Consider the following 72,089-nt stretch of genomic DNA (forward strand, 5'->3'; position numbering starts at 1 on the left):
CTTTAACGTTTAAAATACTTTTTCATTCATATCATCTTTGCCCAACTAATTTCTACTTTGGACCCCACCAGAATTACACATTACTCATTTCAGCCTAGAACAATGAGAATAAGATGTATTCTTCAGTGTAAAAAAAGGCATCCCACCCTCCCCACCCTCCCCCAAAAAACTAATCATCTGTTAGGTTTACAATGATGTGGAAACTACCAATGAAACAAGTGGGTGATAAAAAAAAAGCATTTTAATTCCCATATAACTGTAGTTCAAACTTATCTCAGCTTCAATCAGCAAAAACAATGTCTTAACATTATGTTACTGTTCTACTGATGTAAAGGACAACAGTAAAGCTTGTCTCTTTAAATACATACCAACTTTGATCAGATGGAGCACCATTAAGATTCTGTCCGTCAAAGCATAGTTCAAAGTTATCCACACAACTAGCATAATTTAGTTACCTGATATAAAATAGGAAAAAAATATACTCATTTTAAAATTAAAGAAAGCTGAAAAATATGGTGACCCTCAATTGGTTTTTATACAGTACTGTCACACTGGCCTAGCTACGTGTCATGATAAATGCTCTGCATATTTACTCATTGTGACGTAATAGTACATCAGGTGAATTGTTCCAATGATTGCCTGAATTCATTTGCCTTAGGCTGGACAATACAGAGGAGTTTAAGATGAAGGTGTAATACCCTCCCCTCCCTATGAAAGAGGCCTGAAATCATTGGTACAATGTTACAAGCTTAGGGAAAAAAAAAATCCACATGGCTACGAAAATTCAAGTTTCAATGCCTCCTAGAAAATTTGCAATAAAGAGCGTAGGGAGCATATCATCCTGAAAAGTAGACAACTCAAAGAGCATTATTTTGCTTTGGACTGTTTCTCTTTAAAAAAAAAAATTCCAGCAAATTAAGTCAACAAGTTAAATGTAGTTTGTTTATATTAAAAACTAGCAACAACCCATTAAGTACAAAAGAATAAAAAATAGTTTGTGTTCATTTTAATGACAAACAATGGGCACAATAGCCTAGTGTCCAACTCACATCACATAAACTAGCCAAAAACTGGACAAGTAAGAAATTTATCAACCAAAAATTCATTTAATATGACACTTTCTCCATTCCTTGTGGTTTTATTCTGTGGGACTGAGGTATACACCAGGGAAGTCAAAAAGTTTGAGAGGAGGGGGGCCTTAGAGGAGGAAGGAAACATTATTACATCAGACACCTTTTAGCATGACTATCTCTTTTGACTAAGCGGCAGAAGAGTTACCCATGCTTTGATCAGTCTATTATTTTCATGATTGGTCATTTCTTCTGCAAGATCATTATGGAACTGACGAATCAGTAACAACCTTCTTGAAAATTCAAAACTGTTGAGGAAACAGACACTAAATTAATGCCATTATTAACTTCTCCAGTGCTTATCACCTATACCACCTGCCAGCATAGAGCCAAAAGTTTTAAAACCAAATTTCAATATGGTGTTGGCATTATCTGTGATGCATATTTAAATGATTGGCTTTCACCTATCAGAGTACGGGAGAGGTAAGGTTTGTATGGCAAAGACATGCTTGTAGAAACAAGAGCCACTAGCCCAAGTTAGCTTAATTGACAAAGTACGAGTGGATTTGGGAAAGCTGTCTTTGTATTTCCATACCAAGTTGCAATTTTCTTCATTCATGTTAACAGATACATGAATGTGTAACATAAGTACAGTTACTACTATGTCTGAATAGGACCCAAGTAGCTATATCCTATAAATAATAAAAAATACATTTTTCTTTGATAACTGACTGTAGATGTGAGGACTCTGTATAATTCAACCAAATGGTTGTATGCTGTACAGTCCTGTGCAAATATCATAAAAAAATTAATAATCCTTTTTTGCTATAAGGCTTTGACCCTACATTTTTCACAGCAACATAACTACCATCCAGCCTGTACCATATTTCGCAAGCCTTCAGTCCAAAAATTCAAATAGTCAATCCATATAGTGTCCATTCACGGCACCCTGAAGTCATATGCTCTGTCAGTCATCTAAAGGCATACAAACTTCCCCAGATTCATCCCATCGAGACTGGTCGTTCTGTTCTTCTACATCGTCACCAAGCTCCTCATCACCTTCTCCCACTTCATTTTCCTCGTATTCTTCATCCCTAGGGAAATCTGTGTCCTGCACCTGGTCTCCTCCCTCTTGCCCTCCAGGTTGAGATTTATCTGCACAGTCTACACAAACTCCGTAACGTCGTGATCCGTGTCTTATTCCAACGCTGGCTGCTAGCATGAAAATCTTCTTACACACCATACATTTATACTTTTTATCCTTTTTATGCACCTATGGAAGACAAATATTAACAGCTGAAAATATGCACATCAGGTTGTGTTTGCATATAGTACTAGAAAACTAATAGTAACAACAGCAAATAAAAAAAATAATCATTTTTTGAACTCTTCTGAAAAATACCTCAATACTGGAGAGAGAGAAGTACTACCAGAGATCCGTTTTGAATACATGAGCTATTGCCCACAACCAAAGTACCTGCTTACTGTTCAGCAGGTAGCTGAATAGCTGCCTTTTCCGTAAGCAGGTGAGTGTTCATGTTCTGTACAGTGAGTAGACATAAAAAGACTACAAAAGGCAATGAGAACAGTATAAGCACTGATGCTGCATACAGGATCATATCTCATTTAGAAAACTGCCTTTAGAATTTGAAGTCCTAGACACATTGAGAACAAGCAGGAGTTATAAAATTCTGCGTGAATTCAAAGAGCACCTCCCTCCTGACACAACCAAACCCAACGATATCTTTCCAGGTCCCGTTGGTGAACTTTTTGTCCTGTAAGTAAAGTGAGCTTGTGTATAAAATTAGAAGGCTGCTGTTGACTAACTTGACTAAACACAATTTTAATTTTGTTTTTGGGAGTATGGTAGTTGTACAAGTAACTGAATTCAGCAACCTTGGAAAAAGTTACATCGAAGACTTCTTTCTTCTATCTGGTGTTCCCACACAAGATTACAACTACATGCTTAAATATCTCATTTGAGGTCACATTGAAAAATTTGCTATTTTAGATAAAACAGAAATTGCCACCCAGACAAGGAAGAAAAACACAAGGTCAAGATACAAATAGTTACTGCAGTCCCACTGTATAATCTGTACAGCTGATACTACATGTTTTTTCCTCAGCTTCTAGACTTGTTATGACAATGTTTCACACAAAGCAGAATGTGAGGTGTTTGTAGAACTGAGGTTGGGGGCGGGGGGGGGGGGGGGGAGAGAGAAAAGAAAAAAAAAAAAAAGAAAAAGGTATATAGCTATTTTCACTCTGTCTGACATCATCTCCTGTCCTGGAGGGGGTGGGGAAAAGTCTTCAGCTACAAGACCTGGTCAGATACTGCAGGACAGAAACCTGAATTCCCACTCTGCTCTTCCTGGTAGACCAACTGCCACCCACTGTTGCTATCTTCTCTGGTGAGCCACAAAGGAAGAAGCAGAGTAGCTGCCGGGATGTGTTATACTTTATCACCACCAATAAAGTGACAGGCTGAGAGAGTTGGGGCTGTTCAGCCTGGAGAAGAGAAGACTCTGGGGAGACCTTATAGCAGCCTTCCAGTAGTACCTAAAGGGGGCCTATGGCAAAGATGGGGAGGGACTCTTTATCAGGGAGTGTAATGATAGGACAAGGGGTAACAGTTTCAAACTGAAAGAGGGTAGATTTAGATTGGGTATTAGGAAGAAATTCTTTACTGTGAGGGTGGTGAGGCACTGGAACAGGTTGCCCAGGGAGGTTACGGATGCCCCATCCCTGGAAGTGTTCAAGGCCAAGCTGGATGGGGCTTTGAGCAGCCTGGTCTAGTGGGAGGTGTCCCTGCCCAAGGCAGGGGGGTTGGAACTAGGTGATCTTTAAGGTCCCTTCCAACCCGAACCATTCTATGATTCTCTAATGACCTAAACCTCCTCCGACCAGCCACAGAGCTGCCTCGTGCCATCACCTCCTCCCATCACTGCAGCCACCTATGCACATCACAGAACAAAATGTCCTTCAGACTTGGTAACGTCATAGGTACTCCTGTCCCTTCTGGCATCTAACCCTCCACCAGGTGGTACGGGAGGAGGTGTAAGGCAGGGTGGAAAGATGTGTATCTATGATGAGAGAAGACCAGTGGAACATAAGAAACATGCTGGTTCCAAAATTTACGTAGGAGCTATTAACACATGCCTTTCCTACCTGTAAGGCATTTTAAAGGATACTTAAAATTACTACAGTGGTCTTATAAATATCTTTTATAATTATATCCTGATATGACTCGGGTTATTATTTACTTTTAATAATATTGCTGGCTAACAGAAAGTACACTTCATGATAGCACAAGCTAATAAGGAAAGTTCCGAAGACTTACACCAAAAGCTCTTTTCTGCATCTGCATTAAAACCTGGATGCTAACAACCACTTTTTCTACTCACGGAGGAACAAAAAGCCAACTGTGAGGAGGCTATGGAAACTTATGGAACACCTTCATGAGGGAGCAAGGTGGTCCATTGATTCTCAAAGGACTGAGGAAAGCTACCAAGATGAGTGCAATTTACCCCATTCCAGGTACTAACCTATTCTGATATCTGCAAAACATGTTGCAAAACGGTGTTTTTTTTAAAATCACAGCTTGAAGAAATGTTATTACCTTCTCACCACCAATGTGATCTTGCTTTTATTACTCCCCTAAAACACACCTTAGATTGTATACAGTAAATATTACAGTGTAGTCTTAATTTCCTTACAGACTAGATATAAAGTGCCTACAAAACACTCAACACAGATAATACTTTCTCTGGATCCTGAGATAAACAGTACTCAGGTCAAATCCCGAGTTATGCAACACGCACAGGACTGGGTAAGCTCAACTGCTTATTATGGCATTGGCAGAATGGAAGTCAGAAGGACGTTTACTTTCTGCATATGAGATATTTTTCATTCTTTCCTAGATCTCAAAGCAGACACTATACTATAGTTTTGTCCTGTTGTGAAATAAGTGTTTCAGAACTAGTCCAAGATATTGTGCAATTGCTGATTAACAGGGTGTCTTCACAGAAAATGGTGATGCAGCATTATAGACAAGAAGACATGCTATTCTATTGCAGGAACACTACGCCAAAATTCCCTTTCATTATCTACAGAATACTGGCATATACTGCATCTCTTTATTATGTCACTTTCAAAATCACCTTGAAATTATCTCTATTAAGAATTCCAGCAACTGTCTTAATTGACACTACATTTTCCATTAAGAATATAAGAGATATAGTTATAATAAAGAGATATTTATCTTCATCCATTTTAGACTAAGATAAAACAACTTACATTACAGCAAATTAGAGAACAGTGTTTCTCCCAACTACCAAAACATCTGAAAAAACCATAAAACCCACTCGGATGTGCGTAGGTACACACACACACGTGCGCGCGCACACACACACACGCTTGAGGTTACCTACCAAGGAATGTCTCTTTACATGCTCTCTTCGAGTAAACAGCTTCCCACAGATGTCACAACTGAAAGATCTCACGCCTGTGTGAATGAGCAAGTGTCTCTTTAGTGTTCTTCTGTATTTGGCTACATAATTACAGTGTGGACACTTCAACTTGTTCATGATTAATGCAGAGGAATCGCCTACAAGAAAATAAGCCATCAGGAGAAAAGATGATGAAACACAAAAAACTATTTCAATATGTTCTGCCTGGTGCACAAAAATAAATAAGGTGCCAACACAATAAAGCACCCACATGATTTTTCATCAGCCAAATCAGGACAATGCCTGCCTGCAGAAACCACAAATACTGGTAGGTTCTGCATGTATAATCTTGCTAGAAAAATACCTACTTGTAACCAAGGAACTTTTACCACAAAAGTACAGATCGATTCTTTGAAAAGGAGTCTTATTTCATGAATAAGTTAGCTACAAGTTAGCAGCATTCTATTTTCTAGAGGTTACCTATACCAGAAAACACTTCCCTCAGCATTAGAAACCCTCTAGCTCTGCGGCATTTAGACAGTTACAATCTTCTCTCCCAGTACTCTATTTAGAATTATGTGCAGGAACTGCCTGCCAAGATCTGACTCTACAAATAAATAGAAAAAGAAAGTATAACTAAGCAAGAACGAATATTGACAAAAGGAGTAAGACGGTAAGAGTTAGGATAATTCTGAAACAGCTAAAAAGGGAAGTTATTGGTTCATATCTTAGCTATTCTCTACCCAAAGTCTATTTTGGTCTAACAGTATAAAAAAAAATAAAGAGAACAGAAAAAACTTCTGGAAGTAGCAATATCCCACTTCTTCCTTATGGTGGAAGAGAGCTATTTACATACCCTTGGACCAAGGATAACATAGTGCGCAAAACAGGTTTACTACAGCTGCCTATTACTGTGTGAAATAGAAAAGCACAGGATGCTGCGACAGCTCTGATGAAGGCCGCACAGGAATACAAGGGTTATTTTGAGAATAGGGTACTGGCTCAACTTACTACAGGTGAGATGGTTACAATCATGTTCATAAACTATCTAGAAGCATCCAAAAAGTGCCAACTAAGGCTACATGATTATATGCGCTCATACGGGCAGGATGAAAGCAAAAATAATTGTGTGTTATGTGCATGGGCCTGCATGCCGGTATCTAAGATGCCTCCTCCTAACCTCAAAATCCATCGTAACATGGAAGTTAAATTTTGCTAATATTCAAAAGTTTGCCGCAGTATATCAGAGCACTCATGCAAGCTGCATGGCAACATGTCATGTAGTGGCTTACATGAAGAAAAATAAGTTCAAAAAAGGTTTTAAATTGCAGTCTTATACACATCAACAGGGGTATGACAGACAGGCAGTCATTTGGGCTGTAAGATATATGGGAATTCAATGGTTTAAGAACAGGCAGACCTCCTGAGATCAGAGGTTCTAATCCCTTGCCTGCTAGTGAATTTCACCTTCTGATGACCCAATTTCTTCCACTGTAAAAACCAAAATATTTAAAGCAAACCATAAACCACATCCCAGTAATAGCTCAAAGTTACAGAGAAGAGGTAAGCATTACTGTTACCCAGTCCTTTAGATCCTCTTTTTACTGAAGACTTTATGTATTTTAAGGATCTAGCAATAATTATTTTAGATGTGGTGGTTTGTTTGGTATGTTTTCAGACAGAAAAATAATTACAGATAATTGCTTGCTTGAAATATTAAGAAAGGCATGTAAGCTGTGGAAGGGTAGGTTATAAAACACAGTTTTGATTGAAGAGTGCTTTTAGTTATGGCTGCATTAAATTCGAAACCTTTTTTGCAATGAAGCTTTTATTTTTAATAGCAAGAAATATGCTTTCAGATCTACTTTTAGTGTTATATTTAACTTTGTGTCCTCATCATCCAAGTGTTCAATTTCAAAGCCAATTTATCTGTAGTTAGCTTACTAAGCTCCCCCCGACCCATTAGATCATTAAAGACCTCAGGTATCTTCATATTCAGGCACAACACAAGAGCTGATATAAATCACTTTGTTTTTACTTTTCCATACGTTTCAATTATTTTTTCTCCCTCCAAGGAAGTATTCCTATTTACATTAACCAGAAAGGCAAATGATATAGAGAAGAAGATTATGTAAACACTAAATCCATCAGCAGTGACACAGAAGATAAGGAACCTCTATCACAGGTAAAAAAACAACCTCCTCTCCATTAAATATACTTGCCATTTTCCCAAGCTTCTTTTGGCCATGATTCCGGCAGCAGTCCGTACTTGAAGTCACTCGAAGTACCCGGCAGCAGTCCATACTTGAAGTCACTGGAAGTACCCGGCAGCAGTCCGTACTTGAAGTCACTGGAAGTACCCGGCAGCAGTCCGTACTTGAAGTCACTCGAAGTACCTATTACAGACACAGTCTTACTTTAGCTTCCCAGCTTCTAATCAGCCATGTGGTTTAGCAAAATATATATTCTTTTTGAACTGCGACAAAAAAGTTTCAAACCTTAAAATAGTAATTACAATCTTTTTTCATATAATCTTCAATACTGAAATGAAGAAACTGCATTCCCAATTTCAATGAAGTTAGATCTTTGAGCTACACCCCACAGCACCATTTCTTCTCCCCATCCTGAGAAAATTCAAAGCCTTTTTCATACTATGGGAACTTTTATGGTAAGGACATTTATTCCCTCACTATCATCATGACAGGGCTAAGAAGTTTTCCACTGAATTCTCTTTACAACTGCTTTGTGCAGTTACTTCATCTGGTCTACCACAGACAGTCTAGTTGGTACAAAAGTAAACATTTTCTACTGGAGGCGAGGTTTTCTTTATTGCCTTAAAATATCTCAGTGGTATATAAAGTGCTTTAAATACCTTTATTTATATAAAGTACCCTACAGCTATGTCTAAATTCTTTTTTGAATAATCATCTCCATTACTCTATAACCACATCAATTCAAGAGACCATAATTACTTGGAATATACCTGCTTAAAAGACTAGTTTGCATATTTACATTTGGTCTTTAGACAAGCTTTCTACACAGTTTGCGTTGTCTTTTAGCTTTTTTTCCCCCCCCTCTTTAAAAGAGCAAAATCATTCCCAAGTGAACAGTGCCTTAAAAAGAAGATCCTTGTTTGCTTAATTCTGTACTTTTGTAACAAGTAAGAGCTGCGTGAGTGAATATGGAATCACTAGTACACAGCACAGAGAAGAGAACTATAAATAGTACACAAAAAAGCTGCACTAGGCATTTGACAAAACCGTATTTATGGGGCAAAGACTTTTCTGGCAAAAGTGCAAATCAATCTTCCACCCCAATCCCCAAGACAGGAGTTTGCTGGAAAACATGAACTCATAAATCCATTACTTTCCTCACAGGCACACAGTTGTTAAGTAAACAAACCACAGTGGAAACTGGCAGATTTCCTTTTATTTGTCTGGATGGTGCTCAGGTCCTCACACTGGATTCCCAATGTCACTGTGGAGAAAAGTCTTGAGAAGGGCTTCATAGCAAATAGATAGATTTTTACTTTCAATCCTGAGACTGTATATTTTAACAGTCCAAAGACTTTTTCCTGTGTCCCTATACTGCTCGTTCTAAGGATTTTTCCAGGAAGGGAAATACTTTAGTGTAAACTAGAATTTCATGCAGCGAGTGGTAAGCTGCATGCTGAAACACTCTTAACTTTCAGCTTTACTGTAGAAAAAGTAAAGACAAATCCTCACAGCGTTAGACATATACAGCAATTTCATTCACTGCTCAGGCAGTGTTACAGTTGGCAGCAGTGGTTTCATCTGCAACATAAAACAACAGTTCAAAAGGAAATCAATTAACAAATGAATAGGAAGCTTATAATTCTATCCTATCTGTTAGACAGTGGCAAGTGATAAGCAAAGCTGGGTCGCAACTGCCAAACTAGGTATCCCATCAGAGCTTTTAAAAAGCAGAGCTTGGGTGGATGAAGGAAGAGAAATCCCAGTATTTTAGCTCATCCACCTAGCTATTTTGGTATAGAAAGAAAGAAGGGGAAGGGAATAACTCTCTCTCTCCTTTAAGGAACAAAGTAGTGAGGAGAATATTTTTTATTTTTTTCTTTAATTACTGACTCTAATAGCTGTTATGTCCAAAAGAGGCAAGAACTCCTTACACTAATTTGGAATTATGGACTCCAGCAACGGCATCTCACAACTGCTCAAGGAATAGAACACAGATACCCTATGGGCATGCCAACTACACATTCCTTTGAGGTGAGCAGTAAAACTTCCTTCTGTAATACACAAGAAAGGATTACCAAGGAAGCAGTGTTGTACAGTTCTGGGCAAGAGCAAAAGAGATTTGACCTCAAGGCTAAAAGACTCCAAACTAAAGCAGGCTTTAGGCTCTAACAGAGAAAAAAAAAAAATAATCAACTTTTAGAATCCACTTAAAATATCAGACATTTACTTTACAGGTTTTCTCCCTCTAATGGAACTGTCCTGTCTCTAGTCAACTAGTGGAAGATCAGTGATCGAAGTATTTTAAACACATTTCCCCCCCGCTTATGTGACGAGTATCTGTAAAATCAACAGACCCAGCCTTTACTGTGCACAGATGTGACGTATACGCTGCGTATAGACAATATTGCGTAGCTTCCTTCAAAATAAGCATACATCAAAGACAGACCGTAAGTAAGAATTATACCAAGCTGAGCAGATTTATAACACTGTCACTTTGAGAATTCTTCTGGATCTAAGAGAACACAAACTGGATTTCATTAGGAACATTTCTGCTCACAGCTGGTCTTGAAGTTTGAGGGAAGTTAGCACCTCAAAGCCCTGCACAGGTCTAGATCTTAGAAATTCTAAGCCTCGGCATAGAGCCAAATAGACATGAATGTTACAGTCTAGTGTAGATAATAGCTACTAAATCTTTCTACTTCCAATTTAAAGAGGGGACCTGCTATAACATGAAAGAACACCAGCACAGATACCACAAGAGATAAGAGGTTGCTACAGACACTTCAGTCTCTGCACAGTACAAGACTAAGTAGATCATAATTAAACCTAATGCTTATTCTTAGAATAATTCGTTGACCTAGAAAACCTGCTTTCTAGATTAAGCACACATATAATGTGTTCAAAACAAAACAACAAAAAAGTCATTTTTAACATCTATACTGGAAAGACATGAATTATACATGTACTGGGAACTGGAAGTGCAATACCTAGCCTCCACTAGTTTCCCCAGGTGGGCATATAGCCTAGTCAGATAAGCTTCTGACTGTAGCCGAGCCAAGCATAAGATGTTATGGACCCCTGTGGCTTGTAACATCTTCTCCCACTCTTCCCTCCACCCAGGCTACTGCCCCCTGAAACCTGCTTGCAAAACTGCAGATACAGTCATAATCTAACCTGTTCCTGACACCTTAAACCCAGATGATTTTGACAGGAGACTTAAAGCAGCTACAGGTGCAGTCGTACTGGTAGGCTGGCAGTGGGGTGCAAAGGGGAAAATACAGCAGTGAGAAAGGTCTTTAAAAAAAAAAAAAAAAAAAGAGAGAAAAAAATAGGGTAACTAGAAGCAATAATGTTCTGTATCTCCAGACCAGGTCATCTGACCACAACTTTCTTCTGATCTAAGGATACCTTTTTACAGTTTAGTTGATTCCTAAGAGAGGTGTAAGTTAATAATTCAAATGTCAATCAGACTCCAACATCTGCTCATTCTTCTACCCTGCATAGGAAAGAGGTTTCTATCAGTAACCTGATCTTAAAAAAAAAAAAAACTAAACACAAATGAACGCAAAATAATAAAAATAGAACAGAAGACAAATAAGCTGATTAACTATCATCACTAAAATTATCAAGATGTCAAAACAAGAAGACAGTCCGAAGTACAATGAAGTGGTTGTGGAGGCTTTGCATAATTAACGAAGACTTTATGGAAGGATTTTATGTTCTACTGTGTGTGTTCTCAGGAAAAAGGATAACCAGAAGTCAGACACACTGATTTTCAGTTTTGAAGGCAAGAGGTAGGGGAGTATCACCAGAAAAAGAGAACACATCTGAGTGGAAACATCCTCATTTGACAAGTTTTGCTCTTTTTCTGTAACTAGAAATATACTGATTATTTGTTGAGAAAAGGAGATGTTACTGAGTAGGGGATGATCAAGGAGATTAATGAGAAGATCAACAACAGAAGCCATTGCACAGATCATTATAGAAAAGGATACAGACGTAGGGTGCACTGAAGGAGAAGACACAAAACTTCGCATTAGATACAGCTGTCTGTAATGAACTGAACTTCTGTTTTCTTTATACATATTACCACTAAAAACAGTGCCAGAAGAAGAGAAAAAGGAATACTGCTATTTTTTCCCACCAGGTTCTCTGACACTGACTGCTCATTTAGATCAATTAAAAAAGACAGAAAGTAGACAGGATAAGCGATTAGGCCATAGCTTTCAAGGATTGTAAAGAAAGCAGTGGTAATCTACTGATACAATCTGGATTGCTAATAGAGAGCTGGATTTGTTGCTTATGTTAGGTAACATGACAGAAAAAACAGCACTGCCAAGACTGACATACTGGGCAAGAAAATATATTGTACTCCATTTGTTCCCAGAGTATTACTCACATCTTTAACCTTGCTTCTGAAAAGAGGTCAACTGCCTCTTGCAACAGAAGGCTCAGACAAACTTAAGACGTCTTGCCAATGCAATTTTACTCATACTCTATGTACTGCTCCAAATTGCTTTTCATTTTTACTATTTCTCATTCATGAAAAACAAAAAAGGTTTATTGCCTTTACTATGGAGGCAGATCTATCACCAACTAAGCCTGCCAGAGGACCATCAATCGATGCCAAATGTATCAGCCACTTGCTTTTTCAACTTGCTTACCATAGATTCCCTGAAAAACTCCTCCCCGAGAAAGGGGTGCCATTCACATTAGAAAGCTATTTTGCTCATTCCCCCACAAAAGTTACATCAGTGAAACACAAGCTAGTACGAGCTTTCCTCATCCGGATCATTTACTTGCAGGGGACTTACTGTTCTCAGGGACTATCACAAAAACTTAGGTCTGAAGGGACCTCTGAAGGTCACCTAGTTCAACCTCCTACTCACAGCAGAGCTAACTTCAAAGTTGGGCCGTATGTTGCTTTGGACCTTGTCAAGTTTTAAACATCTATAAAGATGGGAGATTCCATAAACCCTCTAAGCAATCTGTTCCAGCACAACCGCTCTCATGGTCAACAATTTTCTTCATATACAACTGGAATTTCCTTAGCTGCAACTTGTGACAACTGACTTTTGCCCTTTCACTGCACATCTCTGAAAAGCATCTGGATTCATTTTCTCTATAATACCCTTAAGGTGGTAGAAGACGGCAGGTAGATCCCTCAGCCTTCTCCATACTAAATAAATTCAGTTTCTCAGCCTCTCCTTGAACAACATGTTCTCCATCCCCCTAACCACCTTACTGTCCCCTCTACTGAAGTCCCTCCAGCTTGCCGGTATCCTTCTTGTACTGGGCTGCCCTAACCTGGGTACAGATTTCAAATGTGATCTTGCCAGTACTGAGCACAGGGGTATTTTTATCACTTCCCTCAGCCTGCTGGCTATGTTCTTGCTAATACCACTACTATGAAGCTATTCTTCATTGCTCCTAGGATGCACTGCCGACTTACGTTCAGCTTGCTGTCCACAAGGACCCCCTGGTTCTTTTCTGCAGAGTTACTACCCAGCCACTCGGTGCTCCACTTCTACTGATGCACAGGGTTGTTACTTCCAAATGCAGGACTTGACCTTTGTCTTTGCACGGCATCTTGGGAGTTCCTGTTGGACAATTCCTATGGATTGTTGAGGTCCATCTGAACAACAGCCCAGCCTTGCCCTCTAGCATATCAACCACTCCCATCAGTTTGATGTCACCTGCAAACCTGCTGAGAGCATCTTCTGCCTTTACTATCCTGATCACTGATGAAGATGTTAAACCATATGAGACTAGGTAAGCCGTTTTCAGGAAAACAGCCTCTCTTCACTTCACTGCCAAGAAAATACCTTCATCCATAAACTTCTGGACTATGTTGGGAGCTCAAGGGCCAGACCATGAACACTGCAAACAAGTCAATTTAAGGATGTACCTCAAGAGCTTTCTCAAGTAAAGCATTCAAGAAATAACTCAAAGACTTTCTAATATAAACATTTCACATCCCCTTTTCATCAAGTCTTATATTTAAAGCATTACTGTAAGTAGGACTTTCAAGGAGATATACATGCAAAAGGCTGCATGAAACTCCTAGAGACTGACTGGCATTTAGGATTAAGATCCTTCAATATAGTAAAAAACACCAACAATTCTAGGTACTCTGATAACTGAATTAAATGTCTCGGCATTATGTTCTGCTCCTATTTTCTTGCTAACTCTTTGAAAAAGCGACTGTAGAACAAATCCAAGGAAGTAAGTTTGATTTGTCCTCAAAGCTGCCACTTTCCCCCTAATGAAGGGATAAAAAAAAATCATCCAAGGGAAAAGAAAAAAAAAAGTAAAATTAAGTTTATTCCCATCTTAGCCCTAATACAAGGGTTCTCTATGCAGTAAAGCCATTAGTTTTTTCTGCATCAGCATTAGACAACTGCTATTGCTACCATTTTATCAGCTACACATTGTAGCTTGTAAACATATTTTCTTAAAGGAAGAATTAAATGCCAGCTTGAGGGACAGGAAACAGAAGTATCACTGTGCATCACAATCAAAGACCATTGATGTGGTTGTAGTCGAGACAAACACTGATATGGGTCAAGACATAGTAGTCTATGTGGTTGTAGTCGAGACAAGAACTGATATGGGTCTTCATTTACATTTATTCTTATGTAAAGACATAAGCACAGATAGCATTGCTGTGTAGAGACTGTTTTGGTCCAAGCAACTTCTTATGCTGACACAGCTGAAAGAAGATGCTAAGGAGATCTTCACTTCACGTTAGCTTCTCTAATTGCAGGCAGTCTTAGAAGCAGTAGCATAATTGACCAAAATCCTTGTGCTGAACTGGCATCTCAGTATCATTCATTCCAGACTCACTTTGCCAAAGCCTAGCTTTGTCCAGGAATACTGAGGGATTTTGTCTTTACACTGGGCTTTGAAGAGAAGCACGGTACAAGACAGAGGCACAAATCTGTAAAAATACCAAAACAAAAAAGAAAACCCCCAACCTTCCAACAAAAAAAACCCAATAAACACAAAAAAACCCTTCAAAACCAAACCCCTAGATACTTCCTTGGAAACTCTACATAGTAAGATCTGTGAGTACCTGACAAACTAAACTTGCCAGACTGGTGTCATGCTCTCCTTACAAAGTAACATGCAATATTACACCCTAAAGAAAGGGGATCAACTCAAGTCACAAGCAAGCAAATGTGTAAGAGACTGGAACTTTTACACAGCTCATACTATTCATACACATGACCTGACCATGAAAGACAACTGCTGCTTAACAAAGGGGTTTTTTTCCAGCTTTAAAGATCATGTTTTCAAAAATGTCCCCTCAACACCCTGTGAATACCAGAAGTGACTAAAGTTCTGCAATTGTGGCCGCATCTTTACAGTAAAAATGGCAATTCTGATCTTGCTCTCCATTGTTCCTAGTATGACAGGATGAAGCTTATAATAAAGCTGCACCAATGAAGGCTACTGGTTAAAGTCAAATTGTCTCCTAAAGCTGTACTCCTACAAACGCATGTCTACTGCAAGTACTAGAGGAGCTGGGATTGTTTAGCCTGAACAAAAGGAAGCTGGGGGGAGACCTTATCGGTCTCTACAAGTACTTGAAAGGAAGCTGTAGAGAGGTGGGGGTCAGTCTCTTCTCCCAAGTACAGGCGAGAGGACAAGAGGAAATGGCCTCAAGTTGCGCCAGGGGAGGTTTAGACTGGATATTGGGAAAAAATTTTACACTGAATGGGTTATTAAGCATTGGAACAGGCTGCCCAGGGAAGTGGTGGAATCATCATCCCTGGAGGTATTTAAAAGATGGTAGGCATAGTGCTTAGAGGTACGGTTTAGTAATGGTTTTTGTCAGTTAGGTTGATGGTTGGACTAGATGATCTGAAAGGTCCTTTCCAACCTAGGTGATTCTATGATTCTACTACAATGAGATTTAGTGTAACTGCATAGTATAAGCTTGCTATGCTATTGTATTCCATATTTAGTATAGACTTTCTACACTGTGAACACATTTCTTGTTGAATGTATTTACTGATACCTGCCAGAAACTGCCACAAGAAATGCTGCCTGCCTCTCTCCTCCATCCCAAAAAACAACTCCAAGTCCTGTACACAAGAATTCCAGAAGGTACACAGAGAATAAATAGTTGGGCAATGAGCAAAACAGCTCAGCAAGGACAGAGAACCTGAAGAAGAGAAGCTGAAGGAACTGTCTTTTAGTCAAACTACATGCCACTTAAAACCTATTCTACTCAGCTACCAACACCGAAAATGACCTATTCCTTCCCTCAAATTTAAAATAAAACCAAAACAAACAAAAACCTCCCAAACTACAAAACACACTAAGACTTGTAAGCCCACAGTAACTGAACAACAACTGATCAATTTATACTTCCATAAACTCTTATGTGACAAAGTCACTCTAGCATAAAAGTGATCTCACAGGGAGTTATGGTGGTGCAACTGAACTGAACAGGCCTACCAACACAGAAAACCTACAGGTTAATAAGAAACCTAACATTGTTTTTCTTGCACTGTATTTCCGTGAAGCCATAAAGGATATTTTTAAAAGTCCTTTAGCAGTCTTTTGCTTCATAAATACCATATGGGAATGGACAGGCATGTGAAGACAAGTATATAGGAGATAAGGAAGATGTGGATAAAACCAAAACTTTACTTTCTAGGGTATTACTATCCGGAAAAAAAGCTTTTTAAAGGAAGTTGTATTCTAATCTGCATGATAGTTTAGAAAAGCTCCACACTAGTCTAAAAATCACCTACAATCCAAATGGATCTGAAACATCTGGAGTAAAAACACTTTCACTATTCAGCATGTGATAAAATTAGTTAGATTTGACTTACTGAGCTACATCTTCCCCAACCCAACCACTTGCTTGCTTTTTTTTTTTTTTGGCAAAAAACCCAAAAAACTACCAAAGACAACACCACCACCAGAAAAATAAAAAAAAAAAACACAACCAAAAAAAAAAAAATCACCAAAACGAACACACAACACTAATAGACAGGACATCGCTTAAAGTTGCAAGGTCAGTGGTTGACCATACCATGACAATGTGAGGATCTGCTTGTCTTGGGGATCATCCCTGGGAGATGTAAACTTAATGAATGGGGAGGAGGTTGACCCTCAGATGCTATACTCTCTTCAGAGGACTTCTAAAAACCTATGGGACCTTCAATACCAAGTTACAAAGGGAACGGGGCAAATAAAGAGGTTAAAAGTCCATTAAGATATTTGTATTTATCAGTCAGGGCACCTGCTGGAGATCTGAGGAAGATATGACCAAGAGTCATAGTACCATGGAAAAGCAGGAAAAAAAAAAGCTTAGTTTTCTTTTGCTACTTTTTTTTTTTTAATTTGTAATTCAGACAGTCAAGTGGGGTTTATCCCTATGAGAAACATATACATGTCCAGATAAGTCCCTCAATTTTGATTTCTTCAAATACAAAGTTACCTTTCTTTGTTGTAAAGTACTGATCAAGTTATGATATGCTGCTCCCTCACGTTATGAGGAAAACTGTGACCCGCACTACGTTTTTTGTAAGCAGCTTTAGCTGCTGCTTGTATCCTTCTGAAAAGTAGGTGCTTCTACAGCAAGCTGAATTAAATTCCTTAAGAACACCCTACAAAATCATCCAGGAACCCTCCCCTGTTCTACAAAAGGGCTGTTTTCATCCTGCCCTTGTTATCCTTTCCCTCACCCACACCCCCAACACAATATATGACACAGCATTATCTAGCCTGAAAATTACGGTAACAAATAATCCAGTGGTAACTTCATAAGAAGTTATTGGAATATTACATACAAGTCTCCCTAAGAATGAACATGGTCAGCTCTGGAAAGCATAAGCAATACTTCACAGTTGTGTTCTGAAACCTGAAGATAGGACACTTGTACTCAAAAAACCAGTCCCAAATGAAAAACAATTTCAAGTGACAAAAATTTATAAAAAAAGTACAAACAGACATTAAGAATATGATGAATTGGAATCACTGAGCTTTTATGAACTCAAAACTGTCTAAGAGATGCTGACCAACTGCACTGTTATTTTCGCCATGGTAAATGGTTAATTGTAGGATGCACCCCAGTTGTAAACAGTAAAGACGTTTTTTAGCAGATTATCAACTAGAAGGGAAAACAGTAAGATAGGCGGTAACATTCAGTATGAAGAAACACAGCTATTTTAATTAATATAGCTAAAACTGGAGAAGGCTTGAAAGCTTCAGTAAGAGTAGGTGAATAAAGTAGGTAAAGGGTACACGCAATTTAAAATCCATCTCAACTTCATGGGGCTTTTTGAAGCTCAAAGTGCCTTTTTTTTTTTTTTTCTTCTCAGGGAAGGTGTTAAACATAAACTCACTGGAAAAGCAAGGTGAGAGGAAGGAGGATCTGACATATCCCTATGGATACCTGTAGGAAAACTCATATTTGGCAAGGAACAGTTTAACATGTTTGCTCTACTGGGACAAGGGGTAGCAGATAGATTATCAACAATAAAAGCTTTCTGAACTAATACTTACTTAGCAGTACCCAACTGGAAAGTCCATTTACTATAGAACTCAAGATAGTGGCTTTTGGGGTAAATTTTTGTAGTAAGAGGAGTGTTCTTAAATAGGCATCCCTTCCACCGTATCTATGGTATTTCGTTCCCCCCAGAAAAACACCAGATAATCCAAAACCACAATCAAGGACACAGCAACACACTTCGCATGTTAACTGGACATGTCATTACCAGAGCTGGTGTTGGTTATCCTCACCAACACATGACAAAGCCTAACAGCAGAAGCTCATTCTTTCCCTTTTAGCAACTAAAGGGACAGTGCACTCCTTAGCTTTCATCATAAGATTCTACTATTCTTTCTTTTTCTTCTTACAGCATTGTGTTATATCAATTCCATAAGACATTTTCTCATGCCTTTTTAATTCCCAGTGCCTACTATTTTTTGGTAGATTTTCATCTCCACAAGAAATTTAATCCACAACTAAAAAGTTACCATATAACCTGCGGGTTACTCTACAACTCATTCTTGTCATTCTTCCAATTCTCTACTCCTCCCCCTTCCTCCTCCCTCTTGCACCTTTTCTTGGGCGTAGAGGGAATAATTGAAAGAAGAGTGTTTAAGAGTGGAATCTACCTGCAGAGCAAAGAAAAAGCTAGCCAGCAGTAAAGGAGAAAGAACACCAAATGCTGAAGCACAGACTATGAGTGAAAGTAAGCTATACCAAGCCCTATTTCCAATATCTCTTCTTGTTTCAAACCGTGGGCATGCACATAAGAACTTCATAAAAGTAAAGGTCTTAATGCAAAAATATGGCTTCCAAAATAGTTGTAACACTGACAGAAAATGTAAGTCTTCACCTGGACCACTTACGTTGTGCTCTGAAAGTACCAAGAAGATAATTAGTTGACACTATTTTATAGTTCAATAAAACACTCCCCTCTGCAAACACAGAGCTTTCAACAGTTTTGGACAGACACCACAGCACAAATTCAGCGTGTCCCTAGCCTCTAATACAGCTCTTTTCGTCAAGATGTTGCATGGATATGTTTTGTAATTTAATTCTTCAGCACAATGAGTTACTGGAAACCTTGGTGCTTCTGTCCAAAAAAACTGAACAAGGACTAAACTTGTTTAATCATTACTGCACTGCCCATATTCTCCATTATTTCTTTAAGAAAACTCCACAGCACATAGTCAAATTCTGCAGAATGCAAACAAGCATTTATTTCAGTCGCTAGGGTCATCATTGAGTAGACATATTCTCTGTGGTGTTTCCTATGGTAAAAAAGGTTAAATATCTACCCCATATAAATCAGAAATAGAAATTGCATGTTAAATTCTGTCAGAAATTTATGTTTGTGCAATTAATATATATACACATGTCCTCAGTTCCTGCTCCAGATTCTCTGCTGCTCTTTTTCATGCAGCTGCAACTAAATACTTATTAACAAGTAGCGTAGCCCAGCACAGGCAGATTTGTTGTGTGGGTGGCTGAGGACTCAACATTCCCACTACACGCATCTAAAGGTGCTTTGCTAGATCTAACCTGGTGCTGTAGACCCACAGCCTGTTAGCAGCTGGCACAATAGGCCCGTTTCTGAAACACAGCTTCTATTTTCATTTCAGCCAGAAGAAACCCTGTGCAGTCTAAGAAAGCTTAGACAGTAAGAGAAGACGTGGAAATTCACTTTACAAGCACACACTCCCAAGACGAACTGCAAATCTGAAGTAGATCTACCCACTGAGTTCAGAGATGAAGGCTAGAGATAAGCAAACCCCCTGAAGCATTGACAGAATGACTGTTAGCTCTTCAGCAAAGCTGCTTCCCCAGAGCTGCTCCTGTTGTGCCACAGCACTTGCTATCGATATGGATGCATCTCGTACTGGCTGCCCCTGCTCACGGGCCAACGTACACATTCCATAGCTCCAGCCTGCATCACCCTATACTGTCACGTGTCATTGCGGTACTCATGCATGCACACTGGCGGGGTTCAGCCCAGCGCAGCGTCACCACGTGCCCTCTGCCAGGCTGCTCTCCACCTGTGGCCTCCATGCACCTCAGTGGCTGCCAGCCACATGGACCAGCATCCACAGCACTGCGGGTGGAGGCCTTTCAGGGCCCCAGGAGAAACGGCCTGTCCCTGCCGCTACTGAAAGGATTCCTTTCAGCCTTGTTTTCAAACAGGTCCAGGGGTACAGGAAGAAACTAAGGACATCCTTCTTTCCACCAAAATAAATATAGGTTCCTAGGCCCTCCCAGAAATCAGGTTGTTTTCAAATCTCTGTTTTGTCACTGGAATACAAAAATATTCGGAAGTAGTCTACACTCACGGGTGTGAGTGCTGATTTTTTTTTTTTTTTAAATTAATATTATTATTTTATTTCCCTCTTAATTCTACCCCTTGAACCCGGGAAGCAGAGGATGTCTACGGTGCCTTGATATTTGAAGGGGGCATACATTTTAAAATGCTTTAGAAACAGATGCATTAAAAAACTTTGTTTCAGCTATGTCTCAAATTCACCTTTAATTTTACTTCTAAACCAGGGTAAGTTTTCAAAACTGCTAATTCATGTAGAAGTGATACAGGTAAGTAGCAGTACTTCAACTATTCATACAGTATAATGACAATAACTTAAAAAAATAAAAACCTGAACTTAATTACATTGCTCCAAATCACAGTTACACTGTGAACAGTCTGCTTGTAATTCTTTGTGTGACAGTATTTGTTTAACAAACAGATATTTAATCTTATTCTATCATTTACATTAACCACAGATCCTCAAGGAAAAAAATCCTATGAATTCAGTCACTCTCAGGATTTGTTTAAAGAATAGTTCAACAAAAAGGTGTTCCCTCTACTATGTGTTATTATGGCATCTCTTTCCTATGTGCTTCACAAATCTGCTTTTAGAGTTCCTATTATGCTAGCCAGGATTACTCCATTTTGTAGCTTCCCAGACACCCCTACAATAAACATCAGCAGAAAGTTGACTTCTGTTTCTGGGTGACACTCAGGTGAAGGAGATTACCAGAAAAATCTTCTGCTTGTGTAGGGAAGGAAATGATAAAGGCCCTTTCTCTCTTTGGAACCCGCTAACATTATTAGCCACCAGTTACCAATCCTTGATTTTGTGCCTAATATAGTGGCTACAGATTAAATGTAAATGTCAGATTTTTTTTTCTACCAGCTGGTAAGGATCACCAATGTAATCATCAAATGCAAACAGTATGTTACCTGCTGCCTGTCAGAGCACTGTCATTCCTTTCTCTAGCCAAAGATACACTGCTGCGCCCCAAAGTGGAGAACCAGATTACTGATTTAGTAACCTGACTGGTGTGCTGACTTTACTAAAAGATCCTACCCAGCATACCTGTACAGAAGCTACATTGTCACATACATAATTCAATAATTTATTTTTCAAACAACATGATCGACATTAAGCAATATTTACCTGCTTCTTCTTTAATAAATGACAAATCTTCTTCTGGATATGGGACTGACGGTTGCAACACTGAGCAATCTTCTGAGTTCTCTTCAGTATTAGGTGGTATATTATAAATAAATCTCTTTGCAGTTTGGTTTTTCCTTCTTGCTTTTCCAGGTTCTTGAACTGATTGTCCCTGTGTGCCCATGTCATTCCATACGAAAACTTTTCCCTCACCTTGAGATTCATTTTCAGCCATTTCAGGTGAGCTGTCCTGGACCCAACTGCAGTCATTCATTTGGTAGCTTTCCATTTGGCCCTCATCAATAGAGTAACCATCGTTCTCAGTTTTTATGCTACTTGCCAAGTTGGTAAGGTTTCGCGTTGCCCAGAAGCTGGCAACTTTCTGATCCCTTGGAGACAAACCATCCCTACTAACAGATCTTCTGTTGTAATCCACAACAACGGTCTCTGGAGCTTCTGATTTTATACTTATGTTTAAGGCATCTTTAATGAAGTTGCGGCAGGACTGGACAACCTCCGTCATCTGAAGGTAGCTGGCCACTGACATCACTTCAATGGCATTTTGGCTCGTAAGTACGAGGTTACCAGAATATAAGAAGTCCAAGATGACAGAAAAACCTTGAACAGCAACAACGTCTAAATAGGTAACAGTGGTTTGGTTACGGCTTTCTTTGTTTGTAAAACAATACAGAGTCTTAAAGAAGCGGCTGCCTGCAACCAAGATGTTCTTGTGAGCTCTGAAGACCCTCCCGCTCACCACAATGTTAACATCACAAAGAATGCCTTTCTTCCTCTGCTCATTGAGCTCTTGCAGGAGCTGGTAGCAGTAAGAGTTCTCATTTGGCCTGCTGTTAAAATCACAGTATCCTTCATTATTCAGTTCTGATGGTAACTCTGACTCCTGCAATTAAAAAAAACCCACAACCATAATTAGCTCTTAATGAATGCTCTCCTTAGTCCTCCAACACTACAATAAGGATATAAAAATAAACTTAAGAAGATAATGTCATTCAATTTTTTCTTATTTATGTTCTTCGTCATAGAGGCAGGCAAGAATATATAATTAAAAAAATATTTCTGAAAAATTAAGAATCATGATCTCATCCTGCACCCTCTGCTCCCAAAATTTGAAACAAAACCAGAACTAGCAGAATTGCCTTGAGAGCAAAGGAAGTGAAATTTCAGCCAAAAGTAAGTAAAGATTTAGTTGAGTGTTAAGTACTTATTTTTCTTAACCCACACACATTAAAGATTCAGGAGTCTTTCCAAAGATTTAACTAGATGGTTCTCACATATCCAATCCCACCTTCTTCCCTAGAAATCTCCACTTTAACAGGTAAGTAGAACCCTGATAACCAATTCAACGTTTTCACATGCCAAGAGATGAATATATAAAGATTAGGTCTGTACCTCCCAGTCTGTCTTGTATGTTATAAAGACAATATATTACTGAAGTAGTTATAATAGTAGATGCATTTCTTACACAGTTCTACAAATTAGGCACTTATTCTTTATTTTCTAATTGTGGCAAGTTTAGGATTAAATAGCTGTATTACATGACAAATGGATAGAATATTGCAGACAACCAAACAAAACTTAAGCTTCTGTTACATTATTTAACTAAAACTTTCTTGAATCAAGCTTCAATGAAATTTTCCAGTAGCAACACCTTTAACTGGTACATGCTTATTTATACAGACATACGTGCTTATTTGTCTCTCTACAACATTTTTAAGACGTGATCTCAAACACGGCTTTAAAATCTTGCTAAAAGTAGCATCAGACAATCCAACACCAAGAAATTAGTTGCCAATAAATTGTTATTAAAGATTAAGACAGACAGTTAAGAGGCTGGTCAGTCACAAGAGACCTGAACTGGATTTTAGAGCATTTAGAAAGACGTTTAGACAGTGATGATTCAGAGCTGCTACAAAGCAGCAGATAGGAGAAAGCAGAAAACAACACAGACTGACATATGTGAGACCATACTTAAATTGACTGACATGTGCTGCCATCAAGAGCCACGATGATGACAGTCTGTTTTACACTGGATCTCTGAGACTCTGTTCTTCCCTAGCAAGTGAGGACAGGTCAAAACTGGCTGGCTCCAATATGGTTTACGAGGACAGATCAAATTTTGCAAATTATATTGTTATTTTCTCCTCTCATTTTCTAAAACAACTCACAGATTTGGGGTCTAGAGGTATTGTTAAAGCTTGACTACCCCAACATTACAGGCCAAAAATCAGCATTAACAAAGTAATGTTAATGTTGTTATGAGCCCATAACCTATACTGGGGCTCAAATATATGTTGCAGGAAAGTACTACCCTGGATTTGGGACTATGGCAGAAGCCAGCTATTTTATATATTAAAAAGTTACTTTCCACCACACAGGAATTAGTGCATTAAATCAGTACTCACCTCAAGTTATAATCCCAGTGTGGATCACTGGGGTGACAACGGAGGCTGTAACTACATCCGCTAAAATGATATTTACATCTATAAGCAGCAGATAATGTTCAGAATAACCAAAATAGAACCGTACTATTTCAGCATCACTTGCAGAGAAATTTCAGTTTGCTGTACATTCAAGTTGCTTCTAAATCTCTGCTCTTCTCAGAAACACACTTCAGTGAAAAGAAGCAGTAGAAATAAAAGCAATTAGGCTTTTATGTGAAAACAGATCTTTGTTCAACCTTGGCTTAATTCTTTCTGCATACTCTCTGACATACCCAAGTACTCCCTCAGATCAGAGCTCTGAAATAGAAAGTATGGCCCAAACGTGAGGCAGCTAAGTCTCTCATTCCTTAAGCTCTCAGCAGATTTCACATCTGGACTAGCTTCCTGTCACTCCCGCAGTGGAGCACTGCATAGTTTCAAGACACCAAGTATACTGACTTTGGATCAGATTAAGACGAAAATTATCGTACCCGAAAGTGTTGTCACTCTAGTCAAAGTCAATCATCAGTGACTTGCATCTCACACAGTAAATGTTAGGTAGATGCTATGATAGCTGACAATTTCATTCTCTGAGAACATGTTAAACACCATTTAAAAATGATCTGCAGCAGTTCTTATCTTTTCACAAATGTCTGATTAAAGAATGGAGATAGAGTACACTTTAACTGAGCACGTGTATGTATCTAATTAAACTGATAAAAAAAGGAAACTGAGATTTACAACATAGTTTTTTGTTTTCTTAAGAAAATTACAAGCCAGCATGGCAAAAAGAAGCTGCAGATCAATCACACGTGCTACAAAAACACAAGACTGAAGTCTTCATTATGAGAACACCAGAAGGCTGAGCAAAAAATAAGAGACATTATTCAACTGATGTCCAAACTAAAGGAGGGCTGTGTTGGGGGAAGGAGATCAGTATTACAGATATGGGTGCATAAAGATTTTTAAACTAACTGTAATATTGGAAACAACTGTTTAACTGCTGGTATGGAAGCAGCTAACCCTATTGCCACACCTCAAATGAAATGAAAGCCCTGACATCTGAACAGTTATCAAGCCTACGTACACCAAGTGTGACAGCAGATTTAACATTTACTATGAGAAAAATGAAAATGTAATATCCCTTGGAGTTTTAAACACGTCCCCTTTGTAGACAAAAATACAGCATGGATCAACAGGATGTATTCTATACAGCTCAACTGTAAGCTTCTGTTACTTATGTTGTGCTCATGGCACATCATCATAAGGGTACTGTTTTTCTCATGAGAACCACAAACTAATGATACTTGCTTAGATGTCAATTATATTTTCAGAATACAGAACAAATATTCCCATCACCTAAGTTATTTCAACACCAAACCACCTTATCCTTTGAAAAAAATTGGTATAAAATCTAGAATTAAAATTCAGTTTTGTTTGTGGAATCTACAGCCTTGTAAATCTGAACAGCTTGTCTCTGTAGGTGAGATTAAGAAGCAGTCTAACAGAATAGAGACTGGTCAAGGAAACTAACATTGTGCTCAGTTTCAATTAGTTAGACTCATCTGAATATACCCAAAGATAAATGACTATCCATATGTATAATTCGCTAATTAAACTTGCCTAAAAGCTAACAGGACCAGAAACAGATGATCAAAAACTGCTACTAGAAACTCGCTTTTCTTTCTCCTCCTGTGCCATCAGCGTTCTCCGTCTCCTGGGAGCAAGAATGGGGGGGAGGGGGCAGGGTAGGAAGAAGGAAAAAGGGCGGGGGGGGGGGGGGGGGGGGGGGGGAGAGAAACCAAAAAAGAACCAAGCCCAAGCTAACCATAGATTCCATCTCAGCTGTATGTATATGAAAAGCAGTTATTTCTGTAATCCTTTCCCTGCTACCACACCTTTCTCTACAGCAGTTCCCTATGCACTCAAATTAATTCTAATCCTGAAAAATGGATCCTCTAACAAAAGCTATCAGGAACTTAAGCACGTGCAGCTACAGAGGAAAAAACTATCTCAAAATATGCTCCTATCAGCTGCACACATGATGCTCTGCTGCTGTTCTACATGCCATAGCATCGCTCACAGAAAACTCAGCAATTTAAAACTGTTCCATTAAGTGCCTAACATCCAATTGAGTAGTTCAAGGTCTGATAAAAACACTACATAAAAATACATTAAATGATAGTCCTTACTCTGAAGGTCTGACTTCCTCCTCAACTTTTTTGCTCTGCAAAGAGTAATTCAAGAAGTTAACTTAGAACACTATAATGTAACTCTTACATCTGAAGCATGACTTCTATTCATCACCGCTCACATAATGCAAACAATTACAGTTCACATGGAAAAAAATAACACATCAAAGGCCTTCCTCCTTTTAGAGAGCTTCTGCTTTAAACCAACATGCCTGTTAGGCTGGAGAAAGCTTTTCTGGCAGTATTGCCAAAGCTCAGCTTCAAATTATGTCCAGAGAGAAAATGTTTTAAGAAGCTGCTTCGAGGGGAGGAACCCCCAGCAGCCAATAAATCTGCATCTAATGGAACTAAATTCACCACAGAATTAAAATCTTTTTGCAGTGATTTCCTAGCAAGTGCCTATTTAAGATTTTTTTCTTAAAAATAGACCATTTATTTAAAAAACAAAGGTACTTTCAAGATTACTATACCTTTCCTTAAGCTGTAATATGAAGACATACTATTTTAAAAACTAGAACAGGAAAAAAAAAAGAGTAAAGATTTTTGCCTTCGAAAGAAGCACCGACTGACAGCTCAAAACCCTTGAATTACAGCAGCTGCAACCACTTGTGTTGTATTTTGGTATCCCAAATTAAATGTATCCCAAAAATAAACTGAAATCATCACTCATTTCTTCATGAGTGTAATATCCAACAGACCTATAGAAATTTCCACTGCTTTACTGTCTTAACACCTACAGTTTCCTTTTCGCACTTGAACAGTGGCACTATGCCATATGTTTATTAGCAGCTGTTAAACATGCCCTGCAGTTGAAGCTTGTCAAGTCAAGAATACATGTGTGTTGTCTCCAAGACAAAGGCTGAAAGATCTCTCCCAAGTTTCATTAAATCTAAATGGCTTCGCTGCCTCATTATGTATGTTGGAAATATGGTCGGGATACAAATTACCTACTTTTGTTCCAAGTATCTGGTATCATGGCATTAAGGGAAAAAATGGGGCTATTGTTTTGGTATTAATTTAAACATACGTATCAAGAGAAAATCAAGTGCTATTAAAAGAGTGAAAGGATATGGAAATTAAACATAAAAGCGGAAAGAAAACAGAGATTCTAAATCAAACTTTCGATAAAGCAAATGTAACCTGAAAGTGCACCACAAGGAAAATTACATTGACTCTTGAAAAACTGCAATTCCTTCCCTTGGGAGAAGTTTTTAACTGGAATGTAATCACACAGGGATGCATCCAGCACAGTTTTCCACTTGAAAACACCGACCTCTGTACAGCTACCTTATAGAAGCTTACTTTGTCAAAACCTTATCTTTAATACAGTACAAAAGAACCACTGATGCTGTGTGTAGGATACTATGTGACAGTATCCTACTGTTTCCTTTATTATTACAGTTACTGCAATTATTTTTTCTTAAACTGTCAGTGGTATAAATGCAGAGGCTCATTTTTATAAAGATTCCCATGACAATGAAAGGCTAAATACTTACAAAATAAATATTTACAATAAATACTTACATTAACTTTTAGGCTACTGTGACACACAAGCCAATGTTCTGTCCCCCCCTCCCCCCTTCCCGGTATTTAATAGTCTTAGAACAGGCTGGGGATAAGAAGACAGAAAGAAAAAAATAGTAACTTTAGTAAGAAAACCTGCTTGGAATATGTTTTATTTACATATAGCTCAATGGAAGTAAGAGAAACTTCCAAGTGTGGCATGAATTAGCAACAGTTAGTGACACAAAAGGCTACACTTTACAAGGTAATCTTTCACAACTCGAAGTATTAGAAACTAGGCAACAAGATGGTAAGGAATATACCGCAATAACAATAAACAAAAAGAACGTTTTCAAAGATATAAAGAGGTAAAAGAAATTAAGAATGAAAGTTTGAAAATTAGAAACAAGTTATTTAAAGCAAGTTTGGCTGTAACACTGGAGAGTGAATAGCAAACCCCAGATCGGAAGAAACTGCTAAGATGACCTACTGCCATGAAATGTCTGTAACAGCTGCCTCAGACATACACTTACTGAAAAGGCAGTATTAACTCACCTTGAAGGTGAGTGTTGCATTTGTAAATCCAAAAATATTTTAGGTAACTGATATTTAGGCACCATTAGGGTTTTCCTTGCAGTCCTGCAGTAGTTTCACATAAGCTTGCATACTTTTTCCAAGTAGCTCTAAAAAAACCCTACATTCACCCAGTATTTTATCTGTCACCCTGATGTCCTACCCCAACATTAGAATAGCAGCTCTTGTCCAAGGTACCCTGAGCTCCTTAAAGCACTCAAGTAATAAACTCAATTTAACTACTGCACTACGATTTGGACTCCAGGTACATCCATAGAACGAAGGTGGGTGTTTTAATTAAAACTGAGCTCTAAATAAGGAAAAACAGAGTGATCGGGGATTAATTCTGGCTAACAACTCACGTTCAGCCTAACGGTTCAAGTACCAGCCTAACCTGAAGCACATTGGCTTGTGCCCACTGGCAAGTTTAATGCCAGCTAGGTGACTGGAGTGAACTTCTGCAGCGCAGACATCCTTAAGAGGAAAGGCTGGTGATTCAACACGAGCACTCTTTAGGAGCTTTCCATCCACATATGTTCTAAAGTCAGCCCTGCCTTATTCGCAAGAGCAGCCAAGAAACACAATAATTTTAAGTTCAGCGGGGAACATGAAGAGTTTCAGCAGTCCTAGAGCATCAGAGGAGAGCTGGCATATTAACATGGCTTTCAGGAAACCACATGTTTATCTCAAGCATACACCAAGCGATTGCAGGCTTCTTGCTCAGTAACTCAATCTAAAGCAACACAATTGGGAAAAAGATTTAAGCGTGAAGATCTTGACTACACAGCTGGGCGATTAACGCACAGGGGCCATACCGTTAAGAACGGCAGAGTAATTCTTAATTTCACGCTGGCAAGCACCAGTTTCACACGCCGCCGTCAGCCGGACACTGCCCTCCCCTCTCCCGTGCCGCAGGAGGAAGTTGTAACGAGTGTTTTTAAATCAGTGCAGCAACACTGGTATTCGTACGCAACTTTTTCCCACATCGCCGGCTTATCTCCGCAAGATAAACAGATAAACTAATGAAAACGGCACTCGCCGCCTCCGAACAGGTAACGTTAACCCGCTACAGCCATAGGTAGTGGAAACGCACCCCGGATCCTGCGCCTGCCCGGATCCAGCGGGAGAGTCACCCCAAATGGGACAGCGATCTTTTCTCCCGCTCCGGAGACGGCGAGCGAGAGCGGCACGGCGTGTGCCCAGCCCGCCGGGCGACAACAAACACAGGAAGCCATTTAAAGAAGTCCACACACACGTGGGCACAACTCTCCCCTCCACCATCGATGCGACAGGGGCTGCCGGCCTCCTCCGTGTGTGTCCCCCCCGCCCCACTCCCCGCCACCCGTCCCGGTCGCCAGCCCTACCTGCTCGGCGCTGACGGGCTCGTTGAGGCGATGCTCGGCGGAGAGGTGGTGCCGCAGCAGCAGGGCCCGCTTGTAGTTGCGGGTGCCCTTGCAGAGCTCGTCGTGCCCCCCGGGCAGGGCCCCGCCGGCCATGATGAGCTCGGGGGGGGCGGCGGCAGCCGCGGCGGCGGTGCACCAGGCGCAGGACATGAGGCCGGTCTCCTGGCAGTAGTAGAGCCATGGGAACTCCTTGAGCCAGGAGCCCTGGAAGGAGATGTGCAGCTTCTGCAGCAGCGACTTGGGCCTGGCTAGCGGGAAATGCTTGATGCTCTCCCCCTCCCCCGCGCCCACGCTGCTGCCCTCCGCCTCGTCCCCTCCGTCGCCCCCCGACCGCCTGCTGCTGCTGCAGCTGCCGCCCTCGGCGCCGCTGCCGTCGCCCAGGCTGCCCCCTTCGCCGTCCTCCTCGTCGTCGCTGCTGTCACTCAGGGAGCCCCCGTCCTGGACCAGCTCCTTCCCCTCCAGCAGGCCCTCCGGCTCCAGGCCCTCCGCGCCCTCCAGCTCCATCTCCTCGTCCGCCCCCCGCCCATTGAAGTGCTTCCGCGGCCAGGCCGAGGCCTCGCAGCCATTGTTAGCGGCGGAGGGGGCGGCCAGGAGCCCCCCGCCGCCCCGAAAGGCCAGTGTCCGGCGGTTTCTCTCGGGGAACATGGGGCCGGCGGCGGGGGGCGAGACCGCGTCCTGCGGCAGCAGCAGCTCCTTCTCCTCGGCGGCGGCAGCGGCCTCCAGCTCCTCGGCCTCCAGCCCCTCCAGCTCCACTTCCTCGTCCGCCCCGCGCCCGTTCAGCGCCTCGGGGTCCTGCCGCTCCCAGGCCTCGGCCGCGCCGCCGGTCCCACCGCCGGCCGCCGCCGCAGCCGCCGCGATCAGGCCGCCGCCCCGAAACGCCAGCGTCCGCCGGTTCATCTCCGCGAACATGGCGGGCGCGCCCCCCGCCTCACGCCCCTGGGTCCCCGCCGCTCTGCCCGCGGGAAGGAAGGAGGCGCCCGGTTGCTTGTGCGGGAAGGGCGGGGGACGGCGGCCGAGAGAAACGAAGTCCGGCCGCTTTTCTTTCCCCCGCCCCCCCCCCCCCGCTCCCCCGGGGCTCCGGCCTAGATCACCGCCGCAGGGGCTCTCCCCCCACAATGGATCCGGCTCGGCGGCGCTTCCGTCCCGACAGGCCCCGGATCAGGTCGAATGGCAAATGAACAACGGACGGCTCCCACAATGCACCGGGAGAGCCACCGCAGGGGAGGGGGAGCGCGAACGGGGGGCGGGCAGGCGGCGGGGGGGGGTGGGGGGGGCGGCGGGGCGGGCGGGCGGTGCCTCCGCGCCGCCCGCCCGCCCCGCCGGCCCCCCCCAACCCCACCCCCCCCGCCGCCTGCCCGCCCCCTGGCAAGCGAAAGGGGGGGCCCGCGGGTCCCGAGGGGCGAGCGGGGCCAGCGGCGCGGCCGAGCCGGCCCGTGAGGGGCCCGGTGGCGGCGGTACCGTTAAGTCGCGTGGCCTGCGCGGCGCCTGCGCGGCTTCGCACGTGCCCGGCGCGGGGCGGGTCCCTCCGCGGGGCCAAAGGCTCGAGGTGTGAGGGGATCGGGGGGGGATGGGGCGGAACACAGACACCCCCACCCCGCCACATCGGCGTTCGGTGGTTTGTGGCGTCCCCCGTGGCACAGAAGAAGGAAAGGAAGAAAAGCTCGTCGGGTCAAGGTACAGAATGGTTAGAATAACTGGAAAATTGGGGCGAAAAAAGAAGGGAAATGGAACATGTGGCACACAGGCATCTCCACCTCCCGCGGGTACAGCGATGCCCAGCTAATTCCTGAGGGAAAAGATGGTTACTTGCCCCACCTCCAGGGGCCTACAGGAAAGCTGGAGAGGGACTTTTTACAAGGGCATGTGGTGATAGGGTGAGGGGTAATGGCTTCAAACTGGAAGAGGGGAGACTTAGATTAGTTATGAGGAAGACGTTTTTCATTATGAGGGTGGTGAGGCACTGGAACAGGTTGTCTAGAGAAGTTGTGGATGCCCCATCCCTGGAAGTGTCCAAGGCCAGGCTGGATCGGGGTTTGAGCAGCCTGGTCTAGTGGGAGGTGTCCCTGCCCATGGCAGGGGTGTTGGAACTAGATTATCTTTAAGGTCCTTTCTGACCCAGACCATTCTATGGCTCTGTGAATATCCCTTCCATTGGTTCACATCATGTGCCCAGTTGTGTCAACCCCAGCCTCTTTGGCACCCCCGATTCTAGTCTCTGGGGGAGCAGAGTAAGAAACAGAAAAGGCCTTGGTGCTGTGCAAACACCCTTCAGGGGTCACAAATCAACCCCAGTCCCATACGAACTGCTATGAAGAAAATTAATTCCATCCCAGCCAGATGCAGCACAGTAGATAACAAAAGATGTCAGAGAGGGAGAGCTGTGGAGTCTTCCAGATGAAGAAGTACAGTGGTGTAGCTGTCGTGTAATGTCGTATATTCTGTAATGAAAAAAAAGTTACTCCCCTGTGAATTGGCCTGGAAATTTGAAGGGGTCTGGGAGAGTTGACTTTGTCTTAAACTTCTGAGAAGAGTTTGCAAGGATACTACAAATGCTGTTAATAATCCTATAAGAAAGAATGCATTCCTCCTTCCAAAGAGTTACTTGGGAAAATGAGACCTTTGGCAGAAAAATTAACTTCCGCTTCTGGAAAGATTAAGAAAATCTTTCTAAAATTCTAGGGGGGAGAGGAGAGGAGAGCTGGTCATGGAGAAACAGAGAAACTGTAAAAGGCAGTATCAGATTTGCAGGAGAGGAGCAAAGATGGTCTAAATTTAGGCAAGGGGCAGAGGAGTGAGAGGAGATAAAGAATTCTTAAATTTGCTGTGCCTCTCTGGGGCACAGGGTGGAGATAGCGATTCAGATCTGGGTCCATCGAAGCGAAGGGTTCCTGTGATACAGCCTCCGTAAAATGCAAAACCAACCTGTATTTCATCAAGTTTTAGGCTTTGTGCTGTATCAGTGTTTTTGGATTCCTGCGGCACTTGATCCCTGCCTGCCAGCATTCGTCAGCTGACTGGCACCTCAGCACCTACCTACATTAGCATTTCTTACCCGTTTGAAAGTTGTATTGTTTTTAAAAGAAATGTGTGGTGTTGTAGATTACTTCTTACTGAATCTTTAAAATACTGCAGATTGCTATAAGTGTATGCAGAAAGTTTACCTTAAGAATCATGGCTGGGATTCACATTTACCAAGTAGACTCTTTGTGATCTCGGGGAACGCAACCTGCGCCCAGGACTGCTATGTTCATGTGCTACCCAGTGGACATCCAGGAATGAGCTGGGATAAGATATGTAGGAGAGGGACGGTAAGGTAACGAGCTACTGGGTCCCTGTTTTGGAGAACAAAGGAGTGTCATTTGATTGCAGCAGGTAATCTAGAGTGCCAACAAATCTATATAGAATCATAAAATAATTTAGATTGCAGGAAACTCCGGAGTTCACTCAGTTCAAAGCCGGGCCAACCTCAAAGTTACAGCTGGTTGCTCAGGGACGTCTCAGCCTCTCCTGGGGTGTTTGCTGAGAAGACCTTTATAGTAGCTCCTCCCAAATTGTCTCATCACACTTTTGCTCTGCCAGCTTGCTACAAGGGATTCCACCACTGTGCAGTGCACTTGGCAAGGGGAATTTAACGGAATCACTGTGGCTGATTTAATTGGTCTGTAGTGGCTCTGTTACAGCAGAATTGAGGTTGTACTGGTCTGTTTGATAATTCCGTTTTACTGAGTGTCTTCACGGACGCAGGTCTCCCCAGGTAATCTTAACTTTTGCAGAACTCTTTTTTTGTCACAGAGTAATTCACAAAAGTTCTCAAACCACTTAATCTTCATTGCAGAAATTCTTGTTTTCAGACTGCTTTGTTGTAAATGAGGTTTTATATTATATTCATGATGGGACTAAATATTTCAAAAAGCATCCTGAGGTGCTGTAAACACCTTGCTATAAGCAAGAATATGTTTATTTTGTAGAAACATTAATTTGCTGTTTCTTCATCAACTGGTTTTCCTGACAAACCCACATGCTAGTAAGGTTCATAGTCAAATCATTGATGTGCACCTCATGGTAATTCTGTAACGTACGTTTCTCACCCGTAGTCTCTCAAGAGTCAGTAGTGTGTTTACTGCCAAAGTTCATATATTTGGACAATCAGCTAAAATCTCTTTCCTTTTCCACTCTTTGACAGGACAGTGGAAGAGAGAAATCGTCAGTGGTTAACCATCCTAGTCCTGTAGATAGCAAATGCTGTTTTGCTCAGTCTGAAATCTAATTCTCCAGATACAACATGCAGTTTCCTTACTTCTCTGATAGTCCTTTGGTTCTTTCTGCTTCTTTCTCCTATGTTTCAGAAAGATATAAAAATCTCCCACAGTTCATTGGGAAAGGAACATAAACTGCCTTCCTTCCTTTGGCTTCCTCCAAAAGAAAATGAGAGACCAGAATTAATAATCAATGCATCATGATATATACGCTGCTGCTGTGTAGCATTATGCTCCAAATCCAAAATAATCCAAATGTGAACTATGCAGTTCCCAGTTACTGGTAGTACTGCGTGCAGGGGACATACCCTAGGAAGATATCCATTGTCACTTATTTTTGTTTTCCAGGACCTGAAAGTCAATATTAAAAAATAATTAAATGGGCATAATGCTGTGAAAGGGGGTGAACATCACATATGCTCCTGTTTATCACTCCAGCTGGATATATATCTGGGGAGAATGGTTTATAAAATTCCTTTGTGGGTGAATATCATCACTAATCAATTCCCTATTTAATACTACTTAAAGCCCGTTTTACCAAAACATTTAACCATGTGTTTGTATATTCTGCTGAATTAGGGTTTCAATGAACAAATCGCAAGCTCCTACACAAGGAATAGGATCTTTTGCTTTTAGATGATAAATCACCTTGTGCAAGGCTCTGAGGATGAAATTCTCATACTTGTATAATGCCTGATGTAGATTACCTTGTTGATTAGGGACAGTGAGTTATCCATAGGGGTCGTGAGCTTGTTACGCACATTCAGTGTCTCCTTTTGTTGCAGTTGAGGGGAGTATTTAAAGTCTGATCTAACTCTTACAGAAATGAGTGAGAAATAGATGATGCCATGAGAGACATCATGCAATGCAGTGCATACCAGTCATAGCATTTTCAGCAAAATACTACTGGTACTAACAGCACATTGTATCTGGAAAGATTTGTGTCCCAAAATTCCTGCTGTCACCTGAAAAACACTTTCATGATGAGGCTGACTCTTCCAAGATAGCTTCTGAAACTGGTGGGTTGTTGTCCTACCGCAGAGCACATCTCTGCAATGCATGTTCATACAGTAAGGAGGATTCAAGATTTTTTTGAAAAAGAGTTCAAGTTTCACTAACATGTTTTTTTGTGGTATTAGAAATCTATTTTCCTGGGCATATGAAAGTTGCAGTTCAAATACGCCTGCATATTGAGGGATTTTGGAAGCTAGAAGTTCACTGGTAGGAGAGGTGGCTCTTTTGTCTCTCAAGCAAAAGCATTACTCTGCAGAATAGGCTGATCTGCTGTGGGGATCACACAGCAAAGTGAGTGTGTCGGACTTGGAGCCTTATTATTACTGGGGCAGAAACAAGCGCACATTTGTCCTGATATGCCAAAAGCAAAAAGTAGATCTTAGCAGAAAATAAATAGTATAAGCTGTCACTTCATAGTATGAACTGTGCTGCTCCACAGAACAAGTACCAGGGAGAGAATACAATGATCAATGCTGACGAGGAAGGACTCGGGAACCTCGTTGCCATCCCTACTCTGAAGTTATGGTTACGCTGCGTGCTCGGGTGCCATAAACATACCGAAGTAGATTTTGGTGGCACGGGTTCAGCTGCCTGGGGAGCACTGAGTGCCTTGGGAAGGCTTGTGCGCTGAGATTTCATTGCTGTCCAGCTTCACGCAGGCACATCTGTTCCTGTTGCAATCCTTGCTTCCAGATTACAATTAGAGAAGACTTTTGAAAATGTAATTCCCAATAATGGAAACCCGCGCATTTGTAATGTGTCAGCAGAATGTTTGGACTACAGTCAGTAGCTGTTTCTGTAGTAAACTGAACTCAGATTGAGTTTGTGCAGTTGTTCCTCTTGGAATACCTGGTAAGTGATATTTGGAAAGGTAAATCACACCCTTTTTCGGGTGAATTACCTTAGGACCTTAGACAGGTTAGGAAGGTGTTGTGAATTAAAACTTACCGTCCACCGTCTGATAACTGTCCCCTTGCACACTCTTAGCACATGGCAAGTGTGAGATAACATGCCTTAACCTAGCCCATGGAGGAGGAATTTTCAGCGTAATTGCGTTAACTTTGTATTTGCTGCAGAGTAAAATATACACGTGGACAGGTGTTGTGCATGTAAGATGCTATAGATTGTGCATACTTGTAAAGCTGTGGACAGACAGCGTGTTCCCGATCTAACTGTGACATTTGAAGATTTTGCCAGTTTGCACTTACACGCTACCCCTTTAATGCTGCAGTTACTACTGCCGTGGCTCTGCTGGTAGAAGGGTTTGTTTAAGAGCACTTTCATTTGCTTCAGGCAAAGCGAGCAGGTTGGTTTAAACCCTCTTTGTTGACTAATCCATCTGCCTTGTTGGAAGCACACGAGGGAGCGCTCACTTAATTCCTTCTGCCAACAGAGCTGCAGGGGTGGATGCTCTCAGCAGAGGAGTGGTAAGAAACAACTGGAATAATGATAATGTCACCGACCGGCACACCTGTCTGTGAGCTGAGTGCCAGCGCCTGACTTCGTCCTGCATGCACTGTGGGTATTATAGCTTTTCCAGACATGTCCATGCCTTTTCTGTTGCACATTCCTGGCTTAATTCTCTTTTATACTAAGTACTTTTATAGGGCTCTGGCAGCACAAAATAATTTGAAAGCATCCAGAGGTGTTAAAGCCTTCTTACTAGGCAAAACAATGTGAAAAGGTCTAGCAGGTGAATATCAATGACTATTCTTGCAGAATTAAATCCATAATTTTCTTATACAGAACCTAATGCATGGGGAGCCCCATATGCAGGGTGGCACTGCTGCCCCTCAGCCGAGGGACGGTCATTTTGGGGCTGTGTCACACTGGATTCACACTACTGGGGGAAGTTCACATCATGGAGAGGGGTCCAGCCTTCATTCCCAGTTTGCGTGTTTTCTTATGGTTGCCGTGTGCGTGACTCCCATTACTCCTAAACCTAGAGGGGCCCAGTTGCACCCAGGCCTCTGAGAGGAGTTTTGTCTGCCTTGCTCTGAATGGATGTCCTTGTCACCCTCATCCCAGGTGTGTCCTTCCTGTTGTAGAGTCTCCTCCTCTGGCTGCACCATCACCTTGCCTGAAAGGCCCATGGATGTGTAGTGGCTTCTTTCCTTTCACAGATCCCCTCGCTGTCTTTGGTAAGCTTTTGCTGTGTGGCATATTCATTGCAGAGTCTATCTTCTGCTTTCTGTTTTCTTTCCCTTTTCAGTATTTTCCTGGTCTCTTTAGCTTGTATTTTCTTGTATTTTCAGGCTGGGGCTTTGTCCTGGTTTCAGCTGAGAGTTAATTTTCCTTATAGAGGTTGCTGTGTTTTCAGATTTGGTATGAAAGGAATGTCAATGATGTATTGTTTTAGTTGTTGCTAAGTGATGTTTATACCAGTCAAGGACTTTTTTCAGCTTCCCATAGAAGCTGAGAAGGTGCATAGACAGAACAACGGAACGGCCAATGGAATGTTCCATACCATAGACATCACACTCAGTATATAATTGGGGGTTGGCCAGGGTGGTGAGGGGAATCTGTGATCTCTACTCAGGTTGGGCTGGGCAACCAGTTCACCGGGCAGTGAGAGGGACTTGTGTCTTGTATATTCTTTTATCATTATTATTACTGTTATTTTCCTTTTTTGTCCTTGTTCTATTAAACTGCCTTTATCTCAACCCACAAGTTTGTTTTTTTTCTCGTTCCCCTCCTTTTCTGCCTCTTCTCCCTGCCCTTCTGGGGAGGAAGGAGAGGCTGTGTGGTCCTAGTTGCTGGCTGGGGTTAAACCACGACAAGATTCTAGACATCCTTACCAAGAGATGGTGCTTTATCAGCTGCTGTTGTTGCTATTATGGCTACTAACTATATTGCTTGTTTTGGAACATTCTGCCTAGTCCGATCTTCTTACTGTTATAGTTTCTCACAGTTGTTTTTTGTTGTTTCTTTTTTTCCCTGTTTTTATTCTCCACATGGACAGCACTGCTATTTGGTTTAGTCACTCACCTGCAGCCTATATGAAAAATACTTTTTTTTATCCCAGCAAAGTACTTGAGCATGTGTTTACCTCTAGATAAGTGTGTTTTCATGTGCTTCGATAAAGAAAGGACATAGGGTTTTGCTAAAGAGATTCTCTTTTTTTCTGAAGTAGGACTGGAAGAGCTGATCTTCAGCATGCTCTTGAAGCATGCTGCAGGAGGTGGAAATCCGCTCACTCCTTGGGGCCAAGTGCTCGAGCGATGGAGGGATTGTTTTTCCGTATTCCTATGGCTACAACTATGGCCAGTTTAACCTTAGCAAATGTGAGGCATTTCCTCTTAGTTCCAGCCCTCTTTTAAAGTAAAGTAACCTCTTTCTACCTAAGATCTGTTAGTTTTTCTTATTCATATCTTTCTGATCCTTTTGTCTGTCTTTGGGTTAGGTGACTACTCTGAATGGAGGTCAGCTCTGAAGACCGCTGGATTTCAACCTGACTGAAAAAATAGTATGTTCTTGATTTTTCATGTCTTTGGTCCTCCATAGCAGTCCTCTATTTTTCAGTTTGCAGCTAGGACAAGATGTGCTTTATCAGGGAGTGAATGAGGTGTGAAAGATAGGCTTTAATCAGGAAGGGAACGAAACTCCTCCTCTGGGTATTTAAACAACTACAGTTTCCCTGTGGCTTTGATCAGTGCCATTTTTCTTATTTCTAAGTCTGCCGGTGGGCTCATGGTACTCTCTTTGTCTTAAGTTACCAAAATTCATAGAAAGCATCTATCACCATTAAACCTTCCTCATATTCATTACCGAGCAGTTATTATAGTTATCATGGGCTGCAGAATCTCCACTGAGTGGAGTTAGTCCATGCAGTGGTGATCAGGAGTGAAACCTGAAAATTTTGCTTAGTAAAATGTCCTTCTTGTAGGACAACGTTTGTGAATCCTTGTCTTGGGAGGAGATAAGGAAACAACACAAACTGATTTATTGTGGCACACTTTTTTGCTAATCCAGCAGCCATAACTGTATTTGCTGGAGGGAATTCAAGTGATTCCTAAAAATATTTTTACAGGATATCTTTAATCACTCAGAAAATCAAATTTAAACCAATATTCCTTAAATTGAGTGAAATCTGTCAGCAAAGACACTAATGCCAGGTCAGTAAGGAACAGGGTTAGCGCTCTTAAATGTTATTACTGATGTCCTCATTATAGGATGTGGCAGTTTCTGCTGTTGCCAATGCCAGACACAGTCATGCAGATCTTTTTTTCTGGCCGTCTTTGTCAGGCAGTGCACAGGCATGGCTGCAGTGCAGCTGCAGTGTAACCAGGCAGGGACCAAGGGGAGGAGACTCCACTTCAAAGCAGGTCCCAAGGGAAGGAGGGACAGCCCTGGCCAAAGCCTCCCTGTATTGCATTTGGGAAGAGCTTTCCCCAAGGTCACCAGCTGCTCTGTCTCAGAGCTGGCCCTGAGCCCAGGCAGCCAAACCCCCAGGAGGACGGGAATGGGCTCACGGCTCTGACACCCTGTTTTGTCCTTCCTAAAGTCCCCTGCCCACTTCACCAGCCATTCCCTGACCTAATGCTCCTTTTTTTATTTTTCCCAAAGCAGGCCAGTGCAAGCAAGGGAAGGAGTCCCTGGCAACGCTGGCTGCCTTTGCACTGCCCTTGTGTCATCCCTCTCCCCAAACTGTCAAAGCCCTCAGCCATACCCACATGGTCTTCTCCACAGAGTGCTGCATGGGTTCCCACATCCAGCATCAATGACCTTATGCCTGTTGCATCCCCCTACACAAATTATAATAATAGTAGTAATACCCATGGCCATCTTGGATAGGCTGTTAATGGCCTGGGAAAGGGTTGGCGAACCATGGGTGGCTGTTCCCTTCTCTATGGCTTGAACCTGGAGCATGTCCCAGAAGCATCAGCACCTCTGGTGCCTGCCTGAAGCATTCTTGCTCAACATCCTTTATTTTTTTCCTCTTCCTCCTCTTTGTGGTGTGGTCAGGCTGTTGTCCTAATCTACTGAATCTTAACAGCCGTATGTTGCTGTGGGGAATGTTGTTGCCAAATGGGTGTTTCAGAAAGGCATGTCTATTTTCAAAAGGAAAAAAAACCCATTTTGTATAGTATTACTAAAATGTGAACTCTAATGCTTTGTAAAATACTGGTTTAGTCAGGAAAACTTCAGGCTTACCTCAGCGTAACTGCTCAGGCTTTTCTGGAAGCTGTAAGTAAACTGGAAAACATGTAATTGTTCTTGTGTGTGAGAAAATGGATGAATGTACTATTGACATTAAATGAAAGTGGCTACTTGACTTTCTGTCAGTGTATTCTGTAAGCGTTCCTAGAAATTAGGCATATCTCATAATTGAGTTAATTATGTTAAAGTAGGGTAAACAAAAAAAGCCCTGCAGACACATCTCTGCATATGGATTTTAAAAATTACAGTTGGCACCTTTGTAGTATTTTGATTTAATCTAGGGAGGCTACATTTTCAAAACCAGGTGCTAATGCTAAAGCATGTAGCACAGGTCACCCAACTACATCAACAGACTCATTTCAGCAGTTCAGTTGAGTTTTCGAGGGCACAACATAATGGTATCAGCTTGTAGGTCAGAAATCTCAGCCAGACAAAAGTGGTGCTCACAGAAATTTTTTTGAAGCATTTATGTGTCTACTGTAGTTTCATTTATGCGAATGCACAAGCCCACAGTCTGTTCAGTCCACAGTTTGGGAGCAATTCTTCGTTTCTTGCTGATACCCAAAGAGGAGCTCATGAAGCCGTCAACGTTTAGTCATCTCTGTTTGGCCGGGAGACTCCTGTGTTGGCAGATTGGCTGGGCTCTCTTCTCATGTCGCTCCCACCTTTTGGTTAGACAGCAGCTACACACTATTCCTGCAGGAGATTCTTGGCACCAGGGAAATCCATGCGGTATGAGAAGGTTGCAGCAGCTCTCCACAACAGCAGCAGTTCTTTTAAATATGCTTAACAGATATTTTTGGGTTTTTTTTCACATTGACTTATGAATACTGATTGAAACTCAGGATCGGATCTCAGTCTGTGTTGTTAGGGTGCACTGTCATCAGGGAACTGCTATCTAGAACAGTGGTCTCCAAACTTTTTTGATAGCGTACCTCTATCACTAAAAAAAATTTAAGCACGCACCCCCAATATACCTTTTTTTTAATTTATAATATATATACATATATTACTGTCCTATATATTATGTACATTATAAAACATACACAAAAATAGACATTTTAAAAGGATAAGCTAAACACCTTTTAAATTTTATTTATTCATTTACTAACAGTACAAAATGTATTTTCTTGCCACACCCCAATGGATTGTCTTGCACACCCCTTGGGTGTAAGACGTACCTCGAGGTGTGAGGCACACCTTGCTTTCAAAACCTGTGAGCTAGAAGATGGGCTAAAGCTGAAGGCGAAAAAACAAGACAAAAATCAAGAAAAAAATATTTATTCTTTGTCCTTAATATACTTTGTGCAGTAGGTTAGAGACTTTCAAAGTCTGGTCCAAGACTATGGAATGAATTCCCTCAGGAGCTAAGACTATCACAAACATCATCATCCAAATGTAAACAAGATTTCTTTAACCTGCCTTTATGACATAAATACATTGCAACATATACATTAAAGAAAAGCGCCCAAATTATCAAAGCAAATCATTCTACAAACCTCTCCCCTGGGGCAGAGGAAGGGAGAACAAACGACGTGTTGCTTAATGCACTACTGGAAAGCAATTGGGTATTGCTGCAACGGGGTGAGAACGTGAATTGACTAGTGTGTGATAGAAAACTGTATTTCTTACTGTTTCTACTCAATTAAAAAGCTGCGCCAATGTGAATTAAATGCTCATTTCAGGTCAATGGGCATTATATATTCACTTTTTAATTGAATACTACTTGTTTAGGATTCTTCTATTGTTTTCTTCCTTCCGCAGTGTCATCCTGACTGGGGAACCGTAGTAAATTACTATAAATCCTTGACTCTAGCTGTGTCTGGCTGTAAAATAAGCTAATTTATTGAGCTCACTTCAAGAGGCTTTCTGGAGTCGTGTTTCAGTAAAGCTGGATTGCTTTGTTGTCACAACTCTAAATATAGATCGACTTTTAAATTACTTGCTTCCAGAATTGGTTCAAAGAGGTATTCTGAGTCAGAAATACAGATTAATACACAGGACAGTGAATCCCAGCCTTCCTGGAGGTACGCTACTGTTTTACCTGAAGGGTGAAGATTATTTCATCCTTGGTGCCTGGCTAACTCTCCTAGTCATTGCATGAGTTGGGACAAACCCGGAGTCAAGTCTTTCTCTGCCCCTGTGTCCTTTGCACAAGGGAAAGTACTAGAAAAGACAGGCTGCACGCTCCCACCTCATTTATAGCAAGTAATTCAGCCAGGATCTAATTTTCAGATGCGTGTAGGAATGGGAAGAGGCGAACTTCATTCACCGCTTTCCTGATAATGACAAGAAAGCAGTCTAGGTTTTAGAAGTGATTAGGGCTGGCTAGAAGCTTGTGTTTTACATTGGAAAGTGTACTTTCTGAAAAAAAAAATGGAATTTTTATAGGCAATTTTTAATTTTGTTACAATATCTCAGTTTGGCTGATGTTCCTGGGAAATTACAACTCTCGCTGTAGCACAGTGCTTTTGCTCTGACCGCTCTGACTAGTACGTTATGGAAGACGTAGTTTGACCAGCTTGCCGTGCCTGTGGGAAAGAATGGGGCATCTTTACTTGAAACAACAAGCTCTTTCAAGCTATGGAGCTACACCACAATGGGAAATGAAAGTTTAACATTGAGATGAGTGGAAGCAAAGGTTTTTAGCCTTGTTTCAACATGATTCTCTACCATGATGTTTCCTAATCGAAAGCTTTGGAAGTTGTGTTCTGTGTTTCTCCAGGATGTACCTTGAAATAGTACCTTTAAACAGTCGGATGCAGCTATTGATATCTTTGAGAGTGGGAGAGTAACCATTGGTGAAAAATACAAACAACTTGATTGACTGGTATAACAATAAATGAAACTGCATGAGAATTTACATCTATTAATAGATTCAGAGAATCACAGAATGGTTTGGGTTGGAAGGGACCTTCAAAAATCATCTAGTCTGACCCCCCTCCATGGGCAGGGACACCTCCCACTAGACCAGGTTGCTCAAAGCCCGATCCAGCCTGGTCTTGAACATTTCTGGGGATGAGGCATCCACACCTTCTCTGGGCAACTTGTTCCTGTGTCTCACCACCTTCATTGTAAAAAAAAGTCTTCCTTATATCCAATCTAAACCTACCCTCTTTCAGTTTAAAAACATTGCCCCTTGTCCCGTCACTTACAGGCCCTGGTAAAAAGTCTCTCACCACCATTTTTATAAGCCCTTTTTAAGTACTGAAAGGCTGCAATAAGATTTCCCCAGAGCTCTCTCTTCTCCAGGCTGAACAACCCCAACTCCCTCATCCTGTCTTCATGGGAGGTGTGCCAGCCCTCTGGTTATCTTCGTGGCCCTCCTCTGCACCAGCTTTAAGAAGTTCACGTCTTGCCTATTGCTGAAGCCTAATTCTTGGTGATGACTAAGTGCTGGTTTCATGTTGGAAATGTTGAAATGTCAACTTTCTTTGGGATGATAAAACAAGATGAAAACAGATAATGACACTTCCTAATTTCCTGAGGGAAGGGGATTCTGAATTTAGCTTGATGTGAAACAAGATCTTCCCTGACAGGTTTTGCATAAACCTATCACTTAACGTTCCTCAGGTATTAAATGCTTCTTCTGAAGCTGATCTGAGTATGAAGTAGGGCATTTTAGTAATATTTCCATGACGTTTTGTGTAATAGCTCAGTAAGTATACTAGCAACTTGCCTCTTGTCCAGTCTTTCATAAATAATGCATGTTTTGTATCAAAGCCAATATTTTAAATCTACAACAGACATAGAACTCACAAACAAATGTTCATGTGGGAAAACAAAAATGCAGGATTAACTCTGTAAATATGAACTATTTGAATCTTGAATACATTAACAATTACGTTTACAGTATGTTAACGAATCTGAACAACTGTTAACTTTGAATGTAAAAGGTTAAAGTCAAAATAAGCTGTGGTGTGATGGCAAGTAGATTGAAAGATTTGTGACTAGAAGAAGTATGACTTTCTAGTATTTCTAGAACTGTGTCTGAAGAAATCAGTGAGTATTATTGAGAGTTACCATATTGCTCAAATGGCTGTTACAGAAACATGTATTTTTTTCTGAAATTCTTGGCCAAAACACCACCACTAGCCATTTGGTTATATTTCTCAATTAACAAATGCGCTTGATGATTTTTTCTACTCTTTCGAGTGAATTAATTAATTCATGTTTGTGCAATGTTTTCAAGACAGAACTGCCTACTGTGAACTACAGTAATCCGTGACTGCCTCTGAAAATCTAATCAAAATTATATTTGGCATAACTAATCTGTAAATGACATTCAATAGTAGTAGGATTTTACACAGTGCACATTTTGCTTCAGACTTCTGGAAAACAATCATTGCTGAGTGTTCCTGCAAATCTAGTATACTTTTGGTTTTACCTTCATCTTAGAAAAAAAAATCATATTGTCAAGTTATATAGGAAACTAAAAATATACAAAGTTTCATACTCCCACTCCCTCACCTACCAGCAAAGGTGGTTTCGCACTTATTACCAGAAGGCTTTTGGCCAACGCGTGCAACCCAGTAAACAGAGATGCAGACTCAGTCCTTTGAAATGCAGCTAAATGCAGCTGCCATCAGAGCTGGAAGCACAGGCACAGGAACATTCTAGTATTGCATGGCCTGGAGTACACGTTAAACCAGGTAGTGCTAATGGGGAGAAGAGGCCTACAGAACCTTTAGCTACTCCCTGCCCCCCTGCCCCTCCAAATCCATATATAGAATCGTAAAATGGTTCAGGTTGGAAGGGACCTTAAAGATCATCTAGTTCCAACCCCCCTGCCCCAAGCAGAGACACTTCCCACTAGACCAGGCTGCTCAAAGCCCCGTACAGCCTGGTCCCTGGACATAGTTTTTGATGATGATAATAAATGATGTTACTATTATGGACCTACCATCATGTTCAGGAGAAATAAAATTGCAAATTTGAGTGTCCTGTTCCAATTATATATTCAATGGCATGAAGTATAGGCAGATGTTCACATTACCGCCAACAAGCTAAGATATAAACAGGCAATGCCTCAGCTGTACTTTGATCCCTGTGTGGGTGTTCTTACTCTGCAGTGAATGTGAAGAACCTTCATCACTGTGCGTGTGGACTCACAAAGTTACTCTGATGTTCTTACTCAATATCCCAGTCTGTATCACAGCATAAAGCACACATGCTACTGTTTACATAGTTTACATCAAGTTTTCAGGTCTGTGTCTTTAAAAAGTGACCATGATGTTCCACCATAGTACCCACAGCTGACTTGCCAGTACTGGGCTGGTTAGCCAGCGAGCTGCAGACATTTAGGTTAGCAGGGTTCCAGCCAGCAGCAGCAACCTGCTTCTGAGTTGGGAGGGTGTTCCTCATAGCCTCCAACGTTGGATGATTGGATTACATGGTTCACCTTTAGGTTCTGGAGGTGCTCTTAAATCTTTCAGAAGTTTCAGGACAGTGGAGCAGCATTTCTCTGAAGTTATGACCGTGCATCAAAGTTGTGAATTAGCACAGACAGAAATGTCACAACATGCATCAGATGTCTTCAGTCTGTCACATCACCAGCAAACCCATGTGACTGCATCATCAAAACTTGCCTTCACTGATCATGTGTCATTACTGACATGCCTTCTTCATGTACCGTATGTCTGATTTAAATCCTTGTGAGTTATAAGGGTAGCTAAATGCAGGAACAGATCGTCTTCCTATTCGGGATCCATATGGGACAGCAAGGAGGAGAGAGAGGTGTGGTGAGCCTGCAGAGCACGTCAGCAAACACTGGTGGACTAGGAGCCTTCTTCCCTGGGACCAGCAATGGTAGACAAGCTCTCTCACAATACCTAATATGCACTAGCTTAGTGCTAGTGGGCATGGATATTTTCTCCAGAAGTCCCAGCAGATACTGTGACTTATGGCAGACACTGGCTGTTGTGCAGGTCAGTTAGAGTAGATGTTTGTTGGCCTGTCCTGGTAAACTCTGCAAAGAGGAGGTTCCCTCAGTCACATGTTCTTCAGAGAAGTACGGAAAGGAGTAATTTTGTGTAGGAAGGAGGCAGGAGCTCAGCTGGAAAGAAAATCTCTTCCCCACCCCTTTCTTTTTTTCACTGTGGGCTCTTGCATAATGTCTTTAGCAAAGCTGGCAAATTATGTTTTATTTGTGTCATTCATCTTCTGGTCTGCTCTGGGGGCCTGTGGCCTGCAGGGTCACAAACAAAATGCCACATCTCTTCAAGAGGAGTTTTGGCCAGTGAATCAGGCCACGTTTGGTTCAGCTCCTTTTAGGTGATACCACAGACTGGAAAAACTTCTGTATGAAATACTCCATCAACCCCATTGTCCTAGCATTTCCTGCAAATAACATGGTGTCCTGGGATAGGGAGTGTTTCCCCTGAGCTGGCTGTGGACTTTGTGTGGCTTACCGCTGTAATTCTTTGTCTTCAGGCTTCTTGTTTCACATTCTGGCATCTGTGACGCTCCTTAGCATTGACTGGTTTCTGCTTTTCATCTTGCTCACACCTTCGGCTGTTGAATGGAGCTGGAGAATGTCCAGACTTCTCTCGAGTGCCTAATTCTTCAGATCAAATCCATCTTTGCAGGTTAGGTTTTGGCTTTTATTTTTGGCTAATGAAGATAATGATACCAGCATTGCTAACAGTGATACTTGCTATCTTCACTTCTTTTTTTCTACCTTTCTTCCACTCTTTTCCAAGGTCTTTCTCTTGTTTTCAGTCTCCTGTTGTACAGATGCATTTTACTGCATTTTTAACTGTTGTTCATCATTCACTGTGTGATGTCTTGTCCTGTTTATGGCTTATGACACAGAATTTGTCCTTTGTATTTTACTGGGTTGTCCTGGACCTGCATCCGTCATTACTGTGTGAATAAGGTAATCATAAACTACCTACAGTTGCCTAAGAAATTCTTCTAATGAGGTCTTCAGCAGGCAGAGTCAGCGTAATGATCTCGGTAACAGTCTGTCCCTTGCAGGGGGTCCTGGCACCAGGAAGCGGTTCCTGCGTCCCAGCTGCCCCAACAGTTGAGAGACGCCCCAGACACCTTCTCATTTTTGTAGCCAGCTCAGTTCAAATGCAAAGATGAACCTGGACATGTGTCCTGTGGCAGTTTGTCTTCTCCATGGGCAACAAATGCTTTTACACCTTTCCTTTTTTCAGGGTCTTGCCCTTTACAAAAGTTAAACTTTATTTTGTATGTGCATCTGAATCTTTTCTGCCTTGTCTTTATCTTCCTCACACAGTGGGATGATGGGCTCTTCCCTGCTCCAAGAATCTGTCATAGGCTGAACAATCATTGCCTAATCTTCCTTTCTTCCTTCCTTTTCAGGTTAGAGGCTTTACAGTTTTCAGTCTTTCTTCTGTGCTATTTCCTCTTGGAGATCTCCTTGAGCAAGACTTTCTTTCAAAACATTTTGCTGAAGATGTGATTGTATCTCCTTTACAGTTCTTCCTTAAATAAAGTTCTCATTTGTTCATATCCTTCTCAGTCTTTCAGATGCTACCATCTGTCATGGGCTCCTTATGTCCACCTCTTCCTTAGTTGGATAATATCCTTTTTCATAAATCCCATTTTACATTTCTGACTAGCCTTTCTGAATGGCCTGCACTGGCAAAGTTTTCTCTGTGTGGTTATGTTCCCTCTCTTTTCCTCCGTTCACAGACATTCCTCTGGTATAACTCACTCCAGATTTTCCTTAGGCTATTTTATAGGCTGCTGGCACTTGAGTATTTCTTTCTTTTCTATCATTCATATGAGTTCTTCTACATCATTTTAGTTAATTTTCACAGAACATCTGTCTTCCCTAAAATCTGTGTGCTATAATATCCTTAGATGATTAGTTGTTGTAGCACCACTATCCACAATATGTTTATACTGTGAATATCCTGCACTTGAAGTAAAATGTTTGCACAGTTTGCAAAGGCTTTGATTTTTAAACTTGTAAGAATCAAGCTGTGGTCCATTGTATACCACTGCCATTATCAGTGTGTTATTTCTGGCAAATACCTTGACTATGACATCAATAATGTGCTCATCAGCTGTGTCATATATTTCTGGATAGCAGAAATCATAACTTAGAGACAGCATGTAACTTTTTTTCCACGTGCAATCACAGAATAGATAGCATTTCTATACTTGTATTTAGTGTTATTTTCTTTTGTCCTCATGGGACCCCCTGACGATCATGAGTGCTGTGTTAATGACACCTAGGGATCAGGGTCATTTTACTGGACACAGGTAACTGGTACCCCTGCGTATCTTGACTTGCATGTGAGACATCCATGTACATTGATGGATAAAGCACAGGGCCTACAGGAGACCCGTGCCCTGCTGGAGCAGTAGATGGGGTCAGGCAGGACTCTCTAGGGCATCTTGAGGGCAGTAAATGACTTATTTAGGTGACTGAATTGAGTCCCTATTACCGAGCCCATGTTTTTCAGCCCTTCCCACTAGCTGAAATGACTACAAACATGTTTTTCCCCAAAATAACTGTTTTTTCCCCATTCTAAAAGGTGAGTATTACTAGTCTATATTCGGCACGCCTAGATTTTCTTTGCAAAGTCTGGACTGTAACTGCAAATACCACATTAACCTGGCTGAAGTTTTGTAGAAAATAATTTTAGTCTTGCAAATATAGCACCTGTGTGGAGCTGGGTGCTCCTGATCCGAGCTTGTTTCCAGGCTGCAGGCAAGTCTTTATCCTGCTTCTAGCAAAACAGTCTTCTTGCCTTTTGAAGCCTCTCCCTTAGCTTTCACTTTTACTCCAGCTGTGTATGCTGTGTATCAATCTGTGGTTTGCTAATTTAAACCGCTGTTTGTTTATCTCCTTTGTCCTCCAGAATTTGCTCTTGGTCTTTTGCCAGGCTGCACAACACACATGGCTGGTGGGGAAAAAAAAAATCCAAGTTTAAGTCAGGAGCCTTTTTTTCGGTCTTGATTCACTGCTCCTTGTTGCCACAGATGCCATCGATCTTCTGAGGCCACTGAACCAAGAAGTAGCTAATCTCTTGTAAATGAACCTGAAAGTGTTTGCCTCTTGTAGGTTTATATTTTTATTTTATAGAAATATTATGTAGATAGATAGATAATAGAACTATTTTTTTATTTTATATATCTATATGACATATATTTTTATATATAACATATAATATATATGTGTGTATATATGTTTTTGTCCCAAGTTCAGTCTTTGTATTCAGTCTTTTGTCACTTATTTGTATTGCAGGTATTAGTCCCGGAGCGGAGCCCTGTCAGGGAGCGACAGAAAGGATCATACGGGAAGTTACAGCAGCGTTTTGCTGTGAAACACCTCTGCCGAGGAAATACAGCGTTGATGGGCTAACAGGAACAGCTTCTATAGGAGTCAGTTAACACAAGCCTGAAGCTAAAGCTGGACTTTCAGCATAAATCAACTGATCTTGAAGCTTTTAGCATATTTGTGTCAGAAGGGCTCATGCAGCCAAGAAGGGAAAAAAAAGAAATGCTTGCGTGACCAGCTTCCCCTTCTGTAAATAGAAGAGGTCACTACTCATATAATTAGAACTGAATGCAGGATATATGTTGGCATAAGCAAAGCAATATGTCTAAGGGGAATAATTCATGTTTAGTCTAAATCTCTGCTTATGGGAGAGAAGTTTAGGTTGCGGACTTCACAAGGTTTTCTTGTCTGGAGTGAACGGTAACAGACTGAAAGGCAGGATTTCTTTACCACCAGTAGCCAAATATTCTTGTGTCCAAAACAGGTGTTGCCCAGCGTTTTTGTAAATAAAGGAAGAGTTTCCTGATTTTTCTCACTGGAAAAGGCACTATGTAAAGCCCTCGAGCCTGGTTTTCCCTTCAAGCCCCTGTAACTGCAGAAGGAGGGAGGAGATGGGCCAAGAACCAGTTGACCAACCTGCCCCATGCCACAGCCTCAGCTGTGCCACTGCTTTGAACAGAAATTAGGCCAAATTAATTTCTCTCAGTGGCAGCAGCCTTTTTGAGGGATGGTGTATCCAACCTCCAGCCGTGCTGCCCTTCTCTTGCCATGAACTACAGGATGAGCTGCTGAGGATGAAACGCTGGTCTTCTGTGCTCTTGCAGATTTTTAAGTGGAAAGACGTGAGCTGTCCTGGCTGAGATTTTGAGCTGATCTTCCACTACAGCTCCCTCCAGCAAATTGTACAGCTTTATGACCAGGTAGCTGACGAAGTATAGGTGGTTGTTAACAGGACTGTACGAATGGTCTGTGTCTTGTCAAGGCAACGCAGTCTTTTGCTAGTACCACAAATTTGAGACCTTTTCTTACAAAGAGCTGTTATGGTTTGAGGAACCCACAGCAATTTGTTGTCATTTAGACAATTATTCTATCACCTGATGACCCCTCCCCACACGGGAAGGGGAATCGGGAACAAACAAGGAAACCTGAGCGTTGAAATATAAACAGATTTAATAGAAAAATACTAAATAATTAACATTAATAATACTAAAGAACCAATATTGATCCCAATACCAATATAAAATATACAAGGATTATACTCAGCCAATGCTATCAGTAGGAAGCTGTGCGCTGCCAGCAGTGGACAGCAAACGTTGGACACTGTGAGCACTACAGCTTTGGGAGGAAGGGAAGGGCTCAGGGGTCCGGCACTGGGTCAAGAAGTTCTCTGGATCACATCCATTAAGGAAGAGAGAGAGCTCCTCAGCAAACTTGCTAATTTATATTGAATGTGACGTTCATGATATGAAATAATTCTGTTGGGCAGCTTGGGTCAAGTGCCCGACTCTCGCTCCTCCTGGTCCCCATACCTGGCTAGCTCGAAAACACTGACACCTTGAAACCTGCATACCATAGCTGGCTATAAAGTAAATATTTTCAGAAATTCAGACACTAGAGCCTTCTAAACATGCAGTTTTCCCTAGCATTAGAAGGGATTTACTTTACTGAAAAGTAAAATAACTGAAAGAGAAATAATCCTGTGTCGCTCAAACCAGGACAAGACCCTAGACCAACACTCATAGGAAAAAAAAGGCAGTGACAACTGTGAAGGCTGAACAAAGCCATCTGAGGGAGTTCCTCATGGCACCTGGCTCATCGGGCTGGTGCCGCCCTGGCCAGCGCAGTGGCTCGCCGTGGCCGTCCCACTGAAGCCATGTGTGGGGAGAGGAACCCAACCGAAGCAGCTGATGAGGTGAAAAGGAGACACGGGCTCTATATTATTGCTGTGCTTGTAATAAGACAGTGGAGCCTGGAACATTTCAGTTTATGTATACAGGGCATGGGTGTCAGCCACAGACAAAATGGTCTTTATAAGGCAACGAACGATTCCTGGGCGGCCAAGGCAGTGCAGAGCGGGGATGATCCGTGCTCTGCCGCTGGGCAGCCGCAGGCGGGTGGAGGAGCCTCACACTGCCCCAGACTCATTTCCCCCCATCTAGGTAAAATAGGGTAGGGGGGCTGGGTGAGGTGACTATAGTGGGAGCCCGCGCCTGGATGCTGGAGCAAGGTTGGGGTGCTGGAGGTGAGGGGGAGCTACGGGTTCTGCACATCAGCGTCCCGGCATCCACCCTGCCGAAGGCGCCAAGGCTGGATCGTAGCTGAGGAAGAAAGAGGGAAAAAGTAGTTTGCAAGCTAAAATCTTGGCAGCAGCAGAGGCTGAGTGAAATGGTATCGGCGTTGCTACAGCGGTGGTCTCCGAGCTGCAGAGAAGCCAGGATCCCCACCGCACTTGGAGTTAAATTCTTCTTATGCAACTGGCTTTGTGCCTTTTGCCCATAACCTGTGCTGTGGCTGCTTATATAGGGGGGCAGTTGGGGCTGTTGTTGTCACTGACAGATTGGGATTGGTCCCAGCCACAGGAGGCTACAGTCTTTTCTCAAGTATATTGGTGCCAGTCACCCTAAAAGTTTGCCATCCCTGATGCAGAGGCACAGATGCTCTGCACGCATCCGTGCTCTGGAGCAGTCCCTCTCCTGCACGTTCTGAGGCCTTCTTTCTGAGGTATAGAGAGTCCACAGCTACAGACTACCTGGTTTCTTCCCAGAAAATAATGCATGCCTTAAAAAGAAACCTCCAGCTCCGTGAAGCAATGTAATATAGCTGCAGGTAAATCTGAGGGTTTATGTCTTCCTTGCGTTGAGAGGCCGAATGCATCATAACAGGTTTCTGCCGGGCATGTTTCGGATGCTGAAGGCGGCATATGAAACCTAGAAGGAGCCTGGAAGGTATGGCGTGCAACAGGACTGCTTGAGTCCAGACAGTATGGTTGGGTGGGCAGAGAAGGTGTTAGAGCTGGTGCTCACTGTCCTTCCTACAGTCACGGACTCTCCATTTGGAATACTCACCATCATTCAGTAATAGTTGAGTGAAATAGATACCGCAGGGGTGAAGCGGCTGGATTTATTCAGTATGTGGTCTTCATCGTTGGTAAAAGTTGTGAAAGCTTCTTGTTACGCATGGGAGTAAAACACCGAGATTGGTGGCCTAACTGCCCTCCAGGTGAGAAAATTAAACTCTTGACTTGGTCAGATTTAGAAGCGTTAGATCTATACGGGTTCCTGGAGGAGTGAAAGCGTGAAGCAGAGGTGTCTTTTGTCACAGGAGATTGCAAAGGTGCTGAAAATGGCTAGAGAAAGTTCAGCTCCTGTGGGAGTGGGTCTGGGGTGTTTCATTACTGGGAAGGTTTGATTCTGCATCTACTCAGCCTGGCTTTATTCTTAACTTCCAGAAGAGTTAATCCTGAACTACTCCCACATCTGTGACGGCAGAAGTAAACATTTTTGGAACTCCTGAGACTAACAAGGTGCTCCTGAACAGGTGAATAGATGGGAATTAATAATGAGGAGCTAAGACTTGTTTGGATGATAGCATGCTTCCCATTTATCATCCCTGTTACATGTGGAAGTAATTGTCATTCCCATTTTGCAGGTAAGAAAAGGGAGACAAACAGATTCAGTGACTTGCCAAAGGTGAAGCTGACAACTGTTGAAAGAGCTTGAAAGAAGAGCTTATTTCTCATAACTTCTGAGTCCTTTCCACATACAAATGCTATACTGTGTATCAGGACATGGCTCCACTCTTGTTAAAACTGTGGATAACGACCCACTAACCACCCTAATCCAGGTCTAATGTGAACTCACGGTTGTATTTCTGTTGAATTACCCAGAGCAACAATGTTAATGCCATCTGGGTGAGGACTGATTACACCTGATCAGGATAAAAAAAAAAAAAAAGTCTCTGGGGTCAAAACTACTTCTTCAAAGTTCTTTTGAACACACTTGAACTGGCAGAAAGATTTTTGCAGCACTTCAACACCTTTCATCAGATGGCTGTGATGCATTCGAGCTGGCAGCAGGAGCTGTCCCAATGGAATTAGCACCCCATGGAGTCACTGCTGGGTGTGACATCCCTGGAAGCAAAGGAGCAATCAAATGCTGAGCCTTTCTGATGGTGTTTTCCATCTGTTTTCCTGCCAGCGTGCAACATGCAACTCGCCACCGTTTCTGGCGAAGCAAAACTGTGTCATCGCCTCTATGTGTGTGTGTCCGTCCCTCGCATTAATATCTTTCAGTCTACTGGCAGCTTCAGCCACATTTAATACAAGGGTATATGTCTCGATACAAAATTATGCTCCTGCATGCCCAGTATAAATAAGTTACCAGGGAGAGGGGAGGAATGAGTTTGACTGTGCACAGGTCCATCCCTGTGACTTCTGATCCTGACGGCTGGGTCGCCCAGCTGAGCTGGGCAGAGAGCACGTGGCTGGCAACGTACTCTTCAGGAAAAGTGTACCGTGAGATTTGTTAAGATTTTATCTACACAAGTCAGACAATCAAGAAGCAAAAATCCTCAACAGAAAGGACTTCAGTAATTACACTGCAAATGGAACCTGTTGGGGAAGAAGTGAGATAATGAATGCAATCAACAGTGGGTGTTGGGTCCATGCTTGATTTTTATAAAAATCTCTCTGGCTTTCCACAGATCTTAGGTTTTAACCTGTAACATGCCCCACAGATGTTTAGATAGGAAGGTGCTTAAAAGTGTCCAGCTATACTTAATTGTAAGCCAAACTAGCTAACCTATTTACTCAGGAAAATAAGTGCTCAGGAACCTCGTTACTGATGAAGATCATGTTTTGTCAACTGAATATGTGTTTCTTCTCTAAGCATAAAGCACTGAATTTTTTTTGTGTAGAACAAAGACACTCAAACTCTATTTTGAGGGGAAAAAACCTGCAAGTTGAGAGAGATATTTTGGGTTACCTCCTTCACACAGCACACATGATTCTATTTTAGGATTTCTCCAGGAATAACGTGGTACTGGAGACACCAATCCTTCTCTCACTTTCCAGCTCCTAAGCACAAGGAAGCGGACAGAGTAACATGAAGTGGACGCGGCCCATATCCCTAATACCTGCTTACCCTGTATCTCAGCAGCAACACATATAGCAGAAGCTGCCTGACTTTTGCACAAGGGAGAAAGAGTACCAGATCAGACTCTACGCTAACACTCCTTCAGTCTTGAGCTGGGGCCCTGCAAATTCTCCACGACTTTAAGAGTATAGCTTTCCTTCTTGCTAGTTGGTGTTAGTCTGGAATCTCAGTTCAGTATACAATATACAAGGTCCAGAGCCCCAAATGCTGCTGGTATTTCAATGAGGAGGGCTACTGCGGCTGGGAAGGAAGGAAGAAAGGGAGAAAGGATGGAAAGAAGGAAGAGAGAAAGGAGGGGAGGGACAGAGGAAGGGTGGGAGGAAGACTGGTTTATTGTTATTTAGGTTACAAAGGCAAGTGCTTAGAAGAGGAAATGATTTGGCTGCTTGTGCCACTGTAATTCTTTCCCCTCTCTGCATGCTTGGGATGGTGCTGACATTAATGTCAGAACTGTAATTAAGTAACTTACCTACTCACTGACAGGACAGCACAGAATGAATGGAAATGAGAACAAAGCTGAAATTGCACAGATCTAGTATTTCCTAACTTCTAAGTGTCTGCCTGAATTTGTTATCCAAACAACATTATTTTTAAATAGCTTGGGTGTTAGAATCAATGCAGCTTGTGTAGCTCTTGGGATCAGAAAAAGGGAGAGAGGCCTCTCAAGCACGGTGCCAGGAAGCTTCACAGCCAAAGCACTGACAGATGGAGGTGGGGATTTGAGGCTGCTTTCAGTTTTTAAAAGATTGATGGGTTTGGAGAATAGGACATCATGTCAGTGGCAGAAGATAAACAGTCTTTTATCCCACGGTAGGTAGTCTGACACAGAAAGCAGCATCTGAACATTACTTTTGCTTTGCCATAAGCAAAGCGACCCAACCACCGGGCTATTGTGGGGATCCCTCTGACTAGCTTTCTACCTGGTCCCACAGATTTCAAGTGCTGTCTGGCTTCCAAAGGTCATCCATGACCACGCTCACCCAGAGTGTCCTCCCCAGGTGGCAATTCAAGCTCTCTCCTGACATGGGGTTCAGTCTGTGGGCTACACAGTCTCTAACTCCTAAACCTTGAACACTGCTTAAACCTCCAGGGCTGCTGTGTAAGCTCCAGTGGTGGTCTTTCTGGCACCCGTCCTCCAAGGAAGCTCTTGGCCGCAGTTCCGAACAGATGAAGGGCTATAACTTTTCCCCTGGTTCCAGCTGTTGTTAGTGAAAGAAGTAAACAACACACTTGAGCAGACTGAATTGCTGCTGGGGTGCGTATAGTCCCTGGGGTGTGTTGTCAGAGGAGAGGGGGAAGTGTTTGCACTTGATTATTCTCCAGTGATTGTGCAGAGCATCCGAGCAATATGTCATATGGATTGGATTGCTTCCCAGGGCCAAGTGCTTATGATGAACTGGCATCTATATTCCTCCTCTTGGTTTTTTTTTCCTTCCCACAGAACCTTTCCTACAGGATTTGCCAAAAGGAGAAGGCAGTTTCCTTTTCTGTATTTAAAAGACATATGGGCTTCAGTGAGAGGAGAAAAATAAACTTTGTTAAAACAGCATATTCTTATTCCTTGTGTTGTTCCTGAGATTTGATCCCACAATGTGTTTATAAGGGCAGTATTGCTGTTCGATGGAGCATTGATGCATCCAAGTAACTTTAAGGAGAAGGGCAGTCCTATGGAGCTCAAATGTATGCTGGAGTTTGGGCCAGCATTTAGGAAACCATCGAGTTCGCAGAGGGAAAGCAAACAAATTGTGAGAACAGAAGGCTTTTGGCATGAGGGATGTCTTATCTATGCAGAAAAACACTTGATGGGAGGGTGTAACAAAGACTTAATAACAAAGACATAATAATATGACATAAGACGTAATAACATATCTAATAATCACATAGTAACATTATGACATGTTCTAGTATGACATAAGGCAATAAAAACATAAGAACAAATAACAAAGACAGAGTCAGACTCTTCTGAGTGATATCCAGTGAAAAAGCATGAGGAAAGAGGCACAAATTAAAATACAAGAAATGGTTTATATTTAAGAAAGAATTCTTTTTTTTACTGTGAGGGTGATCAAACGCTGGCACAGGTTGCCCAGTGAGGCTGTGGAGTCTTCATCCTTGGAGGTATTCTAAACCTGACTGGGCATGGTCCTGGGCTTCCGGCTCTAGGTGACTCTGCTCTGAGCAGGGGTTGGACCGGATGATCTCTGTGATTCTGTAGTTCCATGAAAACCACTTCCAAAGTAGATGATTAAATGTGGCAACATTGACAGCACTGACTTCAGTTACAGCCAAATCATCATGCTCAGGCTCTCAAATGCTGAAGGGCATCAGCACACACTGGAAATCCTGCATTAATGATGTGATATAATGCTTTCATTAAACAACTAATGAAGAATCCTGGCAAACCCAAGGTCAAAGAGAACTGTCCCTATACTAGGATTTGATCACGAGTAAGAAACACAGAAAAGTAATAGATCTGTGTACTGATCAAAACCCTCGTCGTACAACAGAAGGGGAAATCTGTGGCTTTGCCATTGTCCTGGACTGCAGTATTTGAACCCACAACCCTGTTCCCTGCTTAACCTTTCATGAAATACAAGCAGCAAAAGCAGCAGAAACTGTTTTTAAAAAAGATGTTGCTATGGGATATTGTGCTTAAAATATCATGTGTGTATTGTCCCAGTGATTTCATGGGTGCAGCTCTGCGGTGGGTTGACCATATCTGGATGCCACTCTGTCAGTCTCCTCCTCAGCTGGATAAGGGGGGAGAAAATAATGTGGAAAAAATCTCATGGGTCAAGTTTAATAAAGCAAAAGTAAAGGCTGCACACAGAAGCAAAGGAAAAAAAAAGACTTATTCTCTACTTCCCATCAGCTGACATTGTCCAGCTACTTCCCAGGACGCAGGGCCTCAGTACGCATAGTGGTTGCTCCAGAAGACAAATGTCGTAATAAAGAATGTGCCTTCCTCCTCCTTTCTATTATCTTTTATTGCTGAGCAGACATCATATGGTATGGAATATCCCTTTGGTCAGCTTGGGTCACCTGTGCTGGCTATGTCCCCTCCCCAGATCTTGCCCACCACCCACCCTACTGGTGAGGGTGGAATGTTGGAGAGACAGCCTTATTGCTGTGGGAGCACTGCTCAGCAGTAGCCACAACACTGGTGTGTCATCAACGCCTTTCTAGCTACAAATACAAAGCGCAGCACTATGAGGGCTGCTATGGGGAAAGTGAACTCCATCCCAGCCAGACCCACTGCAGCTTTACATGGTCTGTCCTGAGTGCCCTGCACACCAAGGAGAGCTGCGACGTGTTCCAGGAGATAAAGCTGCAACGTAAATATGTCTTCCAAGGCATGCACAGTAGGTCTTGAGCAACAGGGACCTCACCTGTACAAGTGGGTTTGCTGCTAGAAGAAACCAGACTAAACTGTCAAAGTGGCAAGGTTGCAACAAAATTGTGCAAACTCACTTCTTCCAAGTGTCTCTTCTGTGTCTCTTCTCCCAAGTAACAGGCAATAGGACAAGAGGAAATGGCCTCAAGTTGTGCCAAGGGAGGTTTAAACTGGATATTGGGAAAAATTTCTTCACCAAAAGGGTTGTGAAGCATTGGAATAGGCTGCCCTGGGAAGTGATTGAGTCCCCATCCCTGGAGGTATTTAAAAGATGTGTAGGTCTGGTGCTAGGGGACATGGTTTAGTGGTGGAGTTGGCAGTGTTTGGTTAACGGTTAGACTTGATGATCTTAAAGTTCTTTTCGGGCCTAAATGATTCTATGATTCTATGACTGCTTGGAGTCGGCAGCAAGGACAGGCGTTCACGTTAAAATGTATCCTGATGTAGGGCTGGTGTTGGTGCCAGTAGTGCTTCCCTTTTATGAAATACTTTTGTCTACAGTTAATCCTTTTCCCGCAAGGTAGCAGACTACAAACATGAATCCCTATGGCACAAGCTTCTCCTTATGTTACTTGGTTGGTGTTTAAAGCCTTAAGCACCAGATAACCTCACCAGCTTTGTTTCATGAATCCTACCAGTACATCTCATGCAGACATCACACAGGCCACTTTCTAACTAGCCTGGTCAGTTTTCCTATTGATGGAGACAACTGAAGCTATCGGGTTTTTTTAGGCAGTAAGTCTGATATTTGGTGTATCAGAGGTGCTTTATGCAGTAACTCTATGTTTGTGCAGCCAGTGCACGCAGAGGAGACCTGCTCATGTCCAGCAGCCTTCTCCGGGGGCAGCTGTTTTTGACAAATCCCCCCAAAGCATCCCAGTGTCAATCCTGATGGCACACCTGCACTGCAAACTGCTGAAACCTTTTCACCACAGATCTGCATGACAGGACTCTGAAGAATATCCTTGTCAGACAACTTCAGCAGTTATGGAGAGATAAAGCCTGGAGGAGAATGTGCTATTTCAAATGCATGCACATATATTTATTTTCTAATTTGCTAAGGTTTAAGATTATGCAGATATACAGAAGCGGTTTAGCCTGGAGTTAAGGCGGCTCTGGAACGTGTGCAAACATAAAAGAGTGTGTTGTTTTGGGTTCTTTGTTTAGAAAAATTATTAAGGTGGAGTTTTTTTTCTGAAATAGATGCAGCAGAAGGGATAAAGACTGGCACGTTGCTATAAAGAACGTATTTTAAGTGGTCGTTTGAGAAATAAGTGCCTTCCCTTGACTGCCCTTGCTAAATGCTTGGCCAGGCAACGGAGAGACAGGCATGGATGGAGAACCTCATGGCTGTCACCCATCAGCGCTGCAAAGCCCTGCCAGTTAAATAGCCATCAGAGCTTAGGAGCCACAAGACCACTCTGAACTGCCATGAGCGCAATAGGAAGGACACACTTTGGAAATATGGCTAATGATCTTCAACTTTATTAACAAAATTTGTCCATTTATGAATTGCAAATGCCCATGCGTATTTAAACACTGTAGAGTAAGACCAATGTCTTTGCACATGGCCTGAAGTTCTCCTAATTAACAGGTAATCCAGGAATAGACTGGGCATTATATACCATCACACATAAATGAGTAACCAATTAAATTATCATCCTAAAAGCTTATATTTAGTGGCCAGGCTTTCAGGCTCCATCAATAATTTCAAATTCTGGAACTTCTGCATCCTGCCATCAGCAGAGTTGGGAGGTTGTGAACTCCGCCCACTGGTGACCTACATTTTGGCTGTCGGGTCAACCTCCTCGCAAGAGCTACTTACCGCAAGATGCCACTAGCAAATTACTGAGCTTGCATCTAGCACTCCTAACCACACACAAAACAGCTCAGTTTGTAAGCGTTTTGCCAAAATAAGCACATCCTCACCCACACTGGACTGTCTGTCTGAAGGCAGAAGCAGTTAAATATTCCTCTGGAAGATGTTTTTTCTTGCTGGAAGGTAAAAGGTCCTTGTTTCCATGTTGATGTACTTCCAAACTCTGTCAATCCTCTTCATGTAGAAATCCCTGTTCTGCAATACACATTGAAAAGCTTGGCCTTTGGATCTGTTTTTTTCCTTACACAGAACTAGGTGGAGTGAAGGCATCTTCAAAGGAACAGGACTTGTGGAAAACCAAGTTCAGCAAGTCTGAATTAAAGCAAAACAAAGCCCAGGGCACTCCCTGCTTTGGATTTTGGTGTACCCGACTCACCCCTTGCCTGCACTGGGCTTCATTCCCACCTGAGGGCTTTGTCCATCTCTGAGAAGGCAGCAGGTATCAGAGATACCTGGCCAAAGCAGTTCACTTGGATCTATTGCTTCAGCTGGCTGCAGAGGCAGGCTGCTGTCGCTTGTCTGGCTGCTAAATTCTGCACAGCTCCACATGTGACGTCTTACACTGGTTTCGCAATGAACCGATGTGCAGATTTGCAAATAATTTATCTGAACATATGCCTCTGCCACGGCAGGCAACTGGCTGCCCAAAGTCGTGAAGTCTGGGGAAGCAGAGTGGGAATGGGTTCCAGTCGGGGATGCCGAGTGAAGGGTGGATGTCGGGGGATTGCGTGGCCATGTGCAGCACCCGGCATCTCTGTGTTTTCTGTTTGCTGCCTACAGGCTGGGTGAGGAGTGGCCAGGATTTGCGGGTAATTTCGAGGGTGCTGGGCTGTAGGTGGAGTGGGTGAGTGGAAGTCCTGGTGCCTGGTGGTCTCAGGTGGATGGGCGGAGGGACATGCAGTTCTGGGGAGAAGAGGTAAAATGTGCTGGAAGCTGGGAGAGGGGGGCTGTAGCCGGGTCACTCTAGAGGACAGATATAAGGAGTCAACCTGCGATTATTTTAGGAGAACAAGAGAGCTGAAGGAAACTTTTTTGGGTTCCTCTGATGAGAGGAGTGGCACTGATGTCAGGTGAGAAGATTTTCGGGTCCGTCTGTGCTTGCTTCTTTGTGAGGTGCCAGCATCCCTTTCCCTGACTGCTCCGGAGGCAGCAGGGGAGCAGCTGGAGGCAGGTGGCTTCCTCCTGCCTTCAGCTCTGCCAAAGATGAGGACACCCTCAAGAGCAGGTAAGGCAGATCTGATTGATAGGGAGCTTACACTTGCGTGTTTTCAAACTTTTCCTTTACAAGATAAACAAAGGAAAGGAAAAATGAAAGTCTTGAGAAAAAAAAATACATAGGGTTCAAAAACACCACTAAGAATCACCATTTTCATTTTTTGCAATTAAAAATAATTTTTCCTGCTTTGAAAGAACCCCAATTGTTTAATTGACCCCAATAAGAAAATGGAATTTCTGTTCTTTATAAAAACCTGATGTGCTGACATTTTCCATCCTGAATTAGAATTGAAACAGCCACAGTGAGGAAACTCAGTGTATTTTATTCATCAAAGAACTGAGACTATTTTGAGGGAGGGGTTGAGGGAGGCCATAGTTTCATGTTACATTTTCTTTGTGAGCAGTGCAGCCCTGGAAATGTTTTGTTTGGGGTTTTTTTGGAGGCCTTTTAACCCAGTTAAAAGATGATGGGGTTTACCGGCCAGCCCTGCACGCAGCCCGTGTTGGCACAGCTGTGAGGGCAGCACGATTAACAGTGCGGGGGTGGGAACGGGCAGCTCCGGACAGGCCTGTCAGCCGGCTTTGTTGGAGAAGAAAATGTAACACGGAAATGCAACCTCGTGTGTTTTTCACCCATAAATAAAATGCGAATCTTATGGAAACTTCTGGAATCAAATGCGATTAACAATATTCAATAACACTGTACAAAAGCAGAGGTTAGGAGGAGAGGAAGAGAATATCTAATCCTGAAGGAAGAGACGCAAGTCTATTATCTAGGTGTATAGCTATTCACTAGTTTGGGTTGGAGCTACACATTTTAGTGAATACTCCCACCAGAGTTCAACTCAAGAAAACAGACCTGCTTGTTCTTTAAGATAACCAGTCTCATCAGCTCAGGATGTATGTAATTAACAGACCTCAGTATCCCATGACATTCTGGGAAGTCAGTTTTGAATTAGCTTTAAATCTATAATCGTGTTCATAGGAGAGGCCAGTCTGAAACAATGTTCCTTCTTTATTTACAGTGACTTCACTTCTGTCCCAACTGATCAAGTCAGGTAGCTGCAATAATTTGCGCTGATGACTGTTGATACAGTAAGAGACCACGGATTAATGTTGAATGGCCACATTTTGAATAGCTAGGAGAACAGGTTTCTTGCATGCATCAGTTAATTAAAGGACAAGTTATAAAGGCAACTGAGCGTGAACTATGGTAAGGCTAAGTTCCTTTTGTCTGAGTCACCCGTAGAAGGAGGCGTTCAGAGTCCTTGTGCCTTGCAGAACTTACAGTTTCTCAGGGACTGGGGGGCTGCCTGACGTGAAATAAGGCGGCTGGCACTTGCGAAGGAGTAAGAACACCCCCGTCACATCTCTTTACCCTGATGTGGCCTCAGAGGCTCCACGGAAGCTGGAGCACTCAGGCATGCTTTCACGCTCCTGCAGCGGGCTGCACGTCTTGGCCATGTCCCATTGGGCAAGGCACGAACACAAGTGCTAAAAGTGAGCTGAGTACGTGCTTCAGCAAGTACTCAGTCCTGAAGAACCAAGACCCATGAATAGGCTGTAACGTATTTCAGCCACTGTTCAGCTGAAATAACAGCTGGAATAGGTCACCCCCAGCCTGCAGGGACTGCCCGTGTCCTGTCCCAGCTCATGTTCCTGCTGAACAAGGGTGTTTCTCGGAGCCTTGTGTGTTTGGCCCATAGTACTCCGGCCACTTTGACGCGGCAGAAACAAGTTCTAGAGAAGCAAAGGACCTGGCTCAAGCAGTTACATGCAGGTGGCTTAAATGCCACCTGCGTCCCTGAACTTTCAGAGGTGGCTTATCAATAGGAAACATCAAGAGCAAGGACACAAGGGAATGTAAGATCAGCTGAATGTTCTCTGTTAGAACCTGTTTGTGAAGAGATTTAGAGACACAAACCTACAAAAAATCGCCATGATCACGTTCTGAACTTGCCCTCAGAATTCGAAGAAATTACAAAGCATTCTTTACATATGTAATTGAGTTCTGATATAAATTTAGTTAAATTTTGCTCCTCTTTTGTTTTCATTATTAAATGCAAATTCTTATAAAAGAAATACGACTGACCAATGTTTGCAGAGAAGACAATTCCTAAATTAGTAGCTGTGTATTCATCTTACACGTCTCCCTGTGAAACCTGAGGTCTGAAAATAGCTGTGAAGAAGTAGATCTTTCCTGACAAGAATATTTGCAAAAAGTGTAACAGCACAAATCTACAGTAGAAATCCAATTCTGAGCGTAAAGGCTCAGGTAGAAGAATACTGAAATGCCATGTGACCTGTTGGTCAATCAAAATGTTACCTCTCAGATTTGTAATATTATCAAAAATTTCTCCTGAATTGATGACTTGTAGAAATACTCAATGAATTTATTCATAGGAATTAATTTGTAGAGGAAATATGCAAAATCATACATCAGTATTTTTCTCACAAGTGTTAATTCTGTTAAGTTCACTTTTTATGGAAGACAATTGAAATGGAATTAGTCCTGGGCAAAAAAACAAAAGGAGGAGGTCAACAGGTAGCAATCAAAGCCTGAAACATTTCAAGCTTTTCAAAGATGTTTTATTCCTCTAAAAGAGCTGAGAAGAATAGAGGAAGAGCCATGTAAAGTTTCTACTGTATCTTGGACATTTATTGGTATTTTAAAATGAATCAGAATTTGCAAAGAAGAGGAACTTGGAAATCTAATTTAAGAAAATAAAAATTACTATACCATCAGTAATGAATTATTCCCCTCAACTCCACTGTAAAAGTATAATGGGCTGTATATATAACATATTAAAGGGCTAGCATTTGCAATTTAGTGAATACTATAGGGAAATTGTGCATATATATGTGTGTGTATTTGTATATGTGTGTTTGCACACAAGTATATAAATGCACATGTTTGGAAAAAGGGAAGATGCCTAATTTGGTGTGGAAAAGTTTTTTAAAAGGCAGAAACCTGGAGTGCAAATAAGGCAGAATAAAACTGTTTTGAGAAACAATAACTTTTGTTTACAGTTTGCTTATTATGGTCAAACCCATCCACCTGGAGCTAAAGGAAAGCAGCTGCTGGAGGAAAGCTGTTATCTCGAGTAGAAAATAGTAAGCCAAACATCCCAGTCTTAGTCATACAGGTTAACAAAGCACATTGCTGTCCCATTTCTATAAAATTTCTCCTTCACCTAATGTCCCAGGTACTGAGAAACCCAGGGAATAATTCAGAAAAACCTCTGAATACCTTCAGAGGTCTGGAGGTATTTGGAACGGCAGGCGTCTGTGTCCTGGCTCCTGACGTCCATGGTGTTTACAGTCGCCTGGCCCTGGCTGGATGCATGTGCTGGTGTGTGCAGACCGGCCCCGCACATCCCACCGATGGGACCTCTCTCAGACTGGAGGTTTGAATCTAAGCCCTAGTGGCCGCACACTAAGATGGAGCAGCTAAATGACTGAATCTGTCTTTTCATCTGGCTTTTAAGCTCGGCCTTGCGAAGGGCTGAATGCATCTGCTTCTAGCCTTGCAACAACTTGCATCCGGAGCTCTTAGCACTTCCATAACCAGATCTGTATCCAACCTAATTGACGCTGACCTTCCTCTGTCAAGGGTGTTTAAACCACAGTCTGCCGGACGTGGCAGCCAATTTGATGTCTGCAATTTTAATAACGGCTAGACTTTCCCACCAGTACATGAGCTGCCGGAGGACAGGCTGTCGGTTTCAGACCTCGTGTGGTTTTGAAATAGTTTCACGTGGCATGTATGATATCACTGCAGAGACCAAGTCCCTCAAGCTTCTTCTAAACATCAGTACTGCATGTGATTTCTCTAGGTAATGCATCCTCCCTGTGGTCCCTGAGCCTCTAGTTTGCTGTAGTTGCATATTAATCTGAAATTTAAACGTAGCTGATGCACAGAGATACCCCTAACCAGTCAGGTTGTTCCTTAAAGCCATTTTCCGACTGTGTATGTATGTACTTTAGCATGTGCCGTCTCTTCAGTTTTGTTCCTAATACGTTAACCAGGTGGATGTGGTGTCAGGCATATGGTACGATTTACCTTTGGCATCTGCTGGCAGAACATGCTTCCTAAAGGTATCTCAGGGGGAGAGCTGCGATGGACATATTGTTCCCCTTGGATAACATGGCCTCTCCCTGCTAAGAGTCATTTTTCCGCTACATCTTTGGCAGAAGGAAAAGCTAAAGCTCAGTGGAGTTGCAGCAATTCATTCTTCATTCAAGATTTACTTTAAAAAGCAGCAAAAAAAGGTATGTAGAAGACAGTTTAGGAGGGCTGAGGCTTGGGATTTTTTTTTTATTTTTCTTCATAGTGCTCTTTGATCATGCTATGAGTAAGGTCAATGGAACGTAAGGCATGAAATGCAGCATCCCGTGCAGTGAGTGTGCAGCTTTCTTTGCACCCAACAAATGATAAAGCTTGTCCTGTTGTAAGACCTTCTCCGCTTTATGACCAGAAAACAGTCCAGCAGCTGTGATAAAAATGGCTGTGCCTTTGGGCAAAGCTCAAACACCACCTCTCTCATCAGTGGACATGGAGCTTTTTCTCTCTGAACAGCCACCCTGAGCCAAGGCTGTTTATACCTGAGGCTCGCCTGGAGCCCAACGAGGAAAAGGAAGCTCCCTCACCCCACATGCCCGCTGGTGGCTGCTGTTATCTCCCCATCTTCTGTCCCCAAGCCACGCTGCAGCATTCCTCGCTTCCTCCCTGCCCACGCAGGCAGTGCGGGCAACAGTGACTCTGTGCTCCTTGGACGAGCTCTTGCCTGGAGCTGGGAAGGCCATGGAAGAGGGCTGGAACACAGCGTCACTCCTTTAGCTGGTCCATAGCCAGCTGTGTGCACGGCGCCAGCAAATGCCCTGCGGTTGGGTTTGTTTGTTCTTTTTTTTTTAAAAAAAATAAATCCGTGCAATGAAGAAATGAAACAATTAATGAATAAGTTCAGTATGATTGCCCCGGAGGTTACTTCACTGGTTATGCCTCACTTCTGAATACTTTTCCGCTTTATGGAGATGAGGGACGCAATCCTGTCTGGGAGAAGTCTAGCGTGTGTAAGCTCACACTTCCTTCTGCATCAGCAGGCTTTGCTTTTTGCAGTTTTTTAACATTGTACTCAGATAAGTTGTGTATTAGTAGGACTAGAGACAGCTTTGTTGTTACGGAGTGACCCTGAAGACAAACAAGATTTCTCATTTCTCTCATTTCTCAGCATTTGCTGCTGCTAGAAACAACAAACAGTAATTATTAAAAATGCTGAGACGAATTAGTGAGAAAGCAATATAGACGAATGGGCTGGTGATGAGTCACACCATGACGGTGAAGTATCTTAATGTGTACTTTACATCCCTCTGTGCAACAGGAAACACTGAGCCACAAAGTCACCACTTTTTGTATCCCACTTTTTGTACTTTGTAGTTCATCGAAAGGTGGTGTCACGGTTTGGGATGGACTGGACCATGAAATGAATGATAGATGGTCTTCCCCACCTCTCTCTCCAGGGAGAGGAGCAAGACAGAGAAAGAGAGCTTAAAAAGAAACTAAACTAATGAAAATATTAATAAAATAATAAAAAGAAAATAAAGAAATATGTACAATATATACAAAACCTCATCAAGCTCCCAGGATGACGACCACGTCACCGGCAGGCACTGGGAAAGTCCCATGCTCTACCGACTGAGCTAGCCGGTCATACATGGGAACAACTTGGGGGACATTCGGAACTGATGTAAGGTCTTCCCTGCTTGCCCGGTTCAACTGGTTTGTGTCGCCAGAAAGCAAGGCCTGGCATCTTCTGACCTGTCAGGAAGGCCTCCGGGAAGCTGAAATTGAAAAGAGCAACCTCAAAATTTGGCTAGTGAGATCCAAGGAAATGCCAAAGCCCATGGGCTACTATACACAAGGGAAAATCAGACACCTGCTCTCTTTCTAGTCCTTAAGTTTTAAATATGTGATCACTTGGTATTGTTCTGAGATCCCAGCTCAACTGGTGGTTGTCAGGGACCTGTTTTGGGGTTGGATCAGGTTTATTGACTGCAGGAAGCTGTTGGACCCTGGCTGTATTAGTTGAAGGAGCTGAAAGAGGCACAGCCAAGGAAACTGGTGTTGTGGTGCAGAACTGTGCTCTATCCTTGGCTCTGTCACAGAAACCTTGTACACATTGCTAAAATCAGACTTCAGAAGTGGTTACTGGTGGTGCTTCTCCCTTCCAGACTGCCGGATTGAGAGCTGGCTGCTTCATTTATGAAAATATTGTGGACATCGCTGATTACGTCTCAGCTGTCAGCTGTGAAATGAGAAATTCACAGCAATTATCTTCCTCCCAAAGAGGAGCTATGAAAAATAAATTAATTTGTGGTTGCGTTGTGCTTGCATGATAAGATAACACTTCTGCAGAACGTACTGGGAAGAAATGAATAATCCTGCCTTCGGATCAGGGTTTCAGTAGTCTGTAGTAGGTAAGGGAAGTGGGATTGAAAAGTGAGGATAGATCAAATACTCATGGGCTGTAACTCACTGTCCCGTTCCCAGATAGGCAGTAATTCCATCAAAACAGTATGTTCTTGCATGACAAAGACTAGACTGGAGTGTAAATGCACTCTCTTATTTCTGTCCTCTTAGTTCTGGCTACTATTTGTAAATATTTGGCTTTGCGGCCTCTAATGTTCTTTTAACCTTCTGTTTTTTAACAGCAGCTAGGATTAAAACTCTCCAGGTGATGCATCAAAATAAAACGAACTTCCCATTTCATTAAGGAAATAGCAACGCTATAAGTACTGGCATCCTCAGGAAATAAAATCATGTGGAAATAAAATGAAAAAAAGTAGGAAAATGTACACTCTCTTCCTGGTAGATGTTACTTTATCTCTAACTCCTGCAAATGGATTAAATTTCCTTCCATTCCGATTGCCCGCTGCCACTCCCAAGAGATTCGCACAGGCGGTGTGGAGCGGTGCGGAGGAGGAAGTGAAATAGGGTAGTGTAGTTTACAAGCATTTTATAGTTCTAACTCATTAACGAAGAACTCGTTCTCCAGTGAATGGAACAACTTTAATGTTCATTTTGCCCTTGACATTTTCCTTACACTGACACAGGCTTAAGGCGATGCCTACTGTGATTTTCATTGTAAGCCCATTTCTGATTCTTTTTTCCTTTTTATGAAGCAGGATGTCTAGTTATCCAGTAAGTGGCAGCAAATGGCTTAAAAAATCTTCAACAGTAAATTGTTATCCAGTGAATTTTTGACCAGTGAATGAACAAAAGTAATGGATTTCTCTTTCTGGGTCAAAGGGAAAGGAGAGCTGTGCACTCTCCAGCACGTGCTAACCCTCATAAAGGACTTGCCTTTAAACTCCCAACCAGTAGAACCTCCTCAGTTCACAAGATGCTTCAGCAAAAACTGATGCATTTTTTTTTGGTTTGGAAGACCTCAAGCTGCCTCAGCTGATCTGTTTGGCTTTTTGGTGATGTCTTATCCACATGTTTCATGTGGATGGTGAGGAAGCATAAAGCTGAACAAAAAACTATGCAAATGCTATGCAAATAACCTCCTTCCCCCTGTTTTGTTCAATACTTACAAAGGTATGCAAAGAGGAGAAATGAGGTATTCGGGAAAAGAAACAGTCATAAAGAAATGCATTTCAAGATCATTTGGGGCTTCCTGCTTCTTTTCACTTTCTTTTATAAAAAAAAACTCACCCAAAACTGGATTATAAACCAACGATAGTATTTATGAAAGAAAAGGAAATGGAAACCAATATTTGCCCACAAACTGTGGCTAAAATGGCACTTAAGTTTCTAAAGAGGAAATGTGAGAAAGGAATATCTAGGAAAGAAGCCACATCTGGTAACAGTTTTATGAAAAAAAAAAAACCAAACCCACAGAATAGTATTTTGAAATGGCAATTAGAAACATTATTCTAAGCATTTTTCTTCTACTTCTAGTAAAGACTATTTTTCAAAGTGGAAAGACGTATTAGATTCATCTGTTCCTGGCATGAAGACACTGCAGGGCAGTGGGTTGGACGGCAGTGCAAGCCATTAACAAGCCATTCTAAGGTGTGCTGGTAACTGGTGAATTTCATGGGTAATTCTGGACATTCTGAGGTAAGAGTTACCCACTAATAAATGCTGTGCTGGAATATCCTCTTCTAGCGAAACACCAAGTGCCGCTTGCCGGTAGTAGAGAATGACCCTTCATGAATTTCATCTTCTTTCCAGGCAGATACAACTGTTTATCTGCCTGAGACATGTAAGTGGTTGCCTTGCCTGTTTGTGATTTAATGGAGGGCAGTGGGGATGATAGGACGTTGTGGGGGCTCTATTGTCACCACTGTACAGAAGATACTCAGTCCAGCATTGTCTTTCCGTTCAATGGAAAGCGCCTGGCTAAGATAGACATATGGATGACTGTGAACTACAAGTGACCCAAAGAAACTAAAAGGGGAGTCATGCAATGAAGGTGATTCTGTATGAATTGTCTTTCAAAGACATATATTGTGATTACCCTTGAAATAGATCACAGCTAGTGGGTCCTGCTGAGTCCATCATGATCACTTGGAGCTGCTATGTTGGGGCAAGGGATTGTAGCCATCTCCCCTAAGGTGAGCTTTGCTGTAGTCAGACAAAATTTAGTTCTCTGCAGGTCTAAATGCTACAATGTCTTCCACTTTGAGCTGTTATTGAAGTCCATTTTGAAATGAGGTCTGGTACAGACTAGTTTTCCCTTCCCAACTATGGTAATACAGTTTAGGATGACTGCGTAATTTGAGGGCTTGAATTTCTGCTCTATTGGCAGAAGCAATTCAAGAGGTTAGTAGTGGTCTTTGAAGCACTAGATGGGTAATGAGCTGATTGCTATCAAGATTGTCAGAAGGATCTGAGAAGTATGTAGACATTAAAAAAAACCAACCCTATGCCCAAAGGCAAGGCAGGGGTTTTGTTGTTGTTTTGTTTTGTTCTTAATAATTTAATAACTGGAGGCAGAGCCTCTTAAACCAAAGGCCTCATTTTTCCCGTGGTAAAGTCCCAGACTGCAAATCTGGGAGTGCTGAGGATATGGGAGAGGTAGTGAAGAAACTGTAACTGGAAGAGACTACCTGTATCACTGAATCTAACCCTTTCTATCATAGGCAATCCCATCACATCCTCACTCAGAAAGTTTTTTCCTCCAAAGGAGGAGTCGACACACCTTCCTTGAGTCTCTGCCTTATTGCTGTGCAACGGCACAGGCAGCACTGTCAGGCTGTACAACGCTGTCCTGCATCAAGTATCCCCTTCAGCCCAGAGCAGAGATCTCCTCGGAACTTTCTGTTCTCTGAATCTTATTTCTAAACTGGTCCCTTTGCATGACGGAGGGCCCTTTGCCATTTGGGTGTCCTGCTTCTTACTGGGCAATAATGCCAGGTAGAGTGGGAGGTGAGCAGTAGCACCGTTTGCTGGAGGGGATGGCACTCAGTGGAGCGGACAACAGAGATGGAAGAGGAGAGACAAGAGAGAGCAACGGAAGAATGAATGAGAAAACAAGGAAAAGGAGTAGAAGATTATAAAGAGATAAAAGGTAAAAGAAAATAAAGAGATAAAGCCTCAGATGGACAGGCTGTACAAATTACAGTCTTCTGCCTGAAGCTGGAGTTTCTGCTGCCATGCCTGAAGAATGATGGTAGTTCCTCTCTTTATGTGTTCTAGTATGAAATCCCACTGTGTGTGTACAGGTGAAAAGAGTCCTATTCAAGATTTCAGAGGATGCCTAAGCAAAGCCTTGCAGGATGGTGCTCACATTTCCCTCTGTCTCCTGGACGTACCTCAGTAGATGCATCGTAGGATCATGGTTTGCCTTTTCCATGGTCATTTCGCAGAGATGTCTCATAGTCGTTCTGCAGTTGACTTCTGTGTATGGATCTTGCTCCATCATTCCCCGCTTCTCAAGTGCCAGGTCACAGTTTTCTGTTTCAAAGTTTTTCAAGCTCTTGGCAAAAAACTCCCCCCCTGCCCAGTTATTGCAATTACTGTTGCTACTGAAGTGTGCAAAAGAAGGAAATGTGGATTCTGACCATGGAAAGAAGTTCCTTATTTTTCAGAAAATGTGTCTGAAGTGCTGCCATGGTCTCTACTATTGGACTACACTAGACAGTGTGCTATTTTCAGTGTGATGAATATCACACTGATATTCAGAAGTCCATACCTTTCTGCTGGAAAGAGTATGTGTTGTTCTGCTGGGACCATGGTCACATCCAGAGAGAGGCAAAATCCACGGGAGTCGGGGCAAACGTGGTAGACCAGGCTGAAAAATCTGGGTTGCTTTTCCCCTTTTCTATCTGTCCCATCAGTATCGTAGTCTCAGCCAGTAAACAAGACAATCTATGAAGTGCAGCCTGTACAATTAACAGCCTTTTAATGACTTCTGGTTATTAAATCCTGGTCGTCAGTGCACTTTACTCTAGTGCAACTCCTACAAATGTGAGAGGTGAACCTCAGAGCAGCTAGAAGCTTGCCCCAGGGGCTGTGCTGCGATAAGATGGCACTCAATCACATGGCCATTAGCCTGTGGCCAAGGGTAGTCATGGCTTTGTGGCCTCCGGGGAGTGACACATGCACTGGGGAGCTGGCGCACTGCTGAGGAGCATCCACGAAGTGGTACCATACCAGAGTTCAATCCCTGCTGCAATTTCCTAGAAGATAAACAGGATCAGAACTAATAAACTACACTATTTCCAAAACACCCCACTTCGCAGCTTGCTGAACAGGAAAATTTGCAGTGCTTCCCACAGCTCCGGACACTGGCAGGCGCTTTAGCTCAAGCCTGATCATGCTTTAGCCTGCTTCCCTGAAGAAACTGGGATCTCCCAGTTACCGTTGAATCTATCCAACCACATTTCAAAGAAGGACTTGCAAAGAGACAGCACTCTTATGAGCACCTTTTGAGTTTTCCATGAA

At 42.3% G+C, this 72,089-nt stretch overlaps 1 protein-coding gene across 1 annotated transcript; it reads right to left on the reverse strand.

The window, feature by feature from the left end:
- Nucleotides 1–1,675: 1,675 nt before the first annotated feature.
- On the reverse strand, nt 1,676–30,897 carry ZBTB10 (zinc finger and BTB domain containing 10). Its single transcript, XM_054193218.1, has 5 exons — nt 29,764–30,897; nt 21,694–22,591; nt 7,741–7,914; nt 5,501–5,676; nt 1,676–2,343 (listed from the first exon to the last, which is right to left on the reverse strand). The coding sequence occupies exons 1-5, from the start codon at nt 30,709–30,711 to the stop codon at nt 2,038–2,040; spliced, it is 2,502 nt and encodes an 833-aa protein (XP_054049193.1). The 5' UTR covers nt 30,712–30,897; the 3' UTR covers nt 1,676–2,037.
- Nucleotides 30,898–72,089: the final 41,192 nt, after the last annotated feature.

This window comes from Rissa tridactyla, chromosome 2 (assembly GCF_028500815.1).
Source record: "Rissa tridactyla isolate bRisTri1 chromosome 2, bRisTri1.patW.cur.20221130, whole genome shotgun sequence".
NCBI classification, from domain to species: domain Eukaryota; kingdom Metazoa; phylum Chordata; class Aves; order Charadriiformes; family Laridae; genus Rissa; species Rissa tridactyla.

Coding starts and splice junctions, on each gene's coding strand:
- ZBTB10 (XM_054193218.1), bottom strand. CDS start 30,711: ATGTTCGCGGAGATGAACCGGCGGACGCTGGCGTTTCGGGGCGGCGGC. Junction 22,592..29,763: donor AGCCCGTCAGCGCCGAGCAG/GTAGGGCTGGCG, acceptor TTTTAATTGCAG/GAGTCAGAGTTACCATCAGA. Junction 7,915..21,693: donor ATTTATTAAAGAAGAAGCAG/GTAAATATTGCT, acceptor TGTCTGTAATAG/GTACTTCGAGTGACTTCAAG.